The sequence below is a fragment of the Clupea harengus genome, chromosome 2 (assembly GCF_900700415.2).
Source record: "Clupea harengus chromosome 2, Ch_v2.0.2, whole genome shotgun sequence".
Lineage (NCBI taxonomy): Eukaryota > Metazoa > Chordata > Actinopteri > Clupeiformes > Clupeidae > Clupea > Clupea harengus.
The window spans coordinates 11,917,029-11,989,117 of NC_045153.1; the positions used below are offsets into that span (position 1 = coordinate 11,917,029).

Consider the following 72,089-nt stretch of genomic DNA (forward strand, 5'->3'; position numbering starts at 1 on the left):
ATGCACGCACACACCGACGCACACGCACGCACTCTCACAGACTTCTGTCACTCTAACAGACTGATGAACAGAGGCGTCGGTCACATTAACAGACTGATCGTGAAGGAAACAATCTAGCCTTCACACATCCTGTTTCTCACGCTGTGACTCAGGCAATTTGTTTCCGTTAATATCTAATCTGATTGCACATTGATTGGCTGAGATAAAAAAGTATAATTACCGGACATTGGACACTGAACCTGATTTTATGAGGCTTTAATTGGCCTTAGTGCTGGGGTCTGCTGAATTCCTCTGCTATATGATATTACCTATGATCTGACCATACTTTCTGTCTAACACACACACACACACACACAGACTTCTGTCTCTCTATTTACCCTTTCCTCTCGTTTCTGTTCTCTCTCTCTCTCTCTCTCTCTCTCTTACAAGCACACACACGTACACACACACACACACACACACACACCAACACACAGATTTTGGTCTCTCTATTAACACCCTTTTGTACTCCCTGCCTCTCCACTCAGTAGGAAAATAAGCACTGAGTAATCTGAGTAAGTTTGTTGCTTCAGAGTTCGCTTGACTAGATGAGTTAATTGGCAGCAATGTTTCGGTCGTATACACTTGTGTGTGTGTGACAAGTTTTTAGGATTCTAAGGAGAGGGCGAAATTAAAACAGGAACAAGTCAAGGCATGCAGAAGAGAGCACAGGTGAAACACAAACAGGGGCAGGGAAGAAAAAAAAATTAAACTCAACGTACTTACCAGGATCGAGCACTGCGCCTTTAAGCTGGCCAAAGGTTTGTCCCGCAAAGTTCAAACATAAGATCATGTGTCTCCTAAAATAAAGTGCTGAAGTGAAGTGCTTGAATGCTGTCACAGCTTATTCATCACATCAATTCTACATGATGGTGGTGAAAGAGAAAGAAAAGATATTTGTGTGATGTATAATGATTTGTTGACACTTTGGCTCAGTGGACCATCAGTATTACCATTGGGGTGTGACACTATCAGTGGCGGCTCCTGAAAAAATTCTCAGGGGGGGCAATTTTTTTTATAATGATTAAGGCGACCCATTCAGTAGGTACATTAAGCTAGCTGATTAACTCATACAGCACTACCTTTTTGTCCACTATTGGCAGCACACAACAGTAATATGTCCCCTCTTGCTACATAGCTAGAGTAGCAAGTTACAGGTGGAAAGCTATGGAAGAAAGTTGCATCCAGGAGCCTTCATAAGCAAACATGATGTGGCTCCAAATTAAATTATCCCACTTTTTCATTATCCACGTGTCTCAAATGTTGTATGATGTAACATAGCTTAACAAGACACATGATATGTCCAGTAACATCATAAAGAAGGGGTGGGGCCATTTGAAGCACGACTTTAGGCTGACTGAACGACTGTTACCTGATTCGACAATGACATACAGAGGCAGATCAGACGGTCTAGTGGTAGAATCCGACAGAAAAAAATGTATTACATTTAAATTTACATGTCATTTACGCGACTTACAAGGATATTGCGTTTATACATAAGGATTTTTTTTTTCTTTTTTTCTAGGCAGTGCGTCGCCCCAATCGCCCTTATGGATGAGCCGCCCCTGGACACTATTGTCACATCAGTAGAATATTAACAGTAAAAGACACACACGCACACGCACGCACACGCACACGCACACGCACACGCTCACGCTCACGCTCACGCTCACGCTCACGCTCACGCTCACGCTCACGCTCACGCTCACGCTCACGCTCACGCTCACACTCACACTCACACTCACACTCACACTCACACTCACACTCACACTCACACTCACACTCACACACACACACACACACACACACACACCACACACACACACATACACTCACAGACTTATGTCTCTCTATTTACCCTGTCCTCTCTTTTCTGTTCTCTCTCTCTCTCTATTACACGCACACACACACCAACACACAGATTTCGGTCACTCTATTAACACTGTCCTCCTTTGTTCTGCTCCCTGCCTCTCCACTCAGTAGGAAAAGAAACACTGTGTAATCTGAGTACGTTTGTTTCTTCAGAGTTCGCTTGACTAGATGTGTCAAATGGCAGCAATGTTTGGGTCGTATACACTTGTGTGTCTGACCGGTTTGGGTCGTATTCACTTGTGTGTGTGTGTGTGTCTCTCTCTCACACACACACACACACACACACACACGAACACACACACAATGAAACTCACCATGAAGAGTTTCAGAGGAGCAGGAGAGTTCCAATGGGCCCATGATGAGGTATAGGGGCCAACAAGGACCTTTCTCTAACTCTTCTTAACTCTCTGTCTCTATCTCTCTCCCTCTCTTTCTCTCTCTGTCTCTATCTCTCTCCCTCTCTTTCTCTCTCTCTCACACACACACACACACACACACACACACACAGGGCCACACTCACCATGACGAGTTTCAGAGGAGCAGGAGAGTTCAAATTCAATTCAATTTTATTTATTGAGCCTATGAGAAGGTGAATTTCCTCCCTTCTCACCGGGCCAAGAAAGGAACAAAGAAACCACTTCCCTGATGTGAGGTGAAGTTGTTGGTATCTAGATGTGTGGATACTGTTTTTGTACCTTGTCTTTGAGCCATATTTTCATGCCTAGTTTCTGTTCCGTGTTTATTGTTTATTGTTTATATTTGTTTAGTTTATGTGTTTATTTTCTGTGTCGCTATTGGAGGTACTTAGTTTTGTGCCTAGTTTCTGTACTTAGTTTGGGGCCTTGCTTGGGCCTTGAAAAGGTGCTGGTATTTGGGCCTAATCAGCCAAGCAGGTGCCCAGGGTACATGTATCTTGGGTTACTGTGAGTACTGATGGAGATAATTTTGAATCACTGTTAATGACTTAATAATATAATAATCAAGTGCTTGTATTATTAATTACCTTATATGAATCATGTACTTATGTAAGCAGGAACATGGCTTTTCTGTGTTTTTGCGTGTGTGTAACCTAGAATATTAGGTGCCACTTAGTCTGCATATGTACAAGACCATGTTTAGACCAGAAGTGATGAGAAGGGACGAACTGTGCTTCTTTCAATCTTGTGCAAAACTTCCATCCTTGCCTCGAGCGTCAGAAATCCACCACGTGGTTTTCCCTGCTGAACGCTCAACTTCTGTCTATATAAACCTTGTGCGATGTGTTTATCATTGCTTCACTTTCAGCCTTGTGCTGTGAGTGAGCCCGATTGCAATTGTTGTTTGTCTAATACAGTGGTTCTCAAAGTGGGGGGCGCGCCCCCCTGGGGGGGCGCGAACACTCTCCAGGGGGGGCGCGATGTCACAGACGGAGAAAAAAAAAAACTACCGCCGACCTGTCACTGGTTAGTGAAAGCTCCCTCAGTGGCGAAATGCAAGGGGCTGGACTGACCCAAACAAATCAAATACGGTTTTGCTCCTGATCCACCAATCAAAACAGAGTTTTTTCATTTGAACGCGAGTTGCACCTAAGTTTCCGAGTATAAAAAAAAAAACGCAGGCATTGGTAAGCTCTCACCCTGAGATGACTCTGCAGAGTTTGTTCAATTTCTCTTGTTTCCTGTATCATTCAGATATTCATTGCTTTATAAACAGTCTTTTTAAAGACTCACTCCTTCCTTAGTAATACCTTACTGCGCTTGCAGTAGGTCTATTCGTAGCCTATTCTAAGGAGTAATTTGCCCCAGTCTTTTGAAAAAGCTCGTAGCCCCGAGGGCTAGCCTAGCTAGCTACCTTTTTCCAACTGCAGCTAGCCCTTTTCTCCTTAACACCTACCTTTATATTTTTGTATCATCCACCGTGTTGCAACAAATAAAACACCAGCACTTGAATACTATTTTGTGCTGTCCCCGTCTACATTGTGTACAGTTAGTTTTGTTAGGAATCATTGCCTAGCACAGCCTTATCCTTATCCATGTCGTTCACAACCACACATACAAGAACACGACGTTGAAATTAGAACCTTATTAACTTCACACACACTGTATCAGCAAACAAACACAACTATGGACACGTTTCTGATTCGTAAAAGTCAGAAAGAGAAGCCTGTGGACTTCTTTAAACATGAATGTGATGGCCTCCAGCAACAACGAACCACCATCTCCAAGCAGTGTCTGGAGGCATCTTATGTAGTTGCTCATAGAATTGCTAAGCTTGGCCAACTCCATACAATTGCCGAAACACTGATTTTGCCGGCCGCGCAAGACGTGTAGAATAGAAGCTAAACTCATCGCAATACTTATGTCAAATGACATTGTATCACGCCGAATATCAGAAATCAGTTTGGGTCCTATTTCAAAGAGGACTACCGTTCATTCGCCTAAGTTCGGGATCCATTTCTCTGCTCAGCAGACGAGCTGTCAATAGACATGAAAGAGCAATTGAAGAGTGACAGTAGACTTAAGCATCTCCCCTATTTCGTCATTCTGGATAGCAATGATCACCTTTGCGACATAGCCTTAAAAATGCTCATCCTTTTCGCGTCGACATATTTGTGCCAGGCAGGCTTTTCAAGACTGACTGCGCTCAAAACTAAATACCGCAACCGCGCACAGATCGAGGAGGACCTGAGGATATGTTTTCAAACATTGCCCCAAGATTTGAGAACCTTTGCAGTGCAAAGCAGGCTCATGTCTCACATTGACAGACCTGTAGGATTTTTTTTGTAAAGATCACAACAGGCCCATAATAATAACAGTATCCAAATTATAGCAATAATAACACTAATTATTATTATGATAATAATACAATAATAATAATTGGTCGATAGTCATTAATTATAATAATAATAACATAATGATGGTGATAATAATGAATAGCCTACTAATAGGCCTACTATTACTGATAATAATAATAACAATAATAATAATAATAATAATAATAAATAGTTATAATAATTGTCTGTATGGGCCTAACAATAGCCTAACCTTGACATGTCAGGCCTATCAATAACAATATGCTATCTATCTATCTATCTATCTATATATGGTGGTGTAGTTGAGGGTGGTGGCGGCGGGCCGCGCGCTGGGGGGGCCCCAACTACCCCTAACCAGCTTTGGGGGGGCCCAGCTTGCAAAAGTTTGAGAACCCCTGGTCTAATAAATATACTTATATGCAGCTCCGGAGTCCTGAGGTAACTAGGGTGAATTTTCACCTATCAAGTACTGTCTGTATTGTTGATTTATGCATGTTTGTTTTGTTGGCACATGTTTTGGGGGCGGATACCGGAGAGTTCCCCCAGTGTAAATAAATAGATACATATTTTTTATAAGAAAGCTACCATCTCCTGTGCTGTGTTTTTTCCCCACATCTTCACCAAGTCCAGTCGCCACATCCCAACAAAGTGGGGTGACCAGTCGGTCCCCTCACATTTGGTGGCAGCGGTGGGATGGTGCGCTGACAGACACTGGAGGTGAAGGGAATAAAAGGACACGGCGACTGGCAGGAGATGGCCTACCGGCAGCAAGAGCTGGAACTGGAGCTTCAGAGAGCACCTCCCTCCTAACTGGCACCTTGACTAGAGCTTAATTGCACTTCAGCAGTTACATTCCTGCACTTCTTTATCCTTTCTAGGTCGTTTTTCTATTTCTTGTAAAGTAGTATTTATTGTTACACCAGGTTTTTTATTGCTCGTAGCTTGACTGTTCTCTCCCTTGTACGTCGCTTTGGACAAAAGCGTCTGCTAAATGACTAAATGGAGCTGGAGCTGGAGCCAGAGGGTGGGCTGCCGGCGTGTCCCGCCACCGTGTGGCGAGCCATGTTTTCATGCCTAGTTTCTGTTCCGTGTTTATTGTGCCTAGCCAATGTGTTTAGTTTATGTGATTATTTTCTGTGTCGCTATTGGAGGTACTTAGTTTCGTGCCTAGTTTCTGTACATAGTTTGGGGCCTAGCTTGGGCCTTGAGAAGGTGCTGGTATTTGGTCCTAATCGGCCAAGCAGGCGCCCAGGGTACATGTTTCTTTGGTTACTGTGAATACTGTCTGTATTGTTGATTTATGTATTGTTGTTTTTCCCCACATCTTCACCAAGTCCAGTCGCCACATCCCAATATGTGTCAAGTGGGGTGACCGGTCAGTCCCCTCACAGCGGCATAACAATACAATAGCCGGGGCAAGGAAAAACTCCTTGTTAGTCAGGAAGGAACCTTAAGCAGAACCACGGCACATAAGGGAGGACACTTCTGCTTGATGTTGGCCGGGTGGAGATAGGAAGGGGGGGATGGGGGAGGGAAACAACAAGTGTAGAACACAGCATACATTTTGGTAGATGTACATAATATATATACAGACATCAGGTGGTATATACATGATACATACAAAACCAGCTTAGTGGGTATACACTGTGCTCATAGGGTTACTGTTACAGGGGTAAGGAGAGTAGGAACAGAAAAACATGTCGGTGGTGGCAATAATATATATTGTATATAAATGCTAGCATAGGGTATGGAGTATGTGTACGGCAGTACGGTGGCGGTGGGTGCATTGGGCTGAGGGTTTCTACAGGTAGATCGGGTGGAGAGACTACAGCAGCGTCCCATAGCGAAGATAGTCTAGATTAGGAGGGGCGACAGTGGTACAGTGGTAGAGAAGTCGTTTAGTAATCAGAAGGTTGCTAGTTCGATTCCCTGTCGAAGCGTCCTTGAGCAAGACACTAAACCCCTAATTGCTCGTGATGTGCAGTGTGCCATCAGTGTAAATGTAAAATGTATACATTGTAAGTCGCACATATGTAAGTCGCTTTGGATAAAAGCGTCTGCTAAATGACTAAATGTAAATGTAGGAGAGAAAGAAAAAACAGAGTGAGTGGGTAGAATTTGGCTGTCCATATGCGTAGATGAGGAGCGGTGGGGGTGAGGAGCAATGTTTCCACATCCATCAGCAATTGGAACATGCTATAAGGAAGAGAGAACATTTTTGTTTGTAGACATCAATTTGGGAAACAGATAAGGAGATACTTTTAGGTAGTCAATTAACAGTTTTTAGTTACCCAAGTCTGTTTCACTGCTCCCCCTGATCGCACTGATAAGCGACAGCCTAGAGAAGCTGGAGCAGAGCATCATCACCAGGAGCAGTTGTTGGAAGATTCGCGATTCAGAAGACATTCACAATCTTTCAGTATTCCTATCGTGCGTCCATAAGAGAGTGAGTGTTCTGTTGTTATTTTTGTAAATTAGCGAGTCTGTCAAAAGTAACTAGTATCTGTTATTCCATGTAGTGTTGTAATCATCCACTGTATCCTCATATTGCACTCTGTTACCCTGAAAGGCCCTGAAAGGCAGTAAGGGCAAAAACACTTTCCTGCTGTGAGGTGAAGTGGAAATGAATCTAGATGTGTGGAAACAGTTTCCTACAGCAGCGTCCCATAGCGAAGATAGTCTAGATTAGGAGAGAAAGAAAAAACAGAGTGAGTGGGTAGAGTTTGGCTGTCCATATGCGTAGATGAGGAGCGGTGGGGGTGAGGAGCAATGTTTCCACATCCATCAGCAATTGGAACATGCTATAAGGAAGAGAGAACATTTTTGTTTGTAGACATCAATTTGGGAAACAGATAAGGAGATACTTTTAGGTAGTCAATTAACAGTAGGCAATATGGCCATTTTATCAGTATTATTATAGGCATTAGCAATGTGATATAAAAGGAGAGGGAGAGAGAGAGGCTGCCTGGCTAGGTGTATGGGAATATTATTTAGCATTTAGTTCGATTTGGTACATGAGGAGATTTTAGTCATAAGCTTTGTAAGGGTGGCAGGGTGCATAGCAGTGCCCAATCGGCTGGTGACAGCCGCAACACACGCCGTATGCTGTACCCAGGATCAGATCAAATGGGTCCAGTGGGAGGGGCTCTCTTTCTCTCTCTGTCTCTCTCTCTCTCACACACACACACACACACACACACACCATGAAACTCACCATGAAGAGTTTCAGAGGAGCAGGAGAGTTCAAATGGGTTCAGGGGGAGGGGCCAACAGTGACCATGAGAGCAGGCAGGTGGTCAGTCAGTAGTAGTCAGCGAGGAAAGTCAGTCTAAAGCTCAGCAGTAAAGTGCACATTTAGGAACAAATCTAAGGAGCACAGAGGCAAGGCACTTCAACAATAGCATACATCTCCAAGGAGGGCAAGGCTGGTCACAGAATCCAGGATGCAGAGAAGGTTCAGAATGGCGATATATGACAGATATAGTAGTACAACAGTACAACAGGGCAGGTTTATCAGCTTGATAAGAAATGGAAAATTGTCTCTCTCTCTCTCTCTCTCTCTCTCTCTCTCTCTCTCTCCCTAACTTACATGAACCAAGGCCCATCCAAAGATACTGCATCTGTTAATATTCTTTTTCTGAATGCCAAGAGCGTTCATGTCAGCAGTGAGCACTAGACCTTTGAGACCCTTTTGTTTGTTCAGTATATCTCCGTTTGGCCTTTGAAGTTAACCTTTACACACCTTGATGCCACCGACAACAGCCCGACAAAGAGCAACGTGCACAGCATGGTCAGAGACATATTTACAGGATGCCATTAATGTACACATGCACAACAAAAATAGTAGATGGTTGGTCTGGTCCACAGCTAGCCACTGCTGTGCACCCCCGTTGTGCAGGCAACGCACAATACACTGGGACACAGAGAGGTCACAGAGAGGTCATTGTGTGTTCCCAGAGTTCCGTGGGCTGTGCATGGGGTTCACGTGTACAGAAGGTGACCAGACGGTTTTTAGTTACCCAAGTCTGTTTCACTGCTCCCCCTGATCGCACTGATAAGCGACAGCCTAGAGAAGCTGGAGCAGAGCATCATCATCAGGAGCAGTTGTTGGAAGATTCGCGATTCAGAAGACATTCACGATCTTTCAGTATTCCTATCGTGCGTCCATAAGAGAGTGAGTGTTCTGTTGTTATTTTTGTAAATTAGCGAGTCTGTCAAAAGTAACTAGTATCTGTTATTCCATGTAGTGTTGTAATCATCCACTGTATCCTCATATTGCACTCTGTTACCCTGAAAGGCCCTGAAAGGCAGTAAGGGCAAAAACACTTTCCTGCTGTGAGGTGAAGTGGAAATGAATCTAGATGTGTGGAAACAGTTTCCGTGCCTAGTTTCTGTGCCTAGACTTTGCCTAGTTTTCTGTATTTAGATGTGTGAATAGATAATGTGCCTAGTTAGAAATGTGCCTAGTGAATTAGCATACGAGTTTGCCTTCTTTTGTGTACTGTTTGTTTGTTAGTTTATGTTTGTTTATTTTAGGGGCACCTGTGTGTGGTCAATGCCTGAGGGTCCCCGCGTATAGAAATAAGAATCTCCTGCACCCTTCTTCCCAACTTCACCACCAAGTCCAGTCACCACATCCCAAAAACGTGGGGTGCCTGCCTCGGTCCCTCACATACGCCTTCAGTTACATCACCGTCAGTAATCTCTAGGCAGAAGTAACGGAGGTAACGGAATGTTCACAGTAACTAATCCGGTTTTAAAGGGACAGAGCCACATTTATGATTTGGGAACGTAGGGCATGTTTATGAGCTTGATCAGAAATGGCAAAGTTAGGTACTCCAGAAAGATAGAAAGTAAGGAGGATGTCTGATGGACAAACGAAAGGTTGCAGGTATTGTGGGTTAGTTAGACAGAGCGCGCTGGGGCAGAAGATAGCTGTAGTGAGGGTTAGATAGTGACCTGTTCTCCTCTCTCTCTTTCTCTTTCTCTCTCTCTCTTTCTCTCTCTGACTTACAAGACCCAAGGCCCATCCAGAGATACTGCATACTGCAGTGGATCATGCCAAGAGCTGTCATGCATGCTTGGCCACTTACCTAAGTGACACGTTAGACCTTTGAGACACGTGCAGCGTGCGTGGGTGCGTGCGTGCGTGCGTGCGTGCGTGCGTGCGTGGATGAGAAATCACACTGCAGCACAGTACTGTTCTGAGCCATCAACAGAAATCCAGATGTGACCCCAACTCCTGCGCCATGTTCATTAACATATGGCTGTGGTGTCGGTGTGTTTGTGTTTGTGTTTGTGTTTGTGTGTGTGTGTGTGTATGTGTGTGCAAGTGTGTGTGTGTGCGTGTATGTGTGTGTGTGTGTGTGTGTGTGTGTGCAAGTGTGTGTGTGTGTGCGTGTTTGTGGTCTGTGGCTGTTGTGGATTAGCCACCAGCCACCAGAGATTACAAGTTCCATGTTTATTGACATATGGCTGTGGTGTGTGTGCCTGTGCGAGTGTGCACGCGTGTGGTCTGTGGCTGTTGTGAATTTATGTAGCCAAAGACTACACAGGCTATGTACAAATACAATTAGAGGGTGACTGTCACGCCAGCGCTGAGCCCTGCTCCTGCCACGCCCCTTTTCTCCCTAGCTCCCATGTTCCATTGTTCCCATGATTGATTTCCTGTTTGCGTGTTTATCTTAGTTGCCTAGGTTTGTTCTTTGGACATCTATTTTCTGAGCGTTATTTCCCAGTTTAGCTTTTGTGGTCTCCCCTTTCCCCTGTTTCCCCCTGTACTGGCTGTTTCCAATAAACTCTGTCCATTCACGTCTTTGAGTCACCTGGAGTCTTTGACAAGCTCATCTGAGGCCTGTAGCGGATTCCTGCTCCAGTGCTCCCTTGCCCTGGAAATGCAGCCCCATTGGTTCCCCACTGAAGGAACCAGAGTGGATCCCTATGTGATCTCCCTGCTCCAGAGTGGATCCTAATATGATCTCCCTGCTCCAGGGCAAGGCCCTCCAGTGGGCGGTATCCGTGTGGCGCCAGGGTGGGCCGGTTACAAAGTCATTCAATGCCTTCACCACTCATCTTCGGGAGGAGTTCGAGCTAACGGTGGGGGATTCTTTCATCCAGGAAAGGCTACATCGACTCCACCAGGGCAGATCCTCCAGCACCGATCTCACCGATGCAGTTCTTTTCCCTGGCAAGTGGCATTGATTACTGCTTTCTGGCAGCGGCTGGAACCCGCACTCCGCCTGCCCCTCTCCGTGTATGACGACACTGCCATCTCGCCCTCCGGGGCCTGCCTCGTAAAGGTTGCCGTTCCACGCCCCTCACGTCCATGTTCCATGTTGTGCCAGAGTACGGGACTGGAGCCCAAACACCCTCGCTCCGACTCCTGCAACCACAACTACGTCTATCCCGTTCCAACCCGGTGATTCACGTCTTTGAGTCGCCTGAAGTCCGTGATAGTGACTGTGACGGTCGTGGTGCGACCGCACAGGAACGGCACACTTCTGCCCCATATTTGCGACCACTAGCGCACCCAACAGACATGGTTTGCACACACACTCACACACAAACACTCATACCACTGATTATAATTGGATCCTACCTCGTGGAATCTGCTAATTGCCTAGACTGGCAGAGGGGACCTTAAAAATGGTGTGGGCCAGACCACGTGAATATGGTGGTTATTTTACATACCTGTAAAACCTGATAATGTATAACATAGCTATTTCTTTGTGTAAGGATACGGAAGAAATGCTATGTTTGTCTCAGGGTCTGTTTCGTCATTGTGTATTGGTTGGTTTTTGTGTCTACCCTTTGTTTTAGAAATGGTGCTGGCCACCTCCTATATATGTTCATTGTTCTGTGTAGGGTTTTTTGTCTTGTTCAGGTATGTGCATATATGTTGACCCTTTTGACTGCTGTTTGTTGACCTCTATTTTAGCAGGTATTTTTAATCAGAGATTGGTACTGCTGATTGTTGTCCTCTACCCAATTTAGAGGCATAGCAGGTTACATTCCTGGAGACTGCTGATTTTTGTCCTCTACTGAATTAGAGGCTGAGCAGGACTCCAGGATATTGGAAGTTAATAAAACGTATATTTTTGAACCCTCACGCTGAGCTTTTTGGGCCAAACCCACAAATTTGACGGCAACCGAGGCTCAGTCTGTCACAGTGACACACCAGAGGTAAGTAAACTACGAATCCCACCCCCAGTATACACGCACACGCACTCATCACTGTAAACCACTTTCCTAACTTCTATAACCAACTTCCTAACCTATACACACAAGTGATTTGCAAAACACTAAACACACTTGAATGCTTTAGACACAGAAGTATATCAAGAGGTCACTTCCTGGCAATTCCAAAACACTGACTGTCAAATGACCACACCTATGAGCCTGTCAAATAAACACAATCGAGAAAAACTGTAAGAGAGCCATGAAGGTCAAAGGTCATAGGTCATAGGTCATAGGTCTAAATGTCTAGACTGACTCCCAAGCACTCACTCACGCACAGAACATAGGAACAGGAACTCACACACACACACACACACACACACACACACACACACACACACACACACACACACACTCACGCACAGAACATACAGTAGGAACAGGAACTCACACACACACACACACACACACAGACATGGACACACGCACACACGCACACACGCACACACACACACACACACACACACACAAAGACACACACACACAGACACACACATTTGTAAGAAAACAAATGTATTTCAGCCTGCATAATATTTTGCATTTTGTCCAACATTCCAACTATCAGAAATGGCAAAGTTTTTTTTTTTTTTTAAAGATTTATTTTTTTATGCCTTTAATCAGATAAGACAGTAGAGAGAGACAGGAAGCGAGCTGGAGACAGATCGAAAGAGGGATTGGGAGCTGGCCGCGAGTCGGACTCGACCCGGGTCCCCATGGACATTCCGACCCATTTATGGTACGGGGATGCTGCTGCTTGTGCCACAGCTCCCCCCAGAAATGGCAAAGTTAGGTACTCAGGTAAAGATGGAAAGTAAGGAGGACATCTGATGGATAAACAAAAGGTCAATGCGTTCAGAGAAGTGTTGTATGTTCACTCGGAAAAGGATGAAAGAGAATTAGAACTTGTCAGACGAATTCAGGAAGTCTCACAGACATCTGTGAAGCATCAGTGATGCTTGATGAAAGACTTCATAAATGGATGACACTACAGGAGAGGCGCCTACCACAGCTTCCTGTCTGCCTGCGTACATGTACCCGCCCTGACCTATGACCTTTGGGCTGAGCCCTGCTAGTGCTATGCACTTTCCAAACACACACACACAAGCACAAGATCACTATCTTGCACTACCCATCCTCACAAGCACAAGAACATTATATTTTTTGCACTTTCCTCCTGAACACCGACACTGTCAAAATCATTGCACTCTGTACAATAGGGTCAGACTCATTCCTGTATCTGGAAACACTCTGTGTGAATATGTTCCCCCTATGTGTATGTATATGTGATTTATGTATGTATGTCGGTGAGGTGTATAAGTGTATATGTGTATAAGCTACTGGATGACCTAAATTTCCCTCGGGATTAATAAAGTATCCATCTATCCATCTATCTATCTATCTATCTATCTATCTATCTATCTATCTATCTATTAGGTTTGAATAGTACAATATTTCTATCCTAAATCTTGTACATTGGGGATGTATAGAGGGTTTCGTATGTATGGCATATTCTGATTTGTTTCTCAGCAGACAATTGAGACAGTCAGGTGTCCAGATCAGTGTTATCTGTATCCACTATCTTCACGAAGTGACGATTGTATATATTGTGTTGCAAGTGAGACACATGCATAAATATTATGTTATATGATACATATGGAGCTTTTTTTCATCTGTGTAGTTCCAGTGGTAGAGCCCCAGGCCTAGATTATTGTCAGTGCTTTCAAAGCTTCAATGTCGATGCGTTTAGAAACGTGTTTCTTGTTCACTCGGAAAAGAATGAAAGAGAAAAAGAACTTGGTTGACAAATAAGACAAACAAACCCAGGAAGTCTCACAGACATCTGTGGCTCAGAAGACTTCATAAATGGATGACACTACAGAAGAGGTGCCTACCACAGCTTCCTGTCTGCCTGCGTACACGTACTCGCCCTGACCCGTACAGCTAAACTAGCACGCATAGATCAATAATGCAGTATTTGTATCAGGTATGTTTGTATGTTCTTCTTAAAAATGTCGTATATACTCCATTTCCAAATATTCATCTACAGCTGTCTCATACACAAATAACCCACCGAGAAACTTTTTATTTATTTATTTTATCAAAAGTTTGCAATTCTACATAACCAAGTCCAAGTCCATAGCAATGGTTTTCATCGTCATAACAGAAGAAGATTGAGGAGAAGAGGCCGCTTGAGCTCAATATACCACTGTACTGCCACCTGCTGTCCCTAAGGGTGCATTACATATTTGTAACACCATCAGCAACACTCGTCACAGGACACCTCATGCTGAAGAGTGTGGAGTCTGGTGGAACGAACAACAAAAGCAACATCAAGATTATTCTAATTTGTCACATTGACAAATAACTTCATTTGAAAAACACACTTTTGATATGCTATGATCTCTCCTAAATGACTCTATAAGTAATTTACCCATGTGAACATAGAAACACTTAGAGAGGAGACAAATCAGACAATGCTAACCTTTATGAGTGATACATTTTAATGATACCAGGATGCACCAGTGAATGCGGGGTATTTCAGATACGAAATGTTCCTGTAAAGTGTAAGAACAGCACTCCCTCACACTCTGCTGTCCTCTGTGTCTTGAGTATGTTGATTGGCACATCCTGCTGATAAACAGCCCTATGAATCAAACAGACAACAAACAAAAGTCACAGACACAAAAACACACAGAGAGATTCCTCACTACATTCCGCCTAAGATCTGCACTTTTACGGACGTTACAGGACATGTTAGAGATGTCATCATCTACTGAGCCTTTGACCTTTGACCTAATGTACCTGATATCTGTGTTTGGTTATGCAGCAGGCGATGGAAATCACACTTGTGTAGATGAACACTCTGAGGAGTAAAAACAGAATCTCCCACACGTCACCTACAAACTCCTTCTGCTCATCAGCCAGAGGTTCCTCTGAAATTAAAACTAAATGCAAAATACACAATAGTAATGACTGCCATTCTGTAATTGTGATATCATCAAATTCATGATTATTTACTTATTTCCCATCATGCAAACGCACCTATTATTAACGTCCAATTTTTGGATATTGATCCTGCCTTTGTTCTCATATCACAGGTGTAGTTTCCTTCATCAGACTTCTTTACGTCAGATATCTGAAGCTTAGCTGGCATTGCAACATCAACACGCATCCTTTTGGAGGTGAATCGAGGTGTGGTCATTTTAGTTATGGGGCAGTGAAAATACAGCAGGTTCTGATTTTTGTACCAGGCCACCTGGATAAGGTCCACAGTCTGGCTGGGCTCAGTGGACTTGCTGCATTCAAATATAGCCGTTTCCCCAGGCGTCCGTCTCTGAGAGTCTGCGATGTCTGATAACAAATTGGAAAGTGATTCAGCACACTGACCACCAAAACAGTAATCCAATAAACTCCACCAAGTCTGGTGGTTGCATCTTTTTTTATATATTTCCACAGAAACTAAATGTTTAGTTAATTTCAGCAAAGGTAATGCATAATGTTTACCCAAAATCTGAAGAACTATAAGGAGTGCAGAAGTCGGCTTCATCCATCCTTTTGCCATGGCGCATTGTGATGGTTCTCACGGTTTTGCTAACCCACACATCACAACCAGAACCCTCAACGCCCTCTTCCTGTTAGACTTCAGTGGCAGTTACGTCCCTGCCACTTGTTGCAATCACCAATTTCGTCCCCACCACTTTTGGCATCTGAAAATAAAACCTCACTACAATGAATAGAAAGCTTCTTTTGCTCTCTGCTTAATTACTGTGGATAGATGATAATCGAATTGATACGCAAAGAAAAAGGTACTGTAACGTTGTTGCAATCACAGGCGGAGCTTGCCTTTCCAGTAGACGGAGGGGTACCTTTCTGTCTCTGATAGTATAGTATAAGTTAAGCTATCTGTGGAGGCTAGCCTATAAGCCTCAGTGTGGACGGCAAAGTGTTCCCAACGCGTAGCAAATAATCCTTGTCCAGGCATGACCTCTCTTTGGGTGGTGTTCCCGTTTATTATAAAGATAAAAATGTATACATAAAACAAGCTTTTGTCGGTGAAGTGGGTTTTCCGTCTACGGTAAGAACCGTGTGTTCCCCGCCATCCACACCTTTCCCTAATTGAGTAATCACACCTGTAGATATACCCAATTCCCAGTGGCGTGCCACACCCAGTGCAATACTCCCCCAAGTGGCTAAAATAAGTAACACTAAAATAAACCTAACTAAAAGGTGGATAGAAATGGCTCCTACACTATCCGATACTTTTATTTTCTTTGGTACCCAGTCTTCTTATGTTTCCGGTGTCCATTGATTTCTATTCACATTATTTGCAGTTATTCGCGCAACTGCTCTTACTGGTGCCATTGGAATAATACCTGCACCGTTCTATTTGAACACTTTTCAAACCAAACTGCACTCCCATGTCTATTACCCCAGCACTTTTCAAACCAAACGGATGCCCATGCGGTTTCACGATGTTTGGTGTGAAGTGTGAAGACTTCAGGTGGCTCTGTCAATCCTTACACAAACCATTTTGTGGTTGAATGTAACCAGCAGCTGACATTGCCTGTTTCAGAGCCCATCATAAACAGTTGCATACGTTTTTTGCCCATTGTCATCATCTTACCTCTTTCTTTATTATTTTTATTTTTATTTAAAATGATTTATCGGTTTGTGGTCAGCGTCATGTTATTGATCTCCCTGCTCCAGGGCTTCTGATCAATGTGCATACCAGCATTCCAAATATGACATGTCTCACATGATTAGCCAATTTGCTCTTGCTCTATCCACAAGAACATTGAATATTTTGGCCACATAGGTGTTAATTAAGAGATTTCACCTTAAATGTTCATTAAGATAATTATTTGATTAATGTAACTTACTAGTTAATACACATCTGCAAAGTATGTCAACATGAGAACAAGACTTTACAGGGGAAACCCAAAAGTCAGGATTAGATACAGCTTTGTTTTACTAACTAGAGAAATACTATCTTGGCCTCTGGGTCTGGAAAGGTCCAAGATGAAAGTCATACTTTACTGCACTGTTGCTGTTGAGACAGAACCGACTTCACAGATTATGGATGTCCTTTGAGATCCATGGTAACATACCATACAGTACATGAACATGTTATTAGGCCTGATGAGTGTGTTTTCTCCAGTCTACCACAAGTGGGCGCTATTTCCCTGATTTTGGAAAGCTCATTCAAATCTGCCTTGCCTGAAATATCTTGAAACATTCAAAGTATAGTTTGCGATTCCACTGACAAAATTGTAATTAAACACACACATCATATCACCCACTGGAAGTCTGTTTATTTGTGGTAATGTGTCTAACGTCGGAAAAATAAAGTCGCTTGATGAAGACAGCCAGAGCACAAAGCCAAGAACTCAACTGAGAGATTCAGATGAATGACGTCAATTATCAGGCAACAAAAAGAATATGCAATTCTCCAGTTGTGCAGATAAGTGTTTTTGGTTTTAATGCCTAAATAAACCACATCTCTGTGAGTCATCGGAGCAATAGAATACCGAGCTTTCGGCTCTCTGGCTCTTGCTCTTAGAACAGTACTTTGACTGGGCTGTGTGTGAAATCTTTACAGGCTTTAAAGAATGAAGGCTTGAAAAAGTGTTTGCTACAATAAAGACAGAAAGAAAGAAAGAAAACACAAAGGAATGAATGAATGAATGATTCAATCAATCAGGCAATTATCCAATACATGAAAAAATGAATGCATGAATGACCCTCAGCTCTCTCCTCAATGATAATGTGCTATTCTTGTATCCTGACACTGTTCCTAACAATAACACTTCCTCTATTGTGGATTCCTTCCTCCTCCCATGATATACACACAGCCTACTCATAAACTAACTGGGGCACAGCAAGTTTATTTGCTTTCTCTTTCTCTAAACTCCTGCCTGTCTACCCCTCCCTCTCTGCATCTCTGTTTGAAGTCCACACACGCAAACACACGGCCACTGCACATACATTAGCTAACCAGCGTGAGGCAGGCAGGAGAGAAAGCAGGCAGGTGGGTAGTTTGCCTTTGTTGTGTGGGCACACCTCCAGGGAGTGCCATGTTTGTCCTGAGCCCGCTAATGGCTGGGAGGGGCTGCACCGAACGCACTTGGTGTTGGGTGGGTGGATGAGTGAATGTGTGTGTGTGTGTGTGTGTGGGGGGGGGGGGGGGGTACAGAGGCCTGGTGGCACACTTTTTACTGTCTACATCGTTATCGTTCAGCAGAGGAACTCTCAGTGCAGATGGGTGGGAGAAAGAGAGCAGGAGAGAGAGAGAGGGTGAGAGAGAGAGAGAGGAGGGTGGGAGAGAGAGAGACAGGGTAGGGGAGAGAAAGAGGGTAGGAGAGAGAGAGAGAGAGAGAGACAGGGTAGGAGAAAGAGAGAGGGTGGGAGAGAGAGAGGGTAGGAGAGAGAGAGGGTAGGAGAGAGAGAGAGAGAGAGAGAGAAAAAGGGGGTGGGAGAGAGAGAGTTAAAAGAAAAGAGTTTTGGCTGCAGGCACGTACGCATTGTGTGTTGGTGGGTTGTTGTTGTTGTTGTTGTTGTTGTTGCTGCAGTACCTTACCCCTCTCTCAACATACATAATAAACCATGAAGGCATATGCAATGGCAGATTGCCAGTACACAAAAACAAGCAGCTGCTGTTGTGTCTAAGTCAGCCTTCATATCCGTCTAAAAACAAACTTGTGTCCTGTCCCAAATGAGGCCTTAAACACACTCCTTGAGTTTGTCTCTCTGATGCCCCAGCAGGCACCGTGACCTTTGAACCCTCAGTACTGCCGCCACGCAGCTGCTGTTTAGCGTACTCTTTGACCTCCACCCGTTGGTGCACAACGCTTCCCAGCACGTTTATTGAAACAAGTTTGGGCAACCAGTGGGAGATAGGCCTACTGAGCTGCGTTTCAAAGCGCTGCTCGAAACAATTTGATTGAATTTGACAGGGTCCCTGAAAAAAAAAATCAGGGGCAAACGGGATCAAAGCAGTGTATCTCGTTACGCGAAGAGTAACTGACATTCGTGGAATTAAAAGATGAAAAGGCAGATCGGCTAATGCGAACTAACCGACGCTTTGTTTTTTTTTCCTTGATATGCACGCATGAGTCATTAAGACGACGTTCAGGGGAATAATGATGAAAGTTGGAGTAGTCGAATGCAGCATGATGTCTCTAGATACTTGGAGTTATTCTTGGAGAAAGGGTTTAATTAGTCTCTGTTACGCCTGCACTGTCACATTTCTGCAGAGTTTTGGGGTAGGGCTATGGAGAGGTTCACCTGCTCAGACAGCTCCGTGTCGTGTCCCTTCCTTCATCCAATGAGAACCTCTAAAGTCACTCACACTTCCGGACATACACGGCTGCGGAGTCCCGTTCTGTTCCCAGTGCCTGCGTTGCTCAGAAGACGTATCGTCATGAACCATGTGTGTCTTTGCCGGTCGCGTTGGATTACTAGAGTATTATTCTGAGGATTGTCTACGGATAAACGGCAGGTCGCATCTAAAGCCCGGAGAAGTATTTGGATATCGGCAGAACTTGCGCTCTCTTGAACATAAGGAAATATCACGGGAGTGTTCAGTGTTTCGTGCGAGGCGTGGATGACAAAGAGATTTATTTGAGGGGGGAAAGTACGCGCCTGATCAAGATGGAAAAGATCTGCTTTGCTTCTTTGCTTTTGTTGGCAAGTTTAGGTGAGCCTGTTTTTCTTATGATTGCAGAAATATTTTGAACAGTATTCTGTCAGATCTTTTTTTTCCAGGATATCTAACCGATAGGGGTTTGACGGTTCACAAATCACCATCTCTTGCGCGTTTGCGGGGGGTTAGTTTAAGTAGGAATGTGTTTGGAAGTATTAATCGCTTTTTTTCTAATGTCACATGTTCAATAGTCTATATGTGTTAGTAAAATCGGCTACGATGTTTTGACAACGCAGGTAAATAGCATAGGCTTTTAGAAAAAACCTCTCGTGTAATACCAAGTCATACTTACTAAATGGTAGTCCTGAATGGGACAGAGTTCTTCAGGGTAACAAAGTGGGTTACGGCAGGTTTTCCGCTTGAATTTGATTACTTTCTTTGAAGGTATGTTTGCGCGTTAATTAGGAAAGGAAAGGTAACCAAACATTAACTTGAGAGCACTGTGATGAAATGACCACTATAAACGTACGTGACAAAATATCTAACAGGTGTGAGAGAGACGATATGACAGAAATAGGGAGAGAGAGATGACTGCCTTAATACAAATTATCAACAGTCTGACCACGGATAAAAGGTGTGGCAGGCTTCCGTTGTACGTCCTGTCAATCATACCTGCTTACACACACACTCATGACCAGCACTTGGGTCACTCGCTAGCAAATGGGTCCCTCATCCTGAAATTGGATCCCTTCTGCATGTAAATGAACCTTGTGGTTCCGGGTGTGATACCACTGAACAGAAGAAGTCCATCATATGCCGAACCGTGAACGGCACCACAGTGTGCGAGGCAGGGTGTGAGTCATGATTTCCCCTGGATTTCTGGGACATGGCAGCGGCCGTGTGATGTGACCCAGGTCTTACGACCGCTCTTAACTGAAGGTGTGAAGATAGAGTTTGAACTCACTCTAGCTGTAACTCTAGCTGTCACCTCTTGGTGAGCCATGATGACAATCATATATATATATATACACACACACTGTAGCCAGTTATTGACTGTTTGTGTGAAGGTGTCAGTTTGTACAGTAGTTAAATTCCTACACTTTTTATTTCTTATGTAAAGTAGTATTTATTGATACACTAGGTCTCTATTGCTGGTAACATGATTGTTCTCTCCTTTGTCGCTTTGGATAAAAGCGTCTGCTAAATGACTAAATATAAATGTACATTTTTGGTTTACTGAAGGAACGTGTGTGTGTGTGTTACTGTTAATGCGGTTGAATGGAATGTGTAATGTGCAATGGAACTGTGAGGTGCTGCATGCCTGTGTTGTCACAGCTGATATGCTGGCACATGCCTGTCCACACAGGCACGCTAACAAGCAGGCTGGGACCCAGACCACCATGTCATCCCACCTTCCTGGCTTGCTTGGAGACATTTGAAATGGCCTTTGCTTGTGTTCAGAAAGTATAGGGTGTGTGTGTGTCATATGTGTGTGTCATATGTGTAAGATATATATGTGTGAAAGTGAGTGTGTGTCAGCTTGCATGTTGACAAGTTTTCTGAGTTTCGTTTCTCAGCTAGCTTCCCTTCACCCTACTCTGTTACCTGTAGCTTACCCTTGTGTGAACAAGCCCAGACATGCTCCATATTTCTCACCCTTTTATCATTCTCTGTCACTGTTCTCTCTCCCTCTCTCTCTCTCTCTCTCTCTCTCTCTCTCCACCCCTCTTCCCCTCCCCTCCCTCTTTTTGTTTTGCTTCTTTCTCTCATTCTCCTATTTCACCCTCAATAAGTTGGTGTCCCAACCTGTTCTCTGTGTGCCATCATCTCTCTCTCTCTCTCTCTCTCTCTCTCTCTCTCTCTCTCTCTCTCTCTCTCTCTCTCTCTCTCACACACAAACACTTGCAGGCGGATGGCGGGGTGCCTTGAAATGTTTTATACCACTGTCAAATCCCCTTCCCTCTGCCAGTTAGTCTCACTGTCTCACATACGGCTGTGAGATTTCTCATGCCAGCACGCTGATCAGTGTCCCCAAATAAGGCTACTTGAGATTCATTTGACCATAAATGGGGACGGTGTTCAGAATGCCATGCATTTGTATTTGGCATTGTATTCACCTGGGCTCCTGTCATAGTGTATTATTTGTTTAAGGATTGTAATCCAATGCTTAAGTGTGTGTGTGTGTGTGTGTGTGTGTGTGTGTTGGCCTCTGCAGACACTTAATCAGCCAGAATGGTTGTGTAGACTTAATGTCATACAATTTTCAAGTTATCTTTCAGCGTACGTTTTTTTTCAATCTCTTGAGTGCACTGTCAGGGTCAGGTTGGGAAGGTTGTCGAGCAGTGTTTCCTTTTGCCTTGTCGTTTCATGCTATTTTGTGTGCGAGTGTGTGTGTGTGTCTGTATCTGTAGAGAGACGCCACATGAGATATGGACATATCCTGTTCTTCTGCTCCAGGCGAGCGTGAGCGTGATGAGACTAATTCTGAGCTCACGGCAGCGTTGTCTGTGCACTCCCTGTGACTGTCTCTGAGCAGCTCTCAGTTCTGATGCCTGACTGATGCACTCGGCTTCCCCCCGCACACACACACACACACACACACACACACACACACACACACACACACAGTGGTGTGCACTTCCTCCTCGCTTCCATGTGAGGCACGTAGGGAGAGAAACAGTCACAACGGCAGATGTGAAGGGACTGTGTTTTGATAACTCAGCTCCGTGGCCTAGCCCAGTGGCATGGTTGACAGCAAAGGGTTTCCTGTCAGTGATGTATGAACAGACAAAGTTGTGTAGATTTAATGGCTTATCAATGTAAATTCACTTTCTCTCTCTCTCTCTCGTCCTCCAGCTCTGTGCCAGGGCAGGGTCGTTAGGGTCCCCTCCGGCCCTTTGGTCCGCGTTGAGGGCCAGGCTGTGTCGATCCGCTGCAACGTCTCTGAATACGAGGGCCCCAGAGATCAGGACTTTGAGTGGATGATGCTGCAGGGACAGAACCAGTTCCAGCTCATTTCCACGTTCGATAGCTCGTACCCCGACGCCCTCTTCAAGAACCGGGTCTCCAGCGGCGACATAAGCATCAAGAAGATTACCGACTCGTCGGTCGAGCTGAAGATCAAGAAGGTTCGAGCTACGGACAGCGCCACCTATCAGTGTAGTACTCCCAGCACTGACACGGTCTTCAGTGGGAACTACAAGGCAGACGTAGAACTCAAAGGTAGGCCTGATCATACGTGCAAATATTGAGCAGGGTTTTTGTTTTACTGTCATTTGTCTCCTAAATGTTAATGTGGTATTGATAGAGTTGGACAATTATATTGTGGTTGGTGCCCTCAGGCACTGACAAATAGTGAGGTCCTGAAAGCCCTGCTCTGTCACCACTGTTCCCACCAACCTGTTGCCACTCATCAGTCACCAGTACTTGCTCTGCTGCTGCTGCTGGGCAAATTGGGTTTGGCAGCAAGAAATGGAGTCAGGCGTTGTTCCTCGATACTGGATCCAAAACTCCTGAACCTGTTCGTTCCAAGAGCACTCTCTCTTCTGTGACACATGCCTCCAGTATTCCTAGTCCCAATTGTCTATTATGCACACACACACACACACACACTCTTAACACATACACACACACACACACACACACACACTCAAACACACATCTCCAAACCATCTCCCTGCGCAACAACCCCTCCTTTCCACAGCCTCCTTGGTTTCGTATTCCCCAAGAAGGAGGTTATTTCAGGTTGTTCTGAACCTTAAGCGGTTTCTAAACCCCTCCCCGCACTCCATCAGTGGATGATTTATTGCTACAAAACCACATCTACTGCTCCCCAGCACCACCAGTATGTGGCTTTCAGACAGGAAGGCTTACATTCACTTTTAAAAAGAGGGCATTTGGGAGCTTTTTGGCTCTCCAGTTGGAGGGAGGGCTTCCAAATTTAAGAAAGATCACCTCTCTCGCTCTCTCTCTCTCTCTCTCTCTTTCTTTCTTTCTTTCTTTCTTTCTTTCTTTCTTTCTTTCTTTCTCTCTCTCTCTCTCTAGCTTTCTCTTTCTCTCTCTCTCTCTCTCTCTAGCTCTCTCTCTAGCTCTCTCTCTCTCGCTTTCTCTCTCTCTCTCGCTTTCTCTCTCTCTGTCTCTGTGTGCCCTCTCAGAAGAGAAGGTGAAGGACAGGTTAGTAAAGGAAGCATGGCAGTGGCTACAATGTTAAGGGAGATATCACAGTGCCTGCTGGGTATGAGGTCAAGGTCACTGGTACACTCTGCCATCTCTTAACACTTGTCAGCAATTCACACTTGGGCACAGTTACCCAGAAGGCCTTTCAGTTGTGAAGGGTTGTGAAAAACCCTTCCTGCTCTACACACTCTCACACTCTGACACTCTCTCACACACACACACACACACACACACACACACACACACACTCACACACACGCTCACACACTCACATGTCCACAACAACAAAACAATGAGATTAAGAGAGATAAATGTGACTTCATTGAGTCATGCTTTTCATTCCAGAATCTGCCTTGTTATGGGGATGTGGCTGTTGAAATTTTGGTTGTTCAAGGTCTTGGACATTCTGCAGTACATTCGTATTGTGGTTTGATATCAAATTACACTGTGACTTGATGAGATGATTTGAGATGGGTCAAGGGTAGAGGATGCATGAGGGACATTGATCGAAAAGCCAGCCTGACATTTCACATCTTTCAAAGATAATTAACTGAGAAGGGACGAATCCAAGTGGAAGATCCAGATGTTGCACATTTGTGTGGTGTCTTCCCAGTGCTTTATGACTGATAACTTCAGAAGTTTAAGCAGATGCCTATTTGAGATTAAGCTGTATTTTAAATAGCACATTTTAACATCTGCATTTTCCTCTTACAGTGATAGGGGACAGCCTGAAGGTGGCGCCGTCAATCCCACAGCCTATGGTGTCTGAAGGGGAGCAGTTGGAGCTTCACTGCAATACCACCAGAGCTTTCACAGAGCACACTTCTCTATCAGTCACGTGGTCTTTCAAGGTGGGAGGCTCTCCAATGGCGGAGATCCTGACCTTCGGTCCCGACGACAAGGTCACAGTGGGCGATAGCTCTGCCCAGCGCTACGCAGAGGGGGGGCTGCGATTGGACCTGCGCGGAGGTGGGTTCTACGGGCTGGTGCTGTCCGGGGCCCGTCCAGAGGACCAGGGGAAGTACGTGTGCACAGCCAGGGAGTGGGTGAGGCAGGGTGGAGGCTCCTTACACAAGATCCTGGAGAAGAGTGAAGACATGGGGAAGGTCACTGTCAAACCTACAGGTGAGGACACACACACACACACACACACACACACACACACACACACACACACACACACACACACACACACACACACATATACATACACATACATACAGAGGTGAGGATTTGAAAAAGTAGCACACACACACACACACACACATATACAAACACACACACACACACACACACACACACACACACACATATACAAACACACACACACACATATACAAACACACACACATACAGTGGGGAAAATATGTATTTGAACCCCTGCCGATTTCGCAAGTTTGACCACTTCCAAAGAAATGTGTGATCTATAATTGTAATAGTAGGTGTATTTTAACAGTGAGAAACAGAATATCAACAAAAAAAATCCAGAAAACTGCATTTTATAACATTTATGACTTAATTTGCATTTGGTGCAGAAAATAAGTATTTGAACCCCTAGCAAAACATGACTTAGTACTTGGTGGAATAACCCTTGTTGGCAAGCACAGACGTCAGACTTTTTCTTGTAGTTGGTCACCAGGTTTACACATATCTCAGGAGGGATTTTGGTCCACTCCTCTTTGCAGATCCTCTCCAAATCCTTAAGGTTGCGTTTTCAATGGGAGGGAATGAGGGAATGAGGTTCAAGCCCAATATTCCATGTAACATGGCCCCATCCATAGTCCCCTCGATGCAGTGGAGTCGTCCTGTACCCTTGGCAGAGAAACAGCCCCAAAGCATAATGTTTCCACCTCCATGCTTGACGGTGGGGATGGTGTCATATTCAGCATTCTTCCCCCTCCAAACGCGGCAAGTCGAGTTGATGCCAAAGAGCTTGATTTTGGTCTCATCTAGGGGTGGGAATCTCTTGGCACCTCACGATTCGATTCCGATTCAGTGGTCAACGATTCGATTCTAAACCGATTATCGATTCTACACCGATTATCGATTCTAAACCGATTATCGATTATCAATTCTAAACCGATAAAGCGATTATCGATGCATGTCGATTTTTAAAACATCTGAGTTTGCTACTCAGAGTCTCAAATCACTTCCTACTTTGTGTTTGATAATTAAAGAAAATCAACAGATGAATTACCTTCTCTATTTGTTATTAGAGAAAAAGCTTTCCCTTGTCACAATTATGACTTTCAATGAACAATGCAATAATCGATGCAGCTTGCATTTCAACACAAAATGAATGTGTCGACCCTTTTTATTAAAAAATCGATTATGAACTTTTCTGAATCAAGACAGAATCGTTCTAGAGAGAATCGAGAGAAATCGAAAAATCGAATAGTCTCATCTGACCACATCCTGTCTCCCAATCCTCCTTAGAATCATTTAAGTGTTCATTGGCTAACTTCAGACGGCCCTGTACATGTGCTTCCTTGAGCAGGGGGACCTTGCGAGTGCTGCAGTACTTCAAACCATTACGGCGTAGTGTGTTGCCAATGGTTTTCTTGGTGACTGTGGTCCCAGCTGCCTTGAGATCATTCACAAGCTCCCCCTGTGTAGTTCTGGGAATATTCTGCACCTTTCGGATGTTCACCGATACCGCACGAGGGGATATCTTGCATGGAGCCCCAGACCTAGAGCGATTGACAGTTGTTTGGTGTTGCTTCCATTAACGAATAATTGCACCAATAGTTGTCTGCTTCTCACCAAGCTGCTTGCAGATGGTTTTGTAACCCATTCCAGCCTTGTGCTGGTCTACAATCTTATCTCTGACGTCCTTGGTCAACTCTTTGGTCTTGCCCATGGTGGTGAGGTTGAAGGTGTGAAGTATGATTCTTTGGACAGGTTTCTTTTATACACATCACCAGTTGAGATCAGGTGTACCTTGTTTGGCCTAATGAGGACTAATCTGTGTGCTTCTTGGGCACATAACTGGTCATTGGGAGCCAGATTTCTTGCTGTTTGCTTGGGGGTTCAAATACTTATTTTCTGCATCAAATACAAATAAAGTCATAAATATTATAAAATGCAGTTTTCTGGATTTGTTTGTTGATATTCTATTTCTCACTGTTAAAATACACCTACCATTACAATTATAGATCACACATTTCTTTGCAAGTGGCCAAACTTGCGAAATCGGCAGGGGTTCAAATACTTATTTTCCCCACTGTACATAGGTGAATATTTGAAAAAGTAGAACACACACACACACACATACTCACACACAGCTTATGCATTTCCCTTCAGACACACCTGTTTGTTTGTGTTTGAACGAACAGCTACCACAAAGCTCAATAGTTCCTCACTCCCCCATGACTCCATTCATGGTCACTGATGCTTGGTGTGATAACAGAGAGTCACCGTGAGTGTTTGGTGACGGTGGAGTTGAGGCCTAAACAGCCACACCTCGCGCTCTCTGAGCAAACTTGCCGAGTAACGGGCGGCCATGCTGTGCCGTGTCATTCCGTGCCCTTCCCCTCGTGACTCAGCGTGAGGCACTCTGATATGGCATTGCATTCCTCTGAGTTCACACATGTACTGTATACACACACTCACTCACTCACTCTCACACACACACACATATATACACAACCACTCACTTAATCTCTTTATCACTAACTCACTTACTCACCCACACTCACATATATACACATACCCACATAAACACACACACACACACACACACACACACACGTTCCACAGCTATGCTCTGGCAGGCCCAGGAGTGTATGAGATCAGAGTCAGGTGCAGACGCATCCAGCCCTGAAACGGCATACATGCCAGTTTAATTACCTTTGAGGTAGTTGCCATCCAGAATGGATCCAGCCTCGAAACAGCACTGTCTCACGGCGTACATGCCAGTTTAATATCCTTTGAGCTAGTTGCCATCCAGAATGGATCCAGCTCTGGTTTGGCCCAAATAGGAAGGAAATCTACCAGAGCTAAAGCCAGTCTTCTAAAGCCAATCCTCAATCAGAACAGACCCAGGCTAGATCCGGTCCAAATAATCCAAAATGGATTCATGCCACTGGACTACATTTGGCACAGATTTGGAACAGACTTACCAGTTCCATTCCGAGTCCAAGTCCCTGGAACTGATTTGGCCCAGATTCGGCCCTGATCTGGCACAATTTACCAGATCTGTTTCACAATAAGCTGCCCTCTAGGCCGCCTTGCCTTGGCATCCAGCCCTTCATATGCTTCTCTGGCTGGCCACACAGTGTCATTAAGTCTAATCAGAACCACAAATATTTTAATCCCAGACAAAACAGAGTTCAAATCAAATGCCACCAGACCAGCCGCAGACCTGAAGGAACTGTATTAGATAAAAGCCAATGCTTTTTTATCCCCCAAAGACAGGCAGACATGATTATCAGAAATAGTACATTCCTTACAAAGCGTTAGGGGCCTGTAATACAGTATGTGGGGGGTGGGGGGGGGGGGATTAGGTTAAACCTTTGTTTGCCTACTCACGAGGGGGGCCATGAAACCGCCATGAAGTTATTATAGACCTCCAAGTCATTCTTGAGAGGGGGAGTGTGTTTACGTTGTGTCTTCTTAAGAGGTCAATTAAGTTGCCTAGGTCACTGATTTAAACGCTTAGCAGAGGGTAAACAAACAAACAAACAAACAAACAAACCAACCAACGAGAAGAGGACCTCTTTAGAGTTACGAGTAAATGGCCACTTACTTACCACAAGATTGCACCCATGTGTGTGGAGGAGTAGCAGAGCTCAATTAGAGGTCACCCCATAGAGACCACCATGGCACATGTTACAGGGCTTTTGGAGAGCCGACTCACAGGGTGCACTTTCAGTTTAAATTTGTGCAGCAGCTCATTGATTAAGCTGTGTGGACTTGAGGACCCTTTTATACGAGTGAAATGGTCCCTTGCTATCATTCCATCCACGCCCTAATGAGACAGACATTCTGAGCTATGACTAGCTTGAGGGTCATATCCTTTCTTGGGTCTGTTGGTTTTTTACTCTTCCTGGTTTTTTTTCTCCCAGGAAGTCCTGTGTGCTTTTCAGGCTGAGTGTGGTTATGAGTGAACGCTGTCTCACGCTTGCGGTCGGACGGATTGTGCTGACAGCTAGACAGTCATTTTTTTGTATTTAAGTGGTTGTTTTAATGGGGCACGGAGGGGTGCAGACAGATAAGAACACCAGTCAGCAGGAAGGTGGAAGTGAAAGAGCAGACATTTCGAAATTCCTTTTCATTTTCTTTCCTGTGAGCTGGCAGTTTTCCTCAGAGGCTGAAGAGAGTGAGTCTCAGCCGCAGAAAATGTGTTGAATTGTGAAGAAGCATTGTGCCATGGGGGGGACCAGAGAAGGCTTGATGCCAAGGCAGGGTAAATCATAAATAGACCTTTAAAACGAGGGCAGGGTAAATCATGAATAGACCTTTTAAAACGAAAGGCTTTATTCAAAATACTGTCAAATATAGACTTTTTAGGCGTTGACTTTCACAATTGGTGTAAAATAAATTATTGTTTGGATTTTTTTTTTTTTTTTTTATCTAACAGTTACAGGGCTGCCTCACTTATTCTCGCCATCATTATAAGCTCTTTCTTTTTTCTGTCTGTCTTTCTTTCTTCCTTTCTTTCTGCTTGCCTTTCTTTTTTCTTTCTTTCTTTCTTTCTTCCTTTCTTTCTGCCTGTCTGTCTTTTTTTGTCTGTCTGTCTGTCTGTCTTTGTATTTCTGTCTGTCTGTCTGTGTCTGTCTGCCCTATCTGAGTGTCAGTTGGTCGACCCCTTGCCGTTTCCTGCCTGTAATTATTAAACTACACGTAACAATGACTGGAATCCTCTGGAGTTAAACTGCTCAGGCTGTGACCTTTCTCTGCCATGTTCTGCAGATCCCTCTCTCCCCTGTCTTCCTCAAAAGGTTCTCTTCCTGCCTTTCCTTTCAGGCTCAATTTCAAATGGATAATTCTCCAACATTATTGCTAGTTTTCTGCTCGCTGTGGTATTATGACTTTATATTGTCTTTATGTAAGGCACACCCACACACACGCACATAAACACACTCACTCAGACACACTTTCTCACATACACACTCACATATTCTCACAGAGACACACACACAGACGCGCACACACACACATATATACACAAATACACTCTCTCATACTCACACACAGACATACTTTTTCATACATGTGTGTGTATATAAATATTACACACACGCACACTCTCTCACACACACACACACACACACACACACATTGTGTATATGTATCGTGTATGTATTTACACTCTCACACACTCTTTCCCCCTCTCATCATCCAGCCCAGTCTCTCCAGGTTACCGTGGAGAAGAACACCACCTTAAACATGGAGGACACACTCAACCTCACCTGTTCCGTTGGCACGGGCAACCTGGCCTCCCTGGCTCTGGCGGTGGAGTGGCTCGTGTCCGACGGGTCGGCCAGCCCGCAGGTCCTGATCCGCATGGACCGCGACGGCACCGTCACCGGAGGCTCTGCCCAGCTGGCTCTGTCACGGGTCTCGCCGGGAGACTTCCACCTCGTCGCTCAGAAGGTGGAGCAGTCCGACTCGGGCTGGTACTCCTGCCGCGTGCGGGCCTGGCTGCCCCAGAGCAGCACCAAATGGTACCAGGCCGCCGAGAAGACGTCTGACCCAGTCCGGGTTCTAGTGACCCAGCTCAGTAAGTACCTGACCCACTATCAACCATTGCTTATTGCCCATTTGGACTGGTTCCTCGTTTGGGATCTTTGCAACTCAGACCTCTTTTGACGTTTGACTTTGTGAGAATGTTGTGACCGTGTTTGCCAACCTTTGTTTGTTCCCTTCACTTGGGATCTAAACCGTAGTGAGATGACCGGTATTTGTACCTCGCACATTTTATAGTTGTTGCCCACCAGAAAGGCACTTGCGGGAAGTTTCCGTCTGAAATCTTTGGCTGGCTTGTTTGCTGTCTTATCAGCGACGCGGTAGTGATAGTCACGGCCCATGGCAGGTTGAGTTTCCTCTTCCCTCATTTTCACCTCTGCGATGTGAGCTGTGGCCTGGTTCCGCAAACAGCCCGTTCTATTTGATTTTCCACAACACACCGCCATTAAACTCCAGCTATGAGCGCCTCTTGGTGGGTGGCTTTGAAGGCTCATTTGATTTGGCACTGGGAAGATAAGGAAATAGTGTTTCTATGATTTGTGTGTTTTTGTTCTGCTGGAGCTCTTGCGATTTTGTGAGTGTGTGTGTGTGTGTGTCTGTTGTTGACTTTCTGTGATTGGTGCGTTTTTGCGCGTGTGTGTGTGTGTGTGTGCGTGTGTGGGTGTGTTTTGAGGCACTGGGGAGGTGGGCAGGAGAGCTTAGTTGAGAGATGTGTGAGCACCAGTGTTGTGGTCCCTCTTCAGCTCTGCACACACACACACACACACACACACACACACACACACACACACACACACACACACACGCCTGTCTGGCTGCACTATTTTACCTGCAAACAAACACCCTCTCCCTTTCCGCCAGGACGATTGACAGGAACACAAACAAGGGAAGCTAGGGGAAACAACCGTGGTAGCATCAAAGGGCGTGTGTGTGTGTGTGTGTGTGTGTGTGTGTGTGTGTGTGAGAGTTTGGGGAGGTACTGATTGTAGTCATACATTTTTCATACAGTACAATGGTGTGTGTGGGAATGTGTGGGAGAGCGAACACATCTCTGACATCAGAGCATGCTGGGAAGCCTCCTTGAGGGCCACTCGATGCCTGCTGCCACTCACTCAGGAGAACATGGTGATTTTTTTTTTCTTTTCCGTGGGGAGAAACGGAGAGTTCTGATGGAGTCGCTGAGAACGTTTGGGGAATTCTGGAGTCGATCTGTCTGCAGCCTCACTCCCACAGCTATGCACCGATGGTATCTCTCTCTCTCTCTCTCTCTCACACTCTCCCTTTTTTCCCACTGGTCTCTCTCTTACCCCTCCCTCTCTCTCTCTCTCTCTCTCTTTTTCCACTGGTCTCTTTCTCCTGCTCTGTCAGCCTTGCCCTGATAGTATCTTTTGTCTCATTTGCCTATTCTTCCCCCCTCTCCTGTCCTCTCCTCTCTCTCTCTCTCTCTCTCTCTCTCTCTCTCTCTCTCTCTCTTTCCCCCCCACACCCTATCTCTTTCTGTCGTCCCCCCACCCTCCTTCTCTCTCTGTCCCTCTCTTTCCCTCCCCCCACCCCCCTATCTCTCTCTCTCTCTCTGTCCCTCTCTATCCCTTCCTCCCTCCCTCCCCCCTCTCTCTCTGTCTGTCTGAACATGGCAGTCTTCCAAACACAGGGGCATGAGGGCAGTGATGTGTGTCGTCTGTTTGAAGTTTACAAAACAAACAGAGGTGTAGATGGCCACCAAATCTGATATGTAGACAGCTATACGAGACCGCTCGCACATTGTTTTCATTCATTCATTCATTCATTCATTCATTCATTAATTCGTTAATTCGTTCATTCATCCGTTCATTTGTTCATTTAATTATTCCTTCATGTCCTGCATTCTCCACTCCTGTCCTCTCTGGCTCTGGTTAATATTCAGGCTCATTTTCACATGCTGTGGTGTGGAGGCTCCAGGGTGCTGTGCAGCATAGTTTTCAGCAGCGAGCGAGCGAGTGAGTGAGCGAGAGAGGGAGAGATAGCCTCTTCTGTGCCACTTCTACTGTAATTGGCCCTCATTGTCCCAATTAATGTTCCACTGAAATTAGCCTTCGTCTCCCTGTTTTTTTAGGTCCTTGAATTTGCTCGTGCCCATTTGTTTTCGCCGATTTTTTTTTTTTTTTAAACTCCCTCTCCCTTGTCTGTTAAAATTAGTCCACATCTTTTCTGTTTTTAGGTCTTCGAATAATCCGTCCAAGCCATTCCTGTCTCTCTCTCTCTCTCTCTCTCTCTCTCTCTCTCTCTTTTTTTTTTTTCTCTTCCTCTTTCCAACTTGAGTGCACTTTGTATTCTACCCAGTTCAGTTCGAGGTGAAAGCAGATCTCGGAAACCCCCTGTTCTGCCCTAGCAGTGACTGGTTTGCTGCGTGCCGCTATCAAGAGGGCTCTTTCACAGCTAAGCCCCAGTAGATGGATTGAGCTCTGGAGCCTGTGGCCTGTGGAGTGGTCAGGGGGAAGGGAACCACACTCACAGATGCACACAGCTGGTGTTGAGGCTAGACTAAGTGTGTGTGTGTGTGTGTGTGTGTGTGTGTGTGTGTGTGTGTGTGTGTGTGTGTGTGTGTGTGTGTGTGTGTGTGTGTGTGTGTGTGTGTGTGAGAGAGAGAGTGCAAAAGGACAGGGAGCAAAAGAAAAAAAAAGTGTGTGAAAGAGTGAGACAAAGTGAAAGAATTTGAGCAAAAGAGAGTGTCTGTGCTCTCCCATGACGCATTGCTTGCGTAAACAAGTAATTTCACACAGGCAATGCTACACAATATTCTGGTCATGCTAATAAAGCTGAATGAAGTCAAGCCATGCCAAGCTGTGGCGGATAGTGGGAAGAGGGGAGTGTGATGCAGAGGGTGGGGGAGGGGTGGTTATGAGAATCTGGGTTGGTAGGAATGCCATGTGGAGCCAGAGGGGGGTCTGGATGGCACACTTTGATGGCTGAGGAGGTAGCAGGGTTGAGTCTGTGCTGTGGTCGGGACCTGATGGATGGCTAAGCAGTGAAGGAAACAGAGGAATGATGGGTGGAAGGGGTATCTCTTTCTCGCCCTCTTTCTTTCTTTCTTTCTCTCTCTCTCTTTCTTTCTTCTGAGACTCTCTATCTGCCTCTCCATGAGAGACTCTCCCTGGCTCTTTTTGACCTTGTGTGTGAAGGTGTGTCCCAGGTGTTCTGACCAATCCTGTTCATTCTAAACGCAGAGAGTACCCGCCCCTCCTCTCCCCATTGTGATCTTGTCTGGGTGTTTCTGCTGCATCTCAATACTGCTCCAGATCCTCTCTCTGTGAGGCTGTCTAATAAAAACACGGCACGCAAGACAAGAAAAGAAGCGTGCAGAAAGAGAATAATGCATGCAAGATAGACAAAAGACAAAGGAAAAAAAAAAAAAACCTCAATGGCACCAATTACCTCAAGCATTCTCTTACAACCTCAATGGTGATCCATTCTAGTCGTCCAGGGAGTGGTGAAACAAGGAAGGTTCGTTTACGTCACGTCACGTAGCTAACACACCGCTAATCCTCTCTCCCTCAGGTTTGCATAGCCATGCTAGCACACCGCTAATCCTCCCTCCCTCAGGTTTGCATAGCCACGCTAGCACAATGCTAATCCTCGCTCCCTCAGGTTTGCATAACCACCCAGCAGCTCTGCCTTCTCTCTCTTCCTGTGTGTGCTTTTGCAAAAAGTGCAAAACTTTGTACTTTTTATTGTCTTCCCTTTAGAAGCTTTTACATTCCCCTTACGCTTTGCCATTTTGTAAAACACTCTTTCAGAGTAGTGGAAAATACAAAAAATTTGAGACAAATAACTTCAATGACTATAAGAGTTGGTGGTGGAAGTTCTGGCAAGAGGTTGCTCTGCATGACATTGCAGTTGTTTTATTCAGAATACCTCGGGACTTCACATGCTGCCGCCAAGAGACATGATGTGGTGTCAGCCAATCGTGTTACATCAGGACGCTAATATTAGGCTTTGGTTAAGACATGGTCAAATCAATATTTTATGTGATTTGTGGTCTCTGCATCTTGTTTGAAGAAAGTGAGAGGAACGTTTTGCCTGGACTGCGCAATTTCTCCCAGTCATATATTGGTATCAGCATATCCAATCATATGGCAAGGGATTCGTCTCTCCCAATTAGTCTCTTTGAAGTTTTTACAGTGAATGCATTTACTTCTCCACCAAAGGCACACTTCCACATCCCTCTCTCTAACCTCTGTAGAGTACCGCAGAGGTTCAGTGCCTGTGATGGTGTAATCATGACCAGACATTGGAGCTTTACTGACATTCTCTCCTCTTTATGACCTCATAAAGATGTATTGCCCCTGTGAAGGCAGTGACCCTTCAGAGGCCGCAGGGTTGGGAGGTTAATGCTCCGGGTTATTCTACAGTGCAATGGGTTCATCTCCAGCAGAAGCTGGTGAAAGTTCCTGTTAATGCAGGAAGTGGGGGGGGGGGGGCTGTTGTGGCATTTATTAAAGGGGAGGGGGGGGGGGGCACAATGGTGGTCCTTTCTGTCTGGAAGTGGGGTAACGGAGAGCTTGGGAATTTTTTCAGTTGGAGAAGCGGGGTTATGGAGATTCTGTGAGGCGGCTGGGGAGGTTTTCTGTAACTGCCACACAATAACAGTTGTGGGTGGGTGTGTGTGAGTGTTATATCAGGGCTTGGCAGCTGTGGCCAGGCTGTGTGTGTGAGGGAGGTAGACGGAGAGGGAGACTGTGTGTGTGTTTGTGAGAGAGAGACGGAGAGGCCGAATGTGTGTGTGTTTGTTTGACTCAGTTGCTACAAGCAACAAAGGACACGACCACAAAACCTACCATGTCACTCTGAGCTAATACTCTCTGTGTGTGTGTGTGTGTGTTGGGAGGGAGGGGCAGTTTGGAATGTAAACTTCACTAAGATGGCCTAGAGTGCCTAATGAAGGTTGAGGCCCCTATAGTCTCAGCTGTCAGGCCATTGTGGCAGCCCCTCTGTCTGAGCAGAGTTGTGGGGGGCTGCACCAGAGTGGTGGGGGGCTAGCTGCATCGAGTGGTGGGGGGCTAGCTGCATCGAGTGGTGGGGGGCTAGCTGCATTGAGTGGTGTGTGAGCTGGGACTAGCTGCATCGAGTGGTGGGGGGCTAGCTGCATTGAGTGGTGTGTGAGCTGGGACTAGCTGCTGCATCGAGTGGTGGGGGAGCTGCAGTGGAATGGGTCTCGCTTTAAATAGATGCTAATGAGATGTGCACTCTACTGTGATAACGGCGGATGACACTCCACTCTGTGTCTCCAACTCTCACTAGAGTGCATGGGGAAGTAAAACAAAAGGCAGTCTTTCTCTCTCTCTCTCTTTGTCCCTCTCTCTCTCTCTCAGTCCCTGTCTTTTTCTCTCCCTCTCCTCCCCCGCTTCCCTCACACACTCCCATAAACTTTTACTCACCCTTCACCCCCTCTGACCCCATGTTTGTCTTTCTCTTTCAAACTCCTCTAACAGTTGTATGTGCTCTCTCTCTCTCCCCCTCTCCCAGAGCCAGAGTTTAAAGTCACCCTCAGCGCTGCTGTGACCCCTCAGTTCACCCACGACCCCACGGAACTCCACTGCGAGGTCACCGACGTCCTCCACCTGCGCGACGGACACCTGGGGGTCACCTGGCACTACTCCGAGGCTGTGCCCGGCGACGCCTCCTCCGCCACGGAAACCGTCGCCACGCTGAACGAGCTCGGCGCTCTCGTCCCCGGCCCCACCTACGCGAAGCGTCTGGAGTCGGGGGACGTCACCCTGAGCCGGGGGGAGCCCACCGTCTTCAGGCTGAGGCTGCTCCGCACGCGCACGCAGGACATGGGGGCGTACTCCTGCAGCGTCTCCGCCTGGGCCCCCTCCAGACAGGGCGGCTGGGAGCAGGCCAGGGAGGTCCCCTCCACGGAGCTCAAAGTCCAGTGGAGCCCCAAGAGTGAGTGACAGGGTGTTTTCCTCTTTCTTGTTTTTCTTGCTTTTCTGTATGTCCATATTTGGGGTCAGGATGTATGTGTGTGTCACTACTATCTGATCGTGTGTGTGTGTGTGTGTAACTAACTAACTAGAATTCCCTGTGTGTGTGTGTGTGTGTGTGTGTGTGTTTGTCTCTAACTAGTATTGCCCATGTGTGTTTCTAACTAGTATTGCCTGTGTGTCTGATTTTTTCATTTGTAAGATGTTTTTGGCCAAGGGCTTTTTGTTGTTTAATGCCCGTTCTAGGTCAGTTTTTTTTACACTATTTTTTTGTTACATTTATGCTTAGGTCATGCGTTTGTTTTGTGTAGTCAATATGCACACACTGTTTCAAGCCCTTAGAGAAGATATTGTGTGATGTTTTATTTGTTACAATTAACTTTTTCTTTTCCATGATTTGTTTTTTCCCCCATGAAGACCTTGGTTGAGTATGCCGGGGTGAATGTAACATCTTGTCAGTGTTTTATTGGAACTTATTAGTTTGTAGGCCCTAAAGTCTCAATCGAGTCAGATTTCCTCATTTCTCCTTCCTCCCAGACAGTAGAGAAACAACTTCCTTTTATATTTTGCTCTCATCCTGTTTGTGGCTTTGAAAACAAATGCTCACTCTATATTTAGCCAGGAATCCACCCGTGTAAGACAACTTGCCACCAAATGGCATCTAAACAGATTATCAGATGAGTATTGCAGTGATTTTTGTTAAGCCAAGATAAGCCCACAATAACCACCTAACTCTAGACTCTGATTAAAGAGGATCTTTCTAGAAGCCACCAAGCTAGTTCCCTGCCACTTATAGCCTGCCTAGTGCGTCTGTAGTCCCCCTCTTTGGCCATCCAGGGAGCCAGTGGCTGCAGAGACGAGGTCGGACGTTGAAGTCGATGACGTGTGACTGTCCCCAATGACTCACATTTGCCATCTCTGACATGCGAAGAGCCTAACCGTCTCTAATTATGGACATTGTGAAATAACCCCCTTCTCACGACTCAAGCATCTCACAATGGATCCCCTTGTGTCAGTGATTGGCCGCGGTCTGTGGTTCAAGTCTTAAGCCTCCACAGCACGACAGTGGATTTATGTGTTTTCCGCTATCTACTCAGTGTTTTGTTATGGCATATTTACCCAAAAGCGCCTGGTGATTTTTGGGGGCCATGCTTTCTGATGAGTCATTATTACAAATTCTCACAGTAAGGTGTTTAATAAACACGGCGCTAGCTGTCCAGGAGCTTATGGTTGCTAGCGGTCCATCTGCTTCCAGTTCCAGAAACACAGGAGAATTTATGACTTCTAGCTCTGTGGGTGGTCATCACTAAAGCCTCTCGTTTACGTACATGGAACATTGCGTTCTTCCACCTTTCTTAGTTCCTCTGTCTTTATAGTTCCTCTGTCTCATTTGTTGCCATGGACACAAACATGTGAACACGTGTCTCTTAGTAGTTTTCAGGTGGTTTTGTAGTGCGTTATTAACACATCCTGTAGTATGATGTGTGTGCCATGTGACCATGAGCTTTCTTGGTTACTTTAGGTATCAGCCAGTAACCTGTTTTAGAACAACTCTACGAGTTGATAAGGGCATTACTGAGCTCTGGAACACACTGAGGTACTGAAATATGTTGAACTATGCTGGTTCCCAAGACAGGACTTCTAGACACGATGTCAGCATATATTGATCTGAGCAGCCAGCGATCCATCTTTGTTTATGCGGTTATGGTGTTGAATGTAATGGCGTGTAATTAGTCTGCATGGTTAAGTGGCTGGTCATTAAGGGAGGGCTTTGTTTGCAGCCAGCACGTCCCTCTGACTCGTCTCTCTGATAATCCCTTATCGATTAGAGTGATTGGTGATCCATTAAGGTGTCAGGGCCATTGGCAGACCATTTTCCCCTTGTAGTTAAATGAAAAGTCACTAGGAAAGGTCGACTTCCAGGGGCACCCCTGTGCATCTGATCTCGATACAGGTAATTGATGGCCCATTTCTTGATCACAGTGATTGACGATCTGCTTCTTTTGTCTCCACTGCTAGCCCCGGTTCTAAGCGTGGTGGCCCACCGGATCCGGGAGGCCTCCAGCGCTGGTTCCACATTCGAGATGAGCTGTCATGTGACGGGCCAGAACCTGCAGAACCCCGGCTACTCGGTTCTGGTACGGACGGAGGAGAGGTCCGGCGTGGCATCCCGCAAGGTTCTGTCTCTGAATGCCGACTCGGTTCTGCAACTGGAGGAATGGACGGAACCAGGACGGGTGGACAGCGTGGCCCTGGAGAAGACGGGTCGGCTGGAGTACCGGTTCCGTCTGTACGGGGCCCAGCTGAGCGACCGCGGGTTCTACTACTGCGAGGTCACCGCCTGGACACGGGAGCAAGGAGGTTCTGGTTCTGCTTCAGGTGCCCCTGGAGGGGACTGGAACAGGGTGGTCAGCGCCGAGTCCAGTAAGATCCGGATCACCTTTGAGGACACAGGTACAGTCAGTCGGTTCTGCTCTGTGATCTGATCTCTAAAAGCTCTTCACTACTGCCTCTCCCTGCTGTCACAGGAAGGAAGTACTAGCCTGAGTTTTGGAGTTGCATAATTTGGAGAAGGACAAAAAAATAGATGTGTTAGAGTGTGTGTGTGTGTGTGTGTGTTTGTTTGTGTGGTTATGTAGGTATATGTGTGTGTGAGGTTGAGAGAGATGAGTTCAGGCAGAATTACACAAGTATATATTTGTGTGTTTGTGTGTGTGTGCGCTCGTACTAAGGAAGAGATGTCTGAACAGAGGGGGTTTTGTGTTAGTACAGTTCTGTGTGAATTTGGCCCAGACACACAAACAGTCATTTCTGAATGCGAAGCCCTATAGACTCTCATGGCTTAAGTCCAAACCCTCTCTCATGGCTTAAGCCTCCCTCCCTTCCTCGTTCCCTATACCCCCCGCCCCCATTCTCTGTTCATCCCTCTCTCCCCACTGGATGACTGGCCCAGTAAAGTAGATCCCTTGGGGCAGATTCCTTGTGTTCACCATGGTCACTGTGCTGACTCTGGTCCTTCTCAAGTGGGCCAGGGTGTGTGGTGGTGTGTCTGTGTGTCTGTGTCTGTGTGTGTGTATCTGTGTCCTTCTCCAGTGGGCCAGGGCCTGTGTGTGTGGTGGTGGGGGGGGGGGGGGAGGAGAGGAGAGGTGCTGGGTGGTGAAGCTGTTAATCTTTGGTTAGAGGGGATCGGAGAGGAGGGTGAGGGCTTTTATGCGCTTTCTTGCTGGGGGTGTCCGCTTTGTGTTTGTGCTCGTCTCTCTGCTGGGGGGGGTTGCATGGGCCCCCCACTCAACAACAAGAGGGTCTCCTCCAGGATGTTCCAGTCTGCCAATTAGCACTTAATCTGTGAGCGCACAGAGCCTGGATGAACGCCTCGCAGTCCCCAAAGAGATAGCAAGAACACGGGAGGAACAGAGGGCGCTGAGAGAGGTGAAAGAGTGAAAGACATGGAGAGAGAAAGGGATGGATAGAGGGAGAGAGAGGATTTGAAAGAGATGGAGAGCGGGAGAGGGAAAGAGATGGAGAGGGAAAGAGTGAAAGAGATGGAAAGAGTGAAAGAGATGGAGACGAAGATGTAGATTCCCAAGGTTGGACCGACCCTGAGGATTCCCAGCACCAGAGCTATGGAAGTCCCCTCGTCATGGGGACACACAGTTGACACTGTTTGTGCGTTTGTATGGCCACCAGGGCCTCAAAGCTCAAGTGGCCTGGGAAGAAGAGAGGCTGGCCAGGGAGAGAGGGGAGAGAGGGGAGAGAGGGGAGAGAGAGGAGAGAGAGGAGAGAGACAGAGAGAGACAGAGACAGAGAGAGAAGAGAAAGGGGAGAGACGGAGAAGAGAGAGAAGAGAAAGGGGGGAGAGAGAAGAGTAAAGGCATGACTGGATTGAGATAAAGAGAGTTGGTTGAGTGAGAGAATACCATGACTCTAAATCTTTCTTTTATGTGTGTGTGTGTGTGTGTGTGTGTGTGTGTGTGTGTGTGTGTGTGTGTGTGTTTGTGTTCTCACAGGTCCGGTGTTTAATGTGTCTATTCACTCAGACAAGCACAGAGTGTCTCCAGGAGAGACGTCCAAACTCCAGTGCATCATTTCTGTCCAAGGGGCTTCTCCTAACAGAGGCAAGTTCACACACACACACACACACACACACACACACACACACACACACACACACACTCTATACACACACACTCTATACACACACACACACACACACACACCACACACACACACACATACACACACACACACACACACACACACACATTCACATCCTCGCTCTGTCTCTCTCTCTTTCTCTCACTCACTCTCACATACGCAGGTATTCAGTCAAAAGCACATTCACAGTCAGACACACACACACTCTTATCCTGTAACTCTCTCTCTCTCTCTCTCTCACACACAGACAAACTCTTCTACGCTCGGTACATACTCAAAATGACACATACACACACTTGCACTTACGAGCTACTCAATCACGTAGCACATACAGCCCTGCAGTCGTGTTGAAACTGTTGAAACTGTCCTACAGTTGTTATCAGTGGTGGATAACACCATAACAAATGTATTCAGTATCTTATTCAAAGAGGATCTGCTGCTGTACAGAAACACACAAGCACTTTAGATATTCCTTCAAGGACATTGTGTTATATAAAGGATTAATGAAGTAGGCCATTGGATTAGTATGTGCTTTTGGAGGTGTAGACGCCTACTCATAGAGAATATTTAGCCAACAAACTTAATGAGAATTTTGCCCTAATGGGGACGTGTGCATTTTGAATGTCCTATAAATGATTCATGATTCACACTTCTCCTTTTTCTGCGGGGAGCCATCCCTACCCTAGATGGTCAACAGTCTTGTAGCGTCGTTCGCTGACTCACTGAAGTAACTCTCCTCTGGAAGTAAACTGTCCTCTTATTCTCGGCCGAAGTCCTCGAACGAACCCAGCCAGCCTGACGAAAACACAATCAGTTATGTTAACGCACGGCCTCGTCCGCTCTTGTTTTTATTTCCTTATCACACTTCCCGGGGCTCGGAGCGGCGGGCGCGTAGTCTGCAGACGGCCCACGGTCTTTTTTGTCCTCATCACGCACAGCCCGGAGCGAGCTCTTGTCTCGACTTTCGCGGAAGTTTGGATAGGCGGCTACACCTTTCCTTGATTACGCTCCGCGTGGCAGAGTCCTCTGCTGACGTCATGCCATATCGGTTCACACTGTGTTTCCATGGTGACATTTAGTCTGCCCCCCTCGTCTCCTGATTAATTTGTGGCTCCTCTGTCCAGGCCTTACATGGGTGTGATTTCCTCTGTGAGTCGATGGCCGTTGTGTGTGTGTGTGTTTTGATTGTGAGGAGGGGGAAGGTAAACAGGGGCGGCCCAGTTACAGTGACTCCCCATGCATGGGTCCTGTGCTGATGTCTGTTAACACCTCTTGCTGGCGGTGGCGTGGCGCTGGCGGTGGCGGTGGCTAATGGAATGGCGGCTGCCTGTGGACGTGCGCACAGAGTCGTGGCCAAGGAACAGCTGCTGGAATGAGACTTCAGCTGACCTGTGTGTTTGGCTGTTTCTGATTCGGTGGTGAAGACGTGGGTTTGGAAAGGATTCGTGACACACATTAACACACACAGATACAGACATATGCATGCACATGGACACACATTCCTTTACGGAGGCGCGCACACACGCAGGCATATACACACACACACAAGCACATGGCCACACACATTCTGTCTCTTTTCTCACGCACACACATACGTACTCTCACTCACACACATTCTCACATAGTTACATCACACACACACACACACACACACACACACCACATTATTACTCTGGAATGTGGCGCTCTCACTCATAAAAGTTGATGTGTGTTTAAGAAGTGCTTCAGCTCCCCCACCTCCTCTCTCCGTCTGATCCCACTGGCCACATATGCCTTGAGCTGATAAGACAGAAGTGTGTGTGCATGTGTATGTGCGTGTGTGTGTGTGTGTGTGTGTGTGTGTGTGCGTGTGTGTGTGTGAGCGTGAGTGTGTGTGTGTGTGTGAAAGACTCCTTTTAATCCGCATGCTCAGGTTCGTCGACATGTTTGCCAATGCCTCACCTTCAAAGAGAAGGGCACACTGTGCTTCAGATTTACTCAAGTTTTGCTTTCTGTTTCATTCCATTCTACTGAGTTTAGTTTGGTTATGGAGTTTTGGTCTTCATGGTCTGTTGACTGCTGTCATTCAGGGTGGCACTGGGGTGACAGTGATTGACAATCATTTACAGGACTGAGTTAGTGTGACAGGTAAACAGTCTGCTCAGCTCTCAGTGGTTACAGCATGTGGAGGAGGTGCTGCTGGGTTACAGCATGTGGAAGAGGTGCTGTTGGGTTAGGGTGTGTGGAGGAGGTGCTGTTGGTGTTGGAAGCACCGGTCTGTTCTAACCGGATGTAACATGACACTCAGGAGGGGCATTGTTCTGTGTGCTACCGCTCAAGTGTGTGTGTGTGTGCGTGTGTGTATGTGTGTCTGTGTGTGTGTATCTTTGTGTGTGTGTATCTTTGTGTGTGTGTGTTACTTAGCCATACTCACCGGTGTGGTTAAGCATCGAACAAGTCCATGCGGGAGCTTTTTGAACATTAACAGTGGTGCGTGTGTGTGCGCGTGCGCGTGCGTGTGTGTGTGTGTCACTGCTCATACTCACCGGTGTGGTTGAGCATTGAGAAACACCTGAGTCTGCAGGGGCAGTGTTCCACTCTGCCTCAAGTCTGAATCTGTAGCCTCAGGCTCCACTGGTTGGCCAACCGGAGTCCATGCCGGCGCTTTTTGAACATTAACAGTGGTGTGTGTGTGTGTGTGTGTGTGTGTGTGTGTGTGTGTCAATATGGGATAGAGAGAGGTAGTGTGTGTGTTGCACATGAACTTATGTGTATGTGTGTGTGTGTGTGTGTGTATTTGGACATGCGTGTGTGTGATAGAGTGAGTGTATGACAGAACAGGATGAGGTCCTGTTTAGTCATGCTGAATACCTAAAAGCTCTCTTAAGTTGTTAAATTCTAATGCAATCCTGCCCCATCTCCAGAACTGATCAGTAGATTGTTCCTTTTTGCTTTTTTCACGTTGAGCCGTGACTCACAAAGCTGTGATGAATTTCAGCCACATAAACCATTCCCATGCTGAAACTATGTTAACCTAATATAGAAGTCACACTGCCCTCAGATGGGAACGATCTCTGTTTGCTTAGCTTACATCTGTGTTCCTGTGCCTTCATTGGCAGAGCAAGGTGCTAGTAGCATCAAGGGCGTGTGCTTGATTTCCAGTGAATGCGTACTGATAAAAATGCTAAAAATAAGCTAACGGTTACTTGGGGTAAATGTCTGAATGTACTGAAGGTAATAGTAAAAGACACACCAAGGGAGTCACTCTATGAGAAGTTACAAAATGGATAAACCTTTCCATACATAACTACATGGGCATGCAATGGTTGCGCATGATTCTCCTTGATAAAACAGTCCACACTGCATATGAACCCTGCCCAGGGTGGCCTAGTTGCGATTCGGAATTCGAGGGGCGAGAGGACTCTCAAGTGCAAAGTGTGGTGTGTGTGTGTGTGTGAGCGTGAGTGTGTGTGTGTGTGTGTGTGTGTGTGTGTGTGTGAAAGACTCCTTTTAATCCGCATGCTCAGGTTCGTCGAAAGCATCCGCTTCCCGCAGACTGCTGGGACCCCCAACCCTTTGATGCTGTCGCCGTGGCAACAACGCCTTGTTTTTTTTTTTTTTTTCTGCACTCCCCCCCTACAGCCCATTATCTTACCGAAGCTCCGCGCGGAGGATCTATCAGACCACTTTTTCCGGGAAAACAGACTACTAAGGGAAAACATGCTGATAAAGACCCTTGTGAAATGGTTTGTTTGTGAGGAGGGGGGAAAAAACAGATCATTTGAAAAAAAATAAAAAAAATTCTAATAATCTATAATTCATAGCTGTTGTCAGCCATGTTTTGTAGGAAGTGTGTGTGTGTTGCCGTAATCTTTTTGGTGTGAAGAAAAACACTTAAAAATTCGTTTCTCTCGCTTGGTTTTCCCTGGACCGTGAGAAAAGCGTGGAGCCCGGCATGGTCGTGGCAAGACGCCAGTGACATCCTGCAGCCGTGTCAACTCCTTTGCCACAAAGTGGTTTATGATTATCCTTAACGGACTGGACATGGACTTCTCAGTCCTGTATGAACTCGGAGAGAATGGTTCTTAGTTCCCTCCCTCGCAGTCCTTTTAGTTCCCAGCCTGTCGGACCTCATCTCCTGCTGTGGGGGCTGAGTTGGCCCAAATTAGTCCTGGCCTGGCCGTGGTCCGCTCGTCCCTTCCCCTTGGCTGTGAACACACACACGTAGGGCCCTTGGCTGTGAACACACACACGTAGGGCCCAGAGCTGTGAACACACACACACGTAAGGCCCTTGGCTGTGAACACACACACGTAGGGCCCAGAGCCAGGTCCTTACTCCAAAATGGGCCCCTCGTGTCCATCTTACTCCTCAATGGGTCCATCTTAACTGGATACTGAAATAGAAGCTGTCCGAGAGCATATATATTTCAGCGTCGAGTATGGATTTCTGCTTCTGCTGTTTGGATGGTTTTCAAGTTTTGTGTGTGTGTGTCGGTCTGTGCGGGTGGGTTGATGTTTGTGTGTGTGTGTTTGTCTGTCTGCAGGTGGGTAGGTGTTTGTGTGTGTGCGTGTGTGTGTGTGTGTTTGTGTGTGTGTCTGTGCAAGCAAGTGTGTGTGTGAAAGGTATTTAAATGCCTTAGTGATCCTTACAGGCTTGGCTGGTGTAGTTGGAGAGATGAGTCCTCACCCTGTCTGTTGAGCAGGTACTTAGTGCAGGTAAACAGGCCTGATCTATTCATGCTTATTGAACTGGGCTGACCTGCATCTGGGTGCCGCTGACGATTCTTCTAGGAGCGTTGGTCTCACTCGTGTGTGTGTGTGTGTGTGTGTGTGTGTTCGTTTTAATTTTTTATATCTTTGTAGATTAATCTGTACAGGTTTATATGTTTTTCAGAACATATTTTACCTGTGTATGTGCATTCGGGCAAATTAGTATGAGAGTGCAGTTCAGCGTGCGTGCGTGCGCACATAGGTGTGGCTGAGGTGAACTGTGGCGTTTTTGTGTTTGCTGTCAGGTTAGAGTTTGCCTCTGGCTCTTCCTCTAGATTCCTGTCATTCTGAAGCAGAACTGTGTACGTGCTGCAGCCTGCCTCTTTCTCCTTCTTTCTCTCTCTCTCTCTCTCTCTCTCTCTCTCTTTCTCTTTCTCTTTCTCTCTCTCTCTCTCTCTCTCTCTCTCTCTCTCTCTCTCTCTCTCTGTATCTGTCTCTGTCTCTGTCTCTGTCTCTCTCCTCCATGTGACTATACCTCTACAGCCTGTCGGCATGGCAGCCCCAGGGCACACCCCTGCCTGCGTGCCTTTGTCGTCATGGAAAGTTCTAGAAGAATGTCTTTGTGTTTGTTGTTTACGAAACACATGTAATGGCCTATTAACTGCTGTAATGATATCACACAATGGAACAGACGTCTCCTGTGTGTCATCGCATTACTGTTTATAATGTAATAGCATTTAGATGTGTTAACATAATAGTTTTTTCTCTCTCTCTCGCGCTCCCTATTTTCTTCTCATTATTTCTCCCTATTCATTCTCTGTTCTGATCTTTCTCTTGTTTTGTATTTTTACTCATTCTCTATCTCATCTGTATCACCCCCCCCATCTCTCCCTCTCTCCTTCCCTCTCTTCCTCCCTCTCTCTCTCTCTCTCTCCTCCTCTTCCTTCCTCCCTCCCTCTCACAGGTGACGTGTCGTTTGAGGTGCAGTGGTTCCAGTCTCCCGTCCACGCTCTGGAGAACGGCGGGGCGGAGCCTCTGCTCAGCATGGACCGCTGGGGCGTGGTCAGGAAGAGCGCGTCGGCGACGGGGGCCAATCAGAGCACGGACTGCAGCCTGGAGCGGAGCGACGCGCACACCTTCACGCTGAGCGTGCACGGCGCACGGGACGTCGACGCCGGCGAGTACCACTGCGTGGCCACGCCCTGGCTGCTGGCACCCGCCTCCGGCTCCTGGAGCCAAGGACGCCAGCTCACCTCGCCGCCCATCTACCTCTCCATCAGGCTGGCATGTGAGTCAGGCCCCTGTGTGTGTGTGTGTGTGTTCACGTGCGTTTGTGTGTGTGTGTTCTAAGGGGAGAGAGAGTCAGAGAGTATGAACATGAAGTGTCCTAGATCTAGTATCTATAGTATGTAGATGTTTGTTTTGAAGATATGCATGGAAGACCATGTTAAGTGAATGTGTGTATGTGTCACTACTATCTGATCTATGGTGCGTGTGTGTGTGTTCCCTGTTTGTGTGTGTGTCCAATTCTCCTCTGTGTGTGTGTGTCTAACTAGTATTGCCTGTGTGTCTATGTTTAACTAGTATTGTGTGTGTTTGCATTTGTGTCTCTAACTCATATTTCCTGTGTGTGTGTGTGTGTGTGTGTGTGTGTGTGTGTTTCAGTGTGGGAGTCCATGCGTCTGCCTCTGCTGTACGGCGTGGGCTCGTCTCTGGCCGTGGGTCTGCTCTCCATCCTGCTGGGCCTGATCTGCGCCCACTGCTGCTGCCGCAACTCCCAGTACACGCCGCGCTCCAGCAACAAGCTCATGGACATGGAGATGGATTGACTAACCGCCCCGCCCTTCCCCCCGCTGCGCCGCGCCCTCCCCGGGGGACGCTCCGTGGCGGCCACGGGCGGCTTCCCCCCCTTCTCCCCGCTCTCCACAGACTCCTTCCCTTCAATGTGACCCCCAAGGCTCCCTCTCGAGGCGTCTGTGACACGCGCGCACACACACACACACACACACGCACACACACGTATGATGTCCTGGGGGGCCGACCTGGCATGCCGTAAAAGGCCAGGTTATGTGTTTCGGGAAGAAGCTTGTTGCGTAAGACTGTTTCTCAAAGACAGAGGGGGAGAGGAGAACGCAAAGTGTGTGTGTGTGTCAGTGTGTGTGTTTTAAGAGACAGTATATTTTGTGTGTGTGTGTGTGTGTTATGTGTTCTTGGAAGAAGCTTATCGCTTAAGACTTCACTTCAAAGGCAAAAGTATTTGTGTGTGTGTGTGCTGGTCGGACCACTCTGCTAAGACTGTTAAACCACTGCTGAGTCCGATGATGCACTTTTCTCAGGAAAACCTCACCAGCAGTGGCACAGCGAGTGTGCACACACACACACACACACACACACACACCAACCACCCCTGTGACCGTGGTGTTTTAAGAGTACAGTGGAAGAGTACATTTCGGAGGGGAAAGGGGGGGGGCTGAGTAAGCTGGCAGACTGTGTGTAGGGGGGTGTTTATAAAATGGAATGGAGTTTCTTAAATGACTGTGTGATTTACAGCTGTAGCCCAGTGGAGGGGGGAGGGGGGGGGGGGGGGGGGCTGCAGTATCTGTAACTGAAGCTGGCTGCCTTGCATCATGTTGGTGGGGGGGGGGGAGCTGCAGACACTTCACCCTATCCTGGAGACCCTCTCTTACCCCAGGAGACATCTCGGCTGGAAACTATTGGTGTTGTGTTCCCGTGATCATAACCATCCCCACCCGAAAGCACCACTGCAACCCGCCTCAAAACCTTGCACCCCGCGCCACCCCACCCCACCCCACCCCACCCCAGTTTTCCACATATTTTACCCCAAACTGCCGTACCCCCGGCCCAGGCCTGTCAGGCGGGTGACCCCCAGGGGGGCCTGCCAGACAGAGACATCTCTCACTCCCAGGGGACGGGGCCCTTCCTCCCAACCTCCACGGCTCTGCGGTGCCGGGGATTACACAATGACCCCAGAGATGGACTCCAGAGCAGCAGAGACGGATGGCCATAGAGTGACCTCTGACCTTGTCAGAATTGGAGACTAGCCTTGTGTGTGTGTGTGTGTGTGTGTGTGTGTGTGTGTCTGTGTGTGTGCGCGTGTGTGTATGTATGCATGTATTTGTGTGTGTGTGTGTGGTGTCCATGGATTTTCAAAAAAGAAGAGAGCAGAGCAATGGCATACTGTGTGTGTGTGTGTGTGTGTGTGTGTGTGTGTGTGTGTGTGTGTGTGTGTGTGTGTGTGTGTGTGTGTGTGTGTGTGTGTGTGTGTGTGTTTACCCCTCCACTGCCCCACACCTGATGTTTAGGCGTGCATCTCAAGCACCCTGACAGTCGGTATCCTTTGCATTGCCTTGGCGACCCTGCAATGTACCCTTCACCATGAACACACAAGCACACATACACACACAGATGCTCGCTGTAAACACACTCTCTGTCTGTGCCATGAGGTCATCCATACAGAATGTTTTGTGAGTGGAGCCAGCTGTTGGACTTTAAGCCCTAACATCGGGGGGGGGGGGGGCATCTGTGATGTGGAGCCATCCAAGTGTGCCGCCCTGGTGGCAGAAACAAGCACAGCACCTGGGGGAAGACCCCCCCTACCCCCCACCCCAGTCCGACAGAGGCCCAGGGGGGGTTAGGTGTTGAGACTCACCGGACATGTTTTTAATCTCTTTAATGTTTCACTGTTTTACTTGCTGTTTTTAATGGACGTGTGTGTGTGTGTGGAGGAGGGAGGGTGTTTTGTAAATGTGAGTTGATTTTTGGATGTTCTGCTTGGTTGTTCATGAGTTCCTCTGTTCACGCTTGCCCCCGCGCTCCATCTCTCAGATCAATAAGGATTTCTTTTTTGTAAATGCCAGAGTCACGATCCCACTCTCCCAACAGAAAGGAAGAAGAAAAACAGATCCAAGAAGCCTTCCAAAAATTGATACCATAATAAAAGTTTTATATGCAAGTTTTTGGTTCTTGCTGTGTGTGTGTGTTTGTTCATGTTCTCTCTCTCTCTCTCTCTCTCTCTCTCTCTCTCTCTCTGTGTGTGTGTGTGTGTGTGTGTGTGTGTGTGTGTGTGTGTGTGTGTGTGTGTGTGTGTGTGTGTGTGTGTGTGTGTGTGTGTGTGTGTGTCCTGAATCTTTGCCGGTCCTGGGAGAATCGCCCCTGCACAGTCTCTACCTCTAAATTATTGATTCAGATTTTTTGTTTCATATGCAGAACATTGGAAGTGTTTGGAGTATTTCTGTCCAGGCTGATGGCTGAAGTTGTATTTCCCTTTCTTCTCACACGCTCTTCTCATCTCTCTCTCCCTCTCTCTCTTTCTTTCTTTCTTTCTTTCTTTCTCTCTTTCTTTCTTTCTTTCTCTCTTTCTCTGTTTCTTTCTCTTTCTCTCTCCCCTCGCCCTCCCTTGTATTTTTCTCTCTCCCTCTTGCATACTCTCCCCCCTTTTCACACATCTCTCTCATTCCCTCTCTTCCTTCTCTTTCGCATGCCTTCTTTCCCTCCCTCCCTCCCTTGATATCTACCCAGTTCTCTTGTTCTCTTTCTGTGGGGAGCCCAGTGTCCCTGTTGCTGTTTTAGGCTGCCGTGCAGTTCCGTTGAGGTCGAGCCGTGCAGTTCCGTTGAGGTCGATCCGCTTTCTGCCAAGTCACAGTCGACTTGCCTCCACGGCCAAGGTGGAGTGGGTTGGCTGGATCGACACGAGAGCATGGAGGGCCTGATGCTGTTTTTAAACAAACCTCTAAACCTTAAGAGGTTTTGTTTGGTGATTTATTCATCTTTTTCTCTCTTTCCCCCTCTCGCTCTCTCTCTGTACATTTGTGTGTGTGTTTGTTCTCTCTCTCTCTCTCTCTCTCTCTCTCTCTCTCTCTCTCTCTGTTTGTATATGTGTTTATTGATCTCTCTGCAAGTGTGTGTATTTGACAGAAAGCTTAACAGAATTTATCTACAGCTGCAAATTTGGCGTTGATGTGTGTTTGTGTTGGAGGTGCACTGGTGGGCTCAGTCGGACCGTAGCTGTGCACCTGTTCTTAATGTCTGAGAAATTCTAGGGGGAGGGGGGGGTCTCGACCCACAGGTCACACTAAGATCTCCATTACTGACCCTGTGTAGGTTTTGAACTCCGTTATCACCTGTTCCCACGTTGGCTCAGTGCACGCACGCGCACACACACACACACACACACACACACCACCAGTATCACACACACATGCATAGATCATACCACCTGCTGCCATGCGCGGACACGTGGGCGCACACACAAAAAACATATCACCTGCACCCAGTCATGTTGACACGTGCACGCACAAACTCTAAGGCGACTAGATGCAAACAGACAAAATGTAGGACAAGTGGTCCGTTTGTGTGAGACGTGCGCACACACACACACACACACAGACACACACACACATGCACACATCATACGTTTGTGTGAGACATGTTCCCAATGCTGAGAGAGAACCTAAAACTTCGATATAATGTTTAACTGAATAAGAAACATTTGTATTCTGCCTTTTGTCTTGTAAACATCTATACTTTGTTCCACAGCACTGGCTGTTAGGCCATAAAATATACAGGCTTCCGCTTTTGCTATATGAAAGATATGTTGAGCACAGTGCTGTTTGTCATCCCAAAGGCACACCTGTTTGATAGATATCCAACATACATTATAGGCCCATCTCAGGCAACTGTCCTTATCAAAGCAGCAGGCATTATGCAGCTCAAGTCTTTCAAGGTGTACTCCTGACCAAGTCTGCCTTCACTGCTCTCTTCTCAGCTCTTGGGTGATGTTGCATTTGTATGGGCCAGGTTGCTGCTTTTGACAGCGCTATCAAATAGAGCCGAAACTATGTGGCAGCAGCTCATGTGCCGGCCGGGTGAAAGAATGTGTCCGTGTGTTCTTATTTCTGGCAATTAAAAGACAAATGGAAATGTGGGTCGTTATCTGAATATGTGGGACAAAGGGTTGAAAATGCAAAGCAGGACACCTGGTCATCCTGACACACACAGACAGACAGACAAAACACCATCATCACTTGCACGCACTTATTGTGATTTTTAGCCTTGTTCTCTTTTAACAGGGCACTGGTTGAAGTATCTTACAGTCTTACAACTTCATCTCCACACCTTGTTGGGAGTCTGTCTTTTTCCGGACATAAATGTTTAAATATGTGTGTGGTGTTGTTGCCAGTGGGAGTGAGCCCTGGAGCTGCTCGGTGAAGTAGCACACAGAGAAAGGCTAAATGTCAAGCTAGCAAAGACCCATGAAGCTGAAGCTGGACCAGGGTTCTTGTTTTTTTTCCCAGGCCTAAAATACACTGGGCCAGATCACATTTCACATTAACAACACACACCCTGTAACCTGCATAGAAATATGTTTTAGCACGTAACTAAATCTCAAGTATGAATCCCAAACATGATTTGACCGTAAATGTTATGTGGAAGAGAGATCCACATAGTGTGAGAGAGTGTGGGTAATTCATATCTGATGATCTGATCCGATGGCAAATGTTTCCAGCCTTCAGAACTCACCATGGCAACCATACAAACAGCTATTATGATGTCGGTAGACGATGGGTGGATTGGGAAACTGTAAACCCGGAAGTAGTATTAAATAATGGGTTATACCAGGACCTTTACCTGTCATTGTGTGAGGGTGTCGATTGTCTGTTAATGTCACATTAATGCAATTATGATGGTGTTTGAGAGTGGAGGTGGAATGTGTGTGTTGAGGGGGGCTGTCTTCTACAGCTTACAGTAGCTCTATTCCATTGTTTAAAGTTACATTATGCGACATTTTTACTTTAAAATAACAGCTTCAGAATCATGTTGGTGGTACACTGACTTGTAATATGGAGAATGGCATCTGAAATGAATCTCACGTCAAACAGTTTGAACAGTCTTCGTCAATCTCAAGCCAATAAGCCTTGAAAGTTTTGTGCTCGAGGCGCAATTTGTATTTACGACAGTGGTGTCAATGTGCTACTTCAGGGGGAGCTCACTAGCATATACCAGTGCTCATGTAATGGGGCTTTAAGTAAACCACCTTCATTAGCAGATATTCTGGAAATGGAGATGAACTCTCTGAGGGTTCTGTACAGACGTGCGCTGAAGTGTGGCGATATTGCGCAATGAGATTTATCGGTGCCCTCTTCCAGGCCTCTCTCTCGTATCTTATCTGCGTCTGGCAGTCAAAGAGGAGCAGCCTCCCCTGCAGATGAACTTGTTCAGGCAGAATAGCGGCAGCCTTGTCACAAGGGATTCAGAGTTCTTATCTAAAAAAAAACTGATATTCACACACAAACCCACACGCACACGCAAACACACACACACACACACACACACACACACGCGCACACACACGCGCACACACACGCACCCAGACACAGACCTAAACAAACACAGATAAAGAGAGAGGAGATGAGACAGACAGCGAGTGAGCGAAAGAGAAAAAATGAGATGTGTTTTGAATCTTTACTAAGAAGCCTTTTTTCTCCCCGTTTTCAAGAGTGCTTTTTTATTTATAGCCACTGAGGGGCGCCAGTTGACCATGGTGAATTTGGAACGTTCCTCTTGGGGGCCCCAGAGTAATTTCACACTCAGTAATAAGATATAATAATAATAGCCTCTGATAAGCATCTTTTTATCTCCCTTTTCTAATTAAAAAAATCATGCAGAGATTAGGTGGGGGCAAAGAGTGACTGGGTCTCATAAAGAATGGATATATACACCCGTGTCTGAATGTCCAACTGTCTTTTGCACCAGATACCCTCCTGTTTAACTGTCTTATCAGCACTAGTTACCATTATTGCAAGTAAGCACAGATGATTAGGTGCAACCCCCTGTACACACACACACACACTTCTCTAATGTAGGATAGGCTGCACGGAACTATGGCTAAGTATGGCTTTGTATGGCTAAGTATGTGAAAACACAGATAGGTATTTGTTCTGTCAGGGCAGACGCCGTGCAGCAGTGGCTGTGGTCGCTGTGTTATGACAGCGATGAGTACTGCAGATTAAGTTAAAACACACAGGTTAGCGGAATTGCCTGAGGAATGCGCGGCCGTCTGCAAGCAAGCCGATATCACTGAGGTTTGGCCCCCGCGTGTTCTCCTCTTCTCTGCTCCATCCTCACACGCTGCTCCTCCTCCGCGTACAGATGACATGGCAAATTACCCTGGCGACAGTGGGACAGCACACACACACACACACACACACACACACACACCCATTCACAAACACATGTAAATTCCCCTGTCTCGGCAGCACAACTTTAGCCAACTGAACCGATCCACATACCAGAGGTTTGGAAGTCGACGAAGTGGCGGGAGAAGAAGGAAAAAAAAAAATCAGCTGACTTTTCCTTTTCTTTTTTTTTTCTTGCGACGGAACTCTGGGAAGTTATGTTTAAATTACACACCGCATTAGCCAAGACTTTTGTCTCTGTGTTCCCAACCATTCGACACCCCGTGAGGAACGGAGAAACGGGCGCTCTGGCGGGCCAAACAACGTCCCAGCCAATAAAAAAAGAAATGGCTGACGCGGCTCGTCAGATCCCTCTGTAGAAGGCGATGGTCAGCTCGAGGATCAAATGACTAGTACAGACTGCCAGACGCCTGCATACTCTCTCCATTGCCGCTTGTAGTAGAGACCATTTATGCTCCTAAAAACATCACAAGTGAAAAGATTTATGTTTTTTTTTTCTCTCATGTGTATCTGATAACCCATGAGAGTAAGCCTTTTAAGCAAACACTCCATTCCTTATCAGAGTCTACTGTAGTAACTTCAGCATCAGTTGACTATGTGTCCCACAGACATCACAGTACTTTCAACATTACTAAGAATCGCACAGCACTCAAAGCTGTCGGGCATTTTGTTAGGAGGCCTAATCATCTCCCTGCAGTTACATTGATGTCTGTGTGTCTGAGTCTGAGTCTGAGTCTGAGTCTGAGTCTGAGTCTGAGTCTGAGTCTGTGTCTGTCAGTAATGGGCCAAGTTCTTGTGATTTCAGCATCACTTGACTATCTATCCTACTCCACTACAGATACTGAAGTACACTGATGTTCCTAATCATCACAAAGCACTCAAAGCTGCCATGTATATGTCATAAATCACTTCAGATAGTGGACGCCGTGTCTTTTTATGGAAAAATGTATGCCTGCCCAGTACAAAGGGTTATGTCCATTACCTATACTGTCTAAGTGGACGCAGTCGCCTCATGGACGCAGATAAGACAATCCCACATCAAGACTGCCCCCTCCACCTGCCACCAGGCCTTCTGCTGGCACATACACACACACACACTCATGCACGTATACACAAACACTCACTTTCTCTCTCTATTTTGCACACACACATACACATACACACACACACACACGCACACACGCTCACACGCACACACACGCAGTCAAACATACAGACACACATGATCACACACATGTACACTTAAATACACAAGAGGACACACACACACCCACCATACAGAGAGACACACAGAGTCAGAGTTGTCATGAGAGCAAGGTCCACCAGATGGTGCTGTTGTCCATCTTCTGTGTTCGTGTGTTTGTCTTTTTTTCTTCTACTTTTTTTTCTTCTACTTGTCTTTTTTTCACCCATCCCACTCACTCATGCGCAGCCAGCTCCGGACAGCCACCTCAAGCAGGCCTCAGAAGTCCTCCCCCCCCGCCGTGAAATGATCTGACAAAAAACCTCCAGCTCTCCTCAAGTTCCTCATTCCCAGTTCATTTAACCCATGCATGCTATCAAAAGCTCTGTGCCGCCCACTACCGTCTGTCACCTTTGTCACCTATGTCGAGACTGTACATACATACCGGTAAGAAAAAAAAAGAAGTGTGAGATTCTTGGTTACGACGCCTAGCCTCTCACAACACATGCAGCACATACCCAAATAGCACAAAGCAATACCACAAATAAGGGGTGGTACCCTGGTGGCAGATCCTGATTGGCTGGTTCGGCCTTAATTGACAGCAGGGCATGATATGAGGCCAATAAGTGGATGCATTAGCATTTGTATTTGTTGTGACAGTGGAAAAAAAAGTTGAGGAAGGATAACAAGGCTTGTGCAGAACCTAAACATATTTTGTTATACCTCCCCTTCAAAAAGTTCACGCACCACCATCATTTTCCAGTGTTATCAGACCCTGGATGGATTCAGTAAGTGGAGACTTTTATGCAAAATGACGTTTCCAGTACAGGCAGGGTATTCATCTCCACAGTGTGTTATCAGGGGGATTGAACCCTCTACCTTGGCGGTGTGAGCAACTTGCTCGTCCAGTTGAGCTACGGGGACTTCCAGCATTTCAGCCAAAGTGTACTGTTACAAGTGTTATGAATATGCAGGTGTTGTGTGAACAGTAAAGTGTTGCATAAGCTAAAGGCAGGAGATTGCAGACGTCTGGTTCCTCTGTGGTGACTGGTAAGTGTGTGTGTGTGTGTGAGTGCGCGCGTGTGTGTGTGTGTGTGTCTGTCTCTGTAGTGTGTGTGTGTGTGTGGTGTGTGTGTGGAGAAGTGAGGCCTCCGAGAGACAGCAGGAAACCCACAACACTTCCTCCCCTCTTCATGGCAAAAGGTTGCCTGCACGGGTCGCATTGTCACTCAAACTAGATTGCAGTGCTGTGGAGTCAAGTCAAGTCAGCGTCGACATCGACGACGACGACATCGGCGATAAAACTCACAGCTCCAGGTTTTGCTCTTGGCCAAGCCTTCAGGTGTGGCCGGTGTGTGTTTACACACACTTCCTTTTTTGTGATTTTTGTTTTGTTTAGAGAGGCACTCCTCTCTTGCATAGTCAGTCAGGTGTGGCTCTTGTGTGTGTGAGAGAGAGGGAGAGAGAGAGAGAGGGTGGGAGAGAGAGAGAGAGGGAGAGAGGGGGGAGAGAGAGAGAGAGGGAGAGAGGGAGAGAGAGACAGAGTGTTCCTCGTGAGTGACTCAGTGACTCAGGATGGAGCTTCGGGTCCACATGTGGCCATTCTCTCTTCTGCTATGCCTGCTGGGACTGCTTCAGTCAGGTAAGAACACGCACACAAGCACACACTCACACACTCACACACACACGCACATACACACAAACACACGCACACACACACAAACACACGCACACACACGCACACACACTCACTCACACACACACACAAACACAGGCACACACGCACACACACACACCCACACACTATGCTTGTGGTTGTCAGTTTCACTGGACTTAAAGGGTGTAAAACTACTGCAGTGAGCCAGTCATAACCTTCAGACTACCTACACATCAACCCTTTATTTTACCGTCTACCACATTCTTGCCGTTATTGAGACAAGTGTATGGTAAACATTCTGAAGCACAAGGTACTAGTAGGTACTAATAATTTAATTTCTCTATCACAACACTTGTACAGTATGTATTAAGGAAGTGTGTGATATTATCTCTAAAGTACTGAATCCTTGATTTGAAGTCTAAGATGGTGGGTACTCTCAAATCATATAAAATCAAAACAGAAAAGCCTCTTAGGCTTCCTGTATCAAGCCAGTGCATATTAAAATCAACATATCTAGCCTGCGAGAGAGCAAGGAGTAGGTATCACCATGGTAACAAACATTGCTCTAGATAAAAGTAGTGTTGTTGTTGAGCAGTGAACAGACACATGTTTCAAATAGTCTGCAGCAAATACTCCAGCTGTGCACAACACTTTGTATAGTTTCCATAGACAGCGTAATTAATACGTAATTACCCCGTTAGTACAACTTATGTCTTATATAAGTAGATGTTATCACAAGATGAACTAAACTTTAAGGTTAGTGTTAAAAGGTATCTGTGACTGAGAGTCTTTTTAAAACTAGGAGGCACACAGAAGGCGATGGTAAAGAGGTCTTTTATTTGTCTCTAGGCAATTGATAGAAGCACCTGTGTAGTACATTTACAGTGCAAAATTATATGCAAAAAAAGGGAAATAAACAGTGACTGGAGGGTCAAAACAAAAGTTGTAATAAAAGTTTAAAAACCCATTGATGCAAGATTGGCGCTCGCACTCACCAAAAATTCTCACAACGGCATTTGGAGTACTGATAGGGAGATGACCTACTCAGGAGCAGACAGGGAGATAAAACAGATGCTGTTTTCAAAGGTTGTTACATGGTTAAAACAAAGTCCATGAAGAGTTCATGGTTTGAATGGCCGCCATTCTGCAGCCAGGGATGACACGACGCCATGTCATGGCATCACAGTTAGGATATGGAGTCGAGCCAGTAAATAAAATAAAAAGTATTCATAAGAGAAGGGTATCAATGTTATTACCTTGTACAGCACATTGGAATAGGAACACTTGATATGAAGTGGGACACGGTTGTGTTCTCAATTCTTCGGGGCTTTGCTGTGTACTGAGTTATTTATTTTCAAGCTTTTGTTATTTTGTCTTAAATTTGCTGGCATTACTACTTTTAAAAGTAAAGTTGAGCAGGGTGTCAAAAAAACATTCTAAACTTTAACGTACATGTTTTTTTTTTCTATATTTAATGTTTATAACTACTATCTACAATGTATTTACAATGTGTTATAAAGTTTATTAATCATTGAAAAATATCTCAAATAACACTGCATTTGTAATAGAAGTATGACAAATGTGTTACATTAGTTATGGTAATGTCATGGCAAAAAGTGACCGGGTGCCAAAAAGAGCCCGGGTGATGTAATATTGGCTTTCAAACGACTCTTGAGTGACAGTTGCTATACCAACACTAGCATTACGTAACCCGGACACTACGTAACCCGGGCACTTTTTGGTCAGTCTCAAGAGTCGTTCGAAAGCCATCAGCTACTTGTTAGTCACTTAATATTGTGCCTAAAACTATTAAGTATTCCGTTTTAGCTACACCTGCCGGTATCCTGTACATCAACATTTGCAGTCAATACTACTTTTTGAATGCTATATATTGTGGCTAAACACATTTTTACCCGGTAAATAAAGTGTTCCATTTTAGCCGTTTACATCATCATTTGCATTTCAATTGAAATTGTTTAGAGTAGAAATTTGTTTTTATAAAACGGAGAAAATATACTGATATACGGTGCTTGTTTATCTACCGTTTTAGCAAGCCAGCCAGTTAATTTGCTAACATCTTAAATAATATACGGTGCTTGTTCATCTACCTTTTTAGCAGGCCAGCCAGTTAATTTGCTCACATCTTAAATAATATACGGTACGGTGCTTGTTCATATACCTTTTAAGCAAGCTAGCCAGTTAATTTAATAACATCTTAAATAATATATGGTGCTTGTTCATCTACCTTTTAAGCAAGCCAGCAAGTTAATTTGCTAACATCTTAAATACTATACGGTGCTTGTTCATCTACCTTTTTAGCAAGCCAGCCAGTTAATTTGCTAACATCTTAAATAATATACGGTGCTTGTTCATCTACCTTTTTAGCAAGCCAGCCAGTTAATTTGCTAACATCTTAAATAATTTAAGATCTACCATTATTTGTTGATATAGGCCTATTTAGAAAGACTTGGGAGAGTTCATACTAGCTTGCTAGCTATACACTAAGCAAAATAATGTGCCCCAGCTAACGGAGGAATTGCTAATCGCTAACGAGATGCTAGCGGCGAAACCGGTTGAAATTTACTTACTTTGACACTATAACAAACTTGTGAGTCAACAACTTTCCTAACACAGTCAAACATCAAGCACATGGTTGTTTTGCTTGGTTTATTGCAGGTAAAATACAGGCAAGCTGGTCTCAGGTAGCGAAGTATAATGCAAGATGCTCTGGGGTAAATCGCGTTATTGAGGTAGTCTGACTTCCTAAAAGAGCCCGGGTGACGTAATGCTAACGTTGGTATAGCAACTGTCACTCAAGAGTCGTTCGAAAGCCAACATTACATCACCCGGGCTCTTTTTGGCACCCGGTCACTTTTTACCATGACAGTACCATTACAACATTCTGCATTTGAATGATCAGCCCCTTGAAGTCAATTCTCAGATCCCCCTGTAGTCCACTGATCAATCACAGAAGCTCTAGTGGGAAGTGAACCCCCCTGTAGTCCACTGATCAGTCACGGAAGCTCTGCTGAAACCCAAGAAATATGGCATTAGAAAATGCAAACTATAAAATAACTAAACATGTATTATAATAACTTTAGAAATAATAATAAGTATGGAAATAACAGATATATTTTGACGATCGTTGCTCTTCCTTCCTAGACGTTGGCCAGGCTCAACGCATGGTGACGATGCAGGCCGGCCCGCTCTACAGAATCAAGGGCTTCCACGTCTCCATCTCCTGCAGCGTCAGTGGCTTCAAGGGCCCAGCTGAGCAGCACTTCCGCTTCTCGGCCTACCGGGCCCCGCGGACCACCCAGGAGATCCAGATCATCAGTACCGAGGGGGACAACTTCGCATACGCCTCGTTTAGTTCCCGAGTCCGAAGCGGAGACATCTGGATTGAGAGGCTGTCGGGGTCGTCGGTCGTGTTCCACATTAACAACACTCTTCTAGAGGATACCGCTGAGATTGAGTGCCATACCCCAAACACTGACGGAGACTATTATGGAACCTACAGTGCTATAACATCACTGAATGGTGGGTTATTTATTAGTAATTATTAAATAAAATAATTATTCATTATTAATTATTATTACATTATTATTATTATAATTATTATTATTATTATAATTGTTACTTATTTAACATGTAATCTCTCATCGAGACAATGTTTTTTAAAGAATCACCTGGAGGTGCTAACATGATAAAGTAACATTTACACAGATGTGCAAAGCTAGTTTTTCCTAGTATATACACAAATCAACTGGCCTGATCAGCTCTTTCAACTGTAAATATACATTTATAGCTTGATTTCAGTGGAATCGACTCTAAATGAAGCGGACATTTGTAACCAGTTCAACATGGGAGACAAAAGTGTTGAATAAATGGCATTTCACTGTTCCACATACAGTGGTTGAGGACACCCTGGTGACCACCTACTCTGGATCCCCCTCCGTGGATCTCTCGGAGGGGGGGACTCTTCAGTTGGAATGCCAGGCCTCCAGCCAGACCTTCCAGCACACCCACTTGTCCATCACCTGGCTCCTCCATGGCAACGGTGAGGCCGAGCCCCGACCCATCATCAGCCTGGACCGGGACTTGACGGTGAGGCCAGGCGTGGGCTACGAGGCGCGGTACCAGTCGAGGCTAGTCGCGATTCAGAAGGTGGAGGAGACCCGGTACCAGCTGCGGATGACCCAGGTGCAGCTGGGAGACCAGGGGAGGATCTTCTGCCGGGTCCAAGAGTGGATCCGGGACCCGGACCGCACATGGGTCAGCATCGCCAACAGAGACGCTCAAGCTGCTGACGTAGTCGTCAAGGCTGTCGGTGAGACATAGCTTATCTGTTTCCTTTCTTCTGCTATTTGTGTTCCTGTTACTCAAGTAGAGCAAGGACAAGGTTCAACGCGGGGGTGATGGGTTAGACACCCAGGTAGCACACAAACTGATAGAAAAGTGTATTTGTGCTATACGGCAAGTCACTTGGGACAAAAGCCTCCTGAATGATTCAATGTATTTGTTATTTCCTCATTAAATATGATATTCTGTGAACACTCTGTGACAGTGTAAAAAACAGTTTTTGCTTTAACCCGAACAACAAGAGGTCTGTTTGGCAGTTACAGACGCTAACAGTGTCATCCTCACCCCTTCTTGATATCGCAGTGGTGGATGCAGACTCATTTGCTGCTCACATCAAGGTCACAAACGCCGACCTCAAGGAAGGTGAGCCCGTGGAGGTGCTCTGCCAGCTGGAGGCGCAGAATCTTCCAAAGCTCTTCTTCAGCGTGGCCTGGTTCAAGGGCGAGGAGGAGCTGGCGCGCCTGGGGCCGCTGGGGGTCCTGACCATCGGACCGGGCTATAAAGGGAGGGCGACTGAGGGCGAGCTCCGGGCGGTGAAGACCACAGAGAAGGACTACACGTTGACCCTGCGGCCGGTCAGGGCCGAGGACCAGGGGGAGTACCAGTGCCGGGTGTGGCAGGAGCAGAGGGGCGACAGTGGGGGGTTCACCCAGGGCCAGAGCAAGCGCTCCAGCACCCAGCAGGTCACCATCACTGCCACAGGTGAGACTCACTGCCACATGTGCTCATCTGCTGTATGCTGTACATGCACATGTGTGCTACAAATGCTTTCCTAATCTTTTGTTGAGTTAACTGAGTCCATCGTATACCCCTATATGTACCAGCATTATCAGGTCTACTATGTACATATTACATGCTATACAGAAAATCACAAGTGTTCAATTCCAAGTTAATTTTACTACTCTAAGTGTGAAATGACCACCAGTGTAAGAGTTCATTAGGGAACTTGTTTGATCTGGAGTGTAACACACAGTTGAACCTGCGCCTGCAAAATAAATGGTCAATCCCTATCAAAGTTCCATCTTTTTTGCAATGTTGAGTTAGAGGCAATCGATTTTACTGTGTACTAAATGCTACTAATAGCTCTCAATAGCTTCCTGAAACTTACATTACTTGTTGCAAATAATCCTAAAAGACGTCCTGTTTGGACATTTGGAGATTACAACATGACTTGCAAATGGCCATTAAGCAGTAGTAAAATAAACCATTTCCTCTTTCCCTCGCAGAGAGCGGGCTTAGTGTGTCCATGGTCTCGGAGCTCAGTGTCACAGAGGGTGCACCTCTCACCCTTTCCTGCAACGTGTCCGGGGTGCACAGCGAGCTCTCCGTCATCTGGCAACACAAGAAGGACTCCCTAGGTAGCTCCTTCAGTGATGTCATCAGCCTGAGTCGCCAGGGCGTGATGGAGCCGGGTCCTCAGTATCAGCAGCGCGCGCTGCGGACGTTCCGCTCGGCCGGCGGCAGCATCGTCCTGGAGATGGGCGAGGCCGGTGTGACGGACGACGGCGTCTACATGTGCACCGTGTCCGAGTGGAGCAGGGACAACAGCGGAGGGGAGAAGAAGACAGCCAGCCAATCACAGCAATGCTCTGTCCAAGTGACATCACTTGGTAAACTACCCAACCACAGATGAATGAGATTTACATTTGTGTGCATTTTGTTGTTTGGGAGAATTAGGTACAGGTGGTACACATGGTGGGGACTGATGGGGGGATTCTGGGTTGGAATAAAACAACTTTTAAGGTCAATAAATATAGGTTAAATAAAACTAAATAGATAAATAGCATCAATACCAACTCCTTGTCTTACTATGTGTTGATCATATATTCATACAGTATATTATTACCACCATGTTGAGGTTTTATGCAAAGTATCATTCCATGCCCTCTGCCACTTTCTTTTTAGATAAACTGGTGAAAGTGGCCTTAAGAAGTCGTACTTCTAATGTGGAGGTGAACAACGAGATTAGTCTCTTATGCAGAGTGAAGGGCCCCAACGTGCCCCTATCAGTGACCTGGCTGTTTGAGCAAGTTGGACGTTCCAGCGAGGAGACCATAGTCTCGGTACACCACACGGGAGATGTGGCCTGGGGCAGAGAGGGGGATGGCTACCAGCTCAGCACTGCTATAAGCGGGGACGACTCGCAGTACGTGCTGGGAGTGACCAAGGCAAGCCTGCGCAACGCCGGAGTCTACAAGTGTGTGGTGGGAGCTTACCTGAGGCAAACGCAGAGAGCCAGCAAACCGTCCAACCCTCTGGGTGTGCGAGTGCAGAAGCCAGGTACAATGTGACAGCCAAAAGCTTAGCCTCACAGTTAACTTTGATATTGTAGTTGTTGCTTGGCAAAAGTTTCTGAATATCTTTTTTGATATGTGGGTTGCTAATGACATTTCTTACTCTCTGTCATTCTTCTCTCTGTTGCAGCAAGTAAACTGTCGCTCATCCCTAATCCCACCTCTCCCCTGAAAAGCACCGTGAACTCTGACATCCAGATGTCATGCATGGTTGCCAAGGCAACCTCCAACTCATCCCGCTTCGCCGTCACCTGGCAGGTGGATGGCCGCACCATTGCCGGCAGCGACCGCGACGGCATTGTGACGCTACAGGACGCGGGGAAGAGGACGGGCGTGAGCATGCTCCCGGGGCTGACCTTCCAGCTGTCGCTACGGCAGACGGGCGCCAGCGACAGCGGCCGCTACTTGTGCCAGGTGGAGGAGTGGCTCCAGGACACTGCTGGGGAGTGGTACTCCGTCCCGCCCCAGAATGCCACAGTGGACGTGCTGATCAGTGAAAAACGTACGTAATGCAAGTCAAGGTAAAAGCCACTCGCTGCTGACTCAGTCCAAGCTGGGAACACAGATTCAAATGGAGCACAGGACGATACTCTAATTCACCAATAACTACATTTCAGTGGCTGAAAAAAACAACAACAAAACAACATTTATATATTTTTCTTGGTGAATTAGAAGGGTGTTCTGTGTTCAATTTGAACTTGGACTTTGTTGAGCTCTTTGGTGAAGCACCACAACTGAATGAGTTTTTTTTCTGCTGACTCATAGTATTGCACTATGGTAGAATGGGTGGGCTTTAATTTCCAGTGTCTCATTTCTTCTTTTGTGAGGGTACAATCATTCCCGTTATACCTTGCCCAGTGAAGCGATTTTCAATGTACGGATTTTTAAACTTAAAATTTTGATTCTACGCTAAAGATACTATAATGTGGCAGACCATTTGACTGAGATCCCTCCCTAGATGACAGAGTCTACAGTAGTGTCATTGTAACAAAGACCATTGTCTGCTTCCGTCACATCAGCCAGCGATTTCAGTATGGACCAAACCAATATCGACACAAGTGGACGCGAAGGTGGACAGATCGACGTCATCTGCAGCATAGTATCTGGAATGGACGACTCATCCTCCCACTTCTCCCTGACCTGGCTCTTCGAGAGTGCCAGCCCTGCACCTGACTCCTCCACCAGTACCCTTCTGACCTACAGCCGACAGGGGGAGCTGACTTACGGGAGCGGCCCTGCGGATCTACAGGAGAAGCTCCGGTTCTCCAGGCCCAACCCGGGAACCTTCCACCTGATGGTGGCCAACGTGGAACCGGGCAACAGCGGGCGGTACTGGTGCGTGGTGGAACAGTACCAGCATGGGTGCAGTGGCTTGTGGGAGAAGAAGGGCTCACGCAAATCAGGGGTCACCCATGTGACGGTAGAGCCTATAGGTAAGATCCTTGGATTTTTCTCATAATCTTCTTAATTTACCCACCTAAACTGTGGTCAGCATGTGAAATAGCATGTGCTGTGTACTGTACAGCATGTAGAATGCATCTCAGGATCTGATGAATACTGTTGCATAAACACATGGTGCTGGCTTGACATATAGCTTATGTAATACTTGGAAATCTTTCCAAACTGCCTCTGTACGTGGCAGTTGTACAGTTGGATTTTACTCTGAGGCATGCACATTAGAAATGACACATGTCAAATGAAAACTATCCTTGTATATCCTGTGTATAAACGCTATCTTGGTTTTGAAACTTGGTTCTGCTACACAGCTCCCACACTGTCCCTACTGAAGACCAACCAGAGCAAGGTCGTGACTAACCCCCAGAACGGCTTTGAGGTCGAGTGCCTGGTCCTCTCCCGCTCCAGTGACCGGTCAGTCTTTGAGGTGATCTGGTCCAGAAACCAGGTCACAGCGGACAGAGAGGAAACTCAGATGGTCTTCAATGCCAGTCGCGACGGGACCTTGCACATTCTGGATGGAACCGAAGGTGGTCAGATGTTCGCTCGACCCACTCCCACCCACTTCAGCCTCACGTTTCCCATGGTCGGGCCCTCTGATGTGGGCAGCTACTCCTGCCATGTGTCAGAATGGCTGCTGATGACTGGAGAGCGCTGGAGGAAACTGGATAGCGAGTCGTCAGGGCAACTAACCATAAGCCTCCAAACAGAAGGTAGAAACAGACATAAACATTATGACATCACTACTGGTATGAAAAAGTATGTATGTAACATGTTTGATACCTAATGATTGATCTCATTGCATACCCAATGCATTTATGTCATTGCATTGCATTGCATGCCTGTTAGAATATAATTTGAATTTCCATACAAATAATTAGGGCTAGAAATATAATATGAACTTCCATACTAATAATTAGGGCTAGAATATAATGTGAATTTCCATACTAATAATTGTGACATGAACAAAGATGGAGGAATGTGTCCCCAAGCATCATGTGCTTAATACTTAGGTTAGGATTAGGGTCAGTTACATGTAATTATATAAATCCTACATTATTAATCATATATTATTACGCAGGAGCATAATATTATATATAATATATTCTAATGTATTATATATATATATATATAATATAATGTAAATGTAAAGTAGATTTCTGTAGTGTTACGGCATTGCTGTCTTTGAAGCGCCACCTGATATCATCAACATAACATTCTAATTAATGCTGAAACATCTCACTTTCTCTCACTTTCACCTTGCTCACAGTCAAGAGTAATTTCAGCATGAACAAGGACGAGGAAAACCTCACCGTGAAGGAGGGCCAGCGATTGGACCTTCAATGCAGCGTGGGTTCTGAAGGTTCTGACCCGTCCCCCTCCTCCTACACCGTCACCTGGCTGTTCAGGAGCCTGGGTTCCGACGGTTCCATCGCTCTGCTGAAGCAGAGTTATGACGGCCACCTGACGTTCAATGATGAATACCAAGAGAGGCTCCGGTTCTCGCACCCAGCTAAGAACTCCTTTGGCCTGGCCATCCTGAACGCGGTACCATCCGACAGCGGAACGTACAACTGCCGCGTGGATCTGCACCAGCACGACTGCACTAGCCAGTCGGAGTCTCTGGCCTCCGACCAGTCTGGTCTCATCACTGTCAGCGTGCAGAAGCTAGGTACAGCAAACTTGTTTCATACTCAAGCACAGAAATGTCGTCTAACGCTACAACATACAACAAATTGAGGCCATGTCCCCCCCCCCCCTTTACGTCCAGTCTTTGTTGTTAACTTCTTCACACAAATGCCAGTTCTTACATTTTTCTTTTCATGATCTGGGGGCTGTATGAAATTATGAAAACTAATGCAAATGTAGTTGCTTGTTATGCTAGATGTGCTGACCTGAACATGGGCTTGTGTGATGCAAATCTAAGACACAAAAGTTGAAACTTGACATGCAGTCTTATATGATCAACTGTTTTTCAAACAGAGGGAAACCTGAGTTTGGAAAAAGATGACCATCGTCTCAACGTAACGGACCTTAAGGCCGGTTTCAAAGTCGACTGCGACATCATCTCACAGTCCAGTGAGGAGTCGCTCTTCGAGGTCACCTGGTTTAGAACCCGGGACAATAACCAAAAGGACCCCATCTTTAAAATCACAAGGAACGGCACCCTGCAGAGCCTTGACAAGGTCAGGAAGGGATTAGTGTTCGGCCGGCCAAAGGTCACGCTCTTCACCTTGACTGTACCGGACCCTGGAGCGACGGACAGCGGTCAGTATACCTGTGAGGTGGTGGAATGGGTCAGGACGCTCACTAACACCTGGAAGAAGATGGCAGAAGACCGGTCTGGCGTCTTGGATGTTAACGTGCACACAGGTAATACATGCAGTATGTTTAGCCAGATGATTCAATGTTACAACTGCACACATTTATTTATCAGATGTTTATCCAGAGTAACTTGAGGTGTGTGTTTATCAGTACCCCTCTCTTCGTTCCATATGAATCCAGGTGCCAGACAACATTACATTCTGCACAACACAGACCACATTAAAACACTTATCTGTGAATACTCGATAATAATACTTGATAATAATACTCGATAATAATACTGGATGGCCACCGTTAGCTAAGATAAAAGCCAGTAGTGTATTTTCAGACTGCCAAGATACAAACTGTATGTCTGTACTACACTGGCCCTGTTGTGGCAGCTGCACACACAAACACACGCGCAGTTCTCACTCAAACACATGCCGTGCTCTGACCGCTGTTTGTCCTTTTGTTCCAGGTGCTGGTGACGCTCAGCCTCAAGGATCCCCAGATGTCACGATTCCCTTGTTTGTTGTCATCCTGCTGATTTTGGTTGGAGTTGTGGCGATACTGGCGGTGATGCTACGCAAGGCGAAAACAGTTCAGAAGAAACGCGACGAGTCTCTGTGGGCCGAGAACAATCCTCTGAAGCCAATCGATGAGGCCTGAGAGGAATGAGAGGGGGCTATTACTGAGGAAACAGAAGGGCAGGAAGGCTTTTATCACTGTGGCAGAATCAGCGGCGTGAAATGTTGATGAACTTGGCAGACTAAAGCTTTTTGGTCCAATCTCAGAGGTAGACACAGAGTCCGTCTCCGTCCGTCCGTCCGTCTGTCCGTCCATCCACAGACGTCTGCTTGCCCTCTCCGAATGTCTGCAGTCATATTTTGACTTGGAATTTTAAGCACCAATTTTGCACTGCTTTTTTCCAGAGAGTACCTTTGAACTTTTTTTTTTTTTTTTACTTGTGTGCTTCACTTCACATCAATGAGTTCATGTGATCTTTGGACAGATAGGCCTTTCACTTTGAGAACAGCAGTGTTACTATGTATGTTATGTATGTATGCCAAAGTGTTAGAATGCTGAGGAAGTGAAACTGAACTGTGGAAGTTACCACAGCATTTGAGCTGATATTGAACACTGTCAACTCTTCTCTGTCTCTCTCTCTCTTTTGGGACCTGGAGGACATCGCCGATGCACGTTATTTTAAAACGCCTGCATTTCATCATGTCATATTATGTCTATCTCTCTCTACTGAGGTGGGGTGGGTTAAGTCTCATATGCGTATATGCTTATTAGCTGTCACAGTTAAGCACTTGCTGTATGTCTTGATGTCTAGATGAGGTAGGATGTCTCAGCACTTCGGTTTGAAAATACATAACTTTTGGTGTCATTTGCTATGTACATCTAGGCACGTTTTTTAAACAAATGTATGGAATGGATAAAAAGACTGATTAAATGTCTGACAACAAAAAGTTTTCCATTCAGGTTTTGTGGTTTTGACAGCTGCTGCTTTTAAAGGTTTTATGTGACCTTCTTTCAGTGTGACTTCCTTTCTCAGCTAACATTTCCAGAAATACATTTCTTCCTTATTTCATATGTACTTATTGGTAGTCATGTTCTTTTTTTTCTCTAGGTACAACTTAGTTGGGGAAAAAAAGAAGATTTGAAGAGCCAGAATATTTGCACAATATGATTTGTACCAAATGTTGTTTGACGATTAAAAAACAAATTGCTCCTTTCTGATTATTTGTTTCTATTTCATTAGATTTGAACAGAATTACTGTATTTGTTTTGTGTAAAAGACATTCACATAGCCTTGTCACAGTGTGGTGGAAGCTGATGGATTTGAATTGCATGGTTGAGATGCACTGACTGGCAGCTCTAAGAGAGGGGGAAGTTGTCAGGAAGTGTTTGTGGTGATTGCTGAAAGATTATTTCCATCTGACTGTCGACACAGTCATGTGTCTGGCACTGTGGCTGAAGACTGATTTCTCGTCTGTGAGTACCTAGTCACGCAACCGAACGGAAATCAAGAGGACAGGAGCTTTTGCAAGAGCAGTGCAAATAACCCTTTAAAGCAGCCATAGCTCCACAGTTTGTTTAAAAAAAAAAAAAAAAAAAAAACATTTAAACATTTAAATAAAACTTAAATAAAGCCCTACGGCGACGCATAAGGAACTCGTGTTTTGTTTGATGCCACGAGGGACCCCAGTGAAGTGACCCCATTAAGGCCCATACAGTGGGGGCTCCAAAGGTACCGCTACACTGAAGATCCGTGCTCACACACAAGCTGGTCACACACAGATGCTGCTGCCGCTGCTGTGGCCACATTGCAACATTGCGTTTGCCTGAAAGCCCTTGCATCATCATGCTCTGGACCTCGGCTCGTGGGCTCCCCGAGGGGGGGTGGGGGTGGGGGAGCGATTGGACGGGGGGCAACAGTGGACCTGGGCTCAGTCTCTCCCTCTCTGGTGTTAATGGGGCTTTTCTGTTTCACCCAGCCAGCAGGTCACATATTTATTCATGAAGGGGCTTTTTGTCTGTTTGTTCTTTCTTGTTTGTTTATGTGAGTGCAGTGGCTCCAGTAATCGAGGTTATTGATCCCAAGACACAGATACTGTATGCTTTGATGCATTAAAACATAAATACAACACTCTCTACAACACACACATTTTCTCGCTTTGTCTTTGCCTCAGCTCTCTCTCTCTCTCTCTCTCTCTCTCTCTCTCTCAAACACACAGGCGTGCACGCGCACAAGTACAGCCAGACAGACTCTCACAACTTATAGCTAGTCTTTTAAAAACACACACAGCCATACGCACACACACACACACAGTACTCTCTCACTCTCTTACACAAATCTTGTCACACACACACACATACACACAAACACACACACACACACACACACACACATACACACTCACACAGTCGTCTGTCACTCTCTTACACAAATCTTGTCACACACACACACACACATACACACTCACAGACACACACACACACACATACACACTCACACACACACACACACACACACACACTCCCACGTCTCTCCGAGCTGCCAGTCCAGATCACCTTTATTAGATGTCTGAACAGTAATCCTCACTCTCATATCTTTACATTCGGCTGGATCCCCTGTGATTGCTGTTTAATGAGCACACGATGGGCAGACACACACACACACACACACACACGATGGGCAGACACACACACACATACACACACAGGATGGGCAGACGTGCTCCTCTGGGTCCCCTTCTGTCTGCTGTCTCTCCCACTGCACGCGTCCCTCTCATTCAAACACCCCTGCTCTGGTGATTAACTAAGCATATTGGACCTGCTTGATTGCTGACTATGTCCTGTTGTTCCTCCTCTGACGGCCATAGCAGCTCAACTGTCTGTGTGTGTGTTGGTGTGTGTGTGTAGGTCCCTGTGTGTGAGTGGGTGTGTGCGTGTGCGTGTGCGTGTGCGTGTCCGTGTGCGTGTGCGTGTGCGTGTGTGTTTGTGTTGGTGTGTGTGTGTGTAGGTCCCTGTGTGTGTAGGTCCCTGTGTGTGAGTGTGAGTGTGCGTGTGCGTGTTTTTGTGTGTGTGTGTGTGTGTGTGTGTATGTGTGTGTGTGTGTAGGTCCCTGTGTGTGTGTGCATGTGTGTGCATGTGTGTGCGTGTGTGTGCGTGTGCGTGTGCGCGTGTGTGTGTGTGTGTGTGTGTGTGTGTGTGTGTGTGCCTAAATGAGCCTAAATCTCTAACAGTCAGAGGCCCAACTGTGGGTTTCTGTGCACAGAGAAGACAGAAAGGGAAGACAAAAAAACGATGAAACATCCTCAAACGCTGTGAAACTTCTGCAAAAACCCCAATGGTGTCAGTGCTGTCGTGTGCGTGAGTGTGTGTGTGTGTGTGTGTGTGTGTGTGTGTGTGTGTGTGTGTGTGTGTGTGTGTGTGTGTGCTGTCGTGTGCGTGAGTCGTGAGTCATGAGAGCTGAGGCCCATCTAAACCGCAACGCCACTCCGGAGTCATCTGGTCCGTGTGACGTCACGACCGGCAGTGGCTTGACAACCCGCTGCAAACAAACAGCTGTCATAACCTGGCAACACACATAACAACACATACACAAATTTCAATTCTGCTAAAATACTGCACATTTTCTAAGACACAATGATCATTGTGTCTTGTGTACCTTTTTAAGGCAATGCCCCTCAAAATGCAAGACTAAAATCTGGAGCACTGTAGGTTTTTTACTATAGTATACTCCTTCACAGGAATTCCACACGGTCATTTGTGCACAATTGCCACATCCAATTCTAAGTCGGCGACTATCTGCCGTCTTCATCTGTATAGAACAGGTGAAAGTGTGGCAGACGAGGTGAGTTAGATATGTACGTATGTATGTATGGAACAGGTTAAAGTGTGGCAGACAAGGTGAGGTAGATGTGTATGTATTAGGGCTGTCAACGAATATTCTAAATTCGAATATATATTCGAATAGTTGTTAAAAATAGAATTTCGAATGTGAAAATTAATATTCGAATGTAAAAAAAAAATTAAAAAAACAGCGGCAGCACTGTCTGCTTTGCGGGTGGGCGCGCGCCTGAGATCAGGGACAGGTCACAGGAGTCGCACTATATGGCACAGAGTCACTGCTGACAGTTGACTTGCGAGATGCAGAAAGTGAATCCAGCTTGACCGCAGCAGAGAAAGTGATTGTAACCCCCAAACATCTAAAGAGTGATGTCTGGAAATATTTCGGATTTTGGTCAGTTGATGGTAAACTTGTTGAGCCTACAGCTAAAGTAGTGTATAAGCTATGTAAGCTAGAGTTAGCTTACCATTCAACAACTAGCAACTTGAGGCTACATCTCCACATTTTGGAGATGTAGCCTCACGTTGCTAGTTGTTGAATGGTAACCTAACTCTAGCTTACACACTACTTTAGCTGTAGGCTCAACAAGTTGCCTCACTGCTGACAGTTGACTTGGTGGAAGATGGCAGAAAGTGCAGAACCCTGCTTGACCGCAGCAGAGAAAGTGATTGTAACCCCCAAAAATCTAAAGAGTGATTGGAAATATTTCGGATTTTGAGCAGTTGATTGTAAACTTGTTGAGCCTACAGATAAAGTAGTGTGTAAGCTATGTAAGCTAGCGTTAGCTTACCATTCAACAACTAGCAACTTGAGGCTACATCTCCAAACTGTGCATCCAAGTGAATATGGCATAATATGTGGAACTTCAGCGAAACAGCCACGTCTGGTCACAAGTTCGTTGCCTGCAAAAATTGATTTCGTTCATATGCAAGGACATGAGGCCGATCAGTGTGGTGGATGGGATAGGCTTCAGGTAGTTCTGTGAAGCACTGGAACCGAG

At 46.1% G+C, this 72,089-nt stretch overlaps 2 protein-coding genes across 2 annotated transcripts; both read left to right on the top strand.

The window, feature by feature from the left end:
* Positions 1-19,023: 19,023 nt before the first annotated feature.
* Positions 19,024-49,228, top strand: LOC105904636 (prostaglandin F2 receptor negative regulator-like). The gene is made up of 9 exons (XM_031582773.2): positions 19,024-19,634; positions 22,437-22,802; positions 24,471-24,881; positions 30,103-30,480; positions 35,949-36,371; positions 38,429-38,863; positions 40,417-40,524; positions 46,220-46,543; positions 46,921-49,228. Exons 1-9 carry the CDS (start codon positions 19,589-19,591, stop codon positions 47,082-47,084), a joined length of 2,655 nt encoding a protein of 884 aa, XP_031438633.1. The 5' UTR covers positions 19,024-19,588; the 3' UTR covers positions 47,085-49,228.
* Positions 49,229-56,160: 6,932 nt separating this feature from the next.
* Positions 56,161-68,467, top strand: LOC105904637 (immunoglobulin superfamily member 3-like). The gene is made up of 12 exons (XM_031582783.1): positions 56,161-56,296; positions 59,474-59,851; positions 60,225-60,641; positions 60,977-61,375; positions 61,900-62,283; positions 62,579-62,953; positions 63,098-63,469; positions 63,987-64,400; positions 64,734-65,135; positions 65,693-66,094; positions 66,406-66,795; positions 67,205-68,467. The coding sequence occupies exons 1-12, from the start codon at positions 56,230-56,232 to the stop codon at positions 67,393-67,395; spliced, it is 4,191 nt and encodes a 1,396-aa protein (XP_031438643.1). The 5' UTR covers positions 56,161-56,229; the 3' UTR covers positions 67,396-68,467.
* The last annotated feature ends 3,622 nt before the right edge of the window (positions 68,468-72,089 follow it).

Bases quoted from the DNA above. Each gene is read 5' to 3' on its own strand.
- LOC105904636 (XM_031582773.2), top strand. From the start codon at position 19,589: ATGGAAAAGATCTGCTTTGCTTCTTTGCTTTTGTTGGCAAGTTTAG. The intron at 38,864-40,416 runs GTACAGTCAGTC...GTGTTCTCACAG, and splicing joins GATCACCTTTGAGGACACAG to GTCCGGTGTTTAATGTGTCT. The intron at 40,525-46,219 runs GCAAGTTCACAC...TCCCTCTCACAG, and splicing joins AGGGGCTTCTCCTAACAGAG to GTGACGTGTCGTTTGAGGTG.
- LOC105904637 (XM_031582783.1), top strand. From the start codon at position 56,230: ATGGAGCTTCGGGTCCACATGTGGCCATTCTCTCTTCTGCTATGCCTG. The intron at 56,297-59,473 runs GTAAGAACACGC...CTTCCTTCCTAG, and splicing joins GCTGGGACTGCTTCAGTCAG to ACGTTGGCCAGGCTCAACGC. The intron at 62,284-62,578 runs GTAAACTACCCA...CTTTCTTTTTAG, and splicing joins TGTCCAAGTGACATCACTTG to ATAAACTGGTGAAAGTGGCC.